Source organism: Monodon monoceros, unplaced genomic scaffold, assembly GCF_005190385.1.
Source record: "Monodon monoceros isolate NGI ecotype Baffin Bay Population unplaced genomic scaffold, NGI_Narwhal_1 Super_Scaffold_4, whole genome shotgun sequence".
Classification (NCBI taxonomy): Eukaryota; Metazoa; Chordata; class Mammalia; order Artiodactyla; family Monodontidae; genus Monodon; species Monodon monoceros.
The window spans coordinates 81,059,274-81,130,287 of record NW_021703781.1 but is presented as its reverse complement, the minus strand read 5'-3'; the positions used below and the strand labels follow the sequence as shown (position 1 = coordinate 81,130,287).

Below are 71,014 nucleotides of genomic sequence, written 5' to 3'. Positions count from 1 at the left end.
GGGTGGTAGTTGCTCTGCCCCAGGGCTCTCCTCAGGGATTCCACCTTCTCATTAATCCCATAGTCGTGTAGGTCGGTCCCCTAGTAGTTTTCAACCCCGGCTGCCCGACATCACCGTTACAGCTTTTTCAAAATAAATGTACCAGGGTTCCATTGCAGCATTCCCAATAAGGATTTTCAGGCCTCTGGGTTAGACTTCTGGAGAATGGGGGGGAAAGCCGCACAGGTGGTCCTCCATAGCCAGGGCTGAGACCTGCTACCCTGGACTAGGGATACTGTCTAGGGATACTGTCTGGATTTGAGCTACTGGAGCCTCTGCCAGCTGGGGCTGGAGGGGAGTGTTTGCCCCGGGATGTAGGAGGGCCTGGGGTCCCACAGTGGCGGCAGGAACTTTGAGAAGCTTTGTGCAGAATATTTAGGCTGAACAGCGTGGGTGCTATATTAAAGTTACTTGATAGAGTAAGGGTTCCTTCCACAGGTTGAAAAAGTACTGCTGTCTCTCTGTTTTCAAGCTGGGTAAATCAGAGACAGCTGGAATCTATTCCGCCACCCAACTAACCAAGCAGTGGCTCAGTGAACTACGGTTAACACTTCTGCATGTGTTCCTAGCTTCCACTCAGTTAACAGCAGTAGAGTTTAGCTGAATTAAATGGCACCTATGGCTTACCCAGTAGTAAGTAGCTATGTGTTTGGGTAATTCCTGTAGCCTCTCTAGGGCTCTAAGATGTGATAACATTTTGAGTTACAAATCTCGGGGCCCACAGGTCATCAAAGTCAAAACATGGCCTTTATTTTCTTTGGGACCAAGGATCGTGGAGGTCACAGGAGATTTAAAAAAAAAAAAAAGAAATGGGTTAACTCTAAGGCCTGTGGGTTTTCTTTCTGTGGTGATGTAATATTGGTAGCCTAGGCTTTCCGTCCATCTCATCTGCCTTGTGTTAGTGCCCTGTGTCTTGTTAGCCTAAATTACAGGCCTTTGTGGGCGGGGACAGGAATCGGGGAAGCTTGCCTGGATCAGCGGCTTCACCACCTGTTTTGTTTTTTTTCTGAGGCCTAATTACACCAATTATCTGATAGGTTATTTGGGATTCTGAGGAAGCCTTACAAGGTTACCCTTCAGCGACCTGAATCCCGTCTTTCTTGCTTACGAAGGTGAGTGATCTTAATTGCAGATGCGAGGAGATTAATGGCACACCTTGTCTTCAATTTCCAGGAAGCTGCTTTCCCTACCCAGGTGCTGCAGGTTAATAATAAAACTGTTGTCCTTTAGTAAATCATTTCTTAGAATACAGCTTTTGGACCTAAAGCTTTTGCTGTAGACACCCTAGAATGAGATTTTTTTCTGAAGGATGCTTGAGACTTTCTATGAGATGATTCTAAAAAGCGTATATATTTGTCTCCATGGAGTTTTGAGTTGGCCCTTGTGGTATAATATACATACACCTGAAACTGATAATGTTATATGTCCATTATATCTCAATTTGAAAAATATATTTCATCTTTGTCCCTGGTTCCTGACCCAGACAGAGCTCAGCTCTAAAAACCCTTGGAATTTCCCGAGAGATGTTGTTATTCATGAGGAGCCCCTTTGGTGAAGCTTGAGTCTGCTAATGAGGTAACTCACGAGGCCCTAGGTAGCCTCCGGGTGGGGATGGGAAAGCGCATTGGAGCACGAGGGTGGGAGCTCAGCACACACTCGCCACCGCCACCAGGAGGGGAGGGGCTGCAGACCTGGTTATAAAAAACTTGGAAAAAGGCTGAACCCACTGAGGTCCTGGGAGAGGGTATGGAAACTGTCCCCTTCCACTCCCGCCCCCCATACCCTGCCCTGTGCACCTGGCTGTTCCTGAGCTGTAATCCTTCTGAGACTGGGGAGTGTAAGCACTGTGAGTTCTCGTGAATTACTGAAGAGGGTGGGGGTTGTCGGGACCCCTGAATTCTTGGTCTACCAGGCATGTGAGGCTGTCTGATGGGGGGACAGTCTTGTGGGACTGAGAGGTCTTCAACTTGTGGGATCTGACACTGACTCCAGGTAGTGTCAGAACTGAATTGTTGGACAGCCAGTTGGTACTGGAAATTGCTTATTGGTGTAGGCCTGCCCCCGCCCCAATTTCATGTCAGAAGTGGTGTCAGAGAAGACATTGCACCTCAAACTCCATTTATGTCGGACACCGTAAGTAAAAGTGATCTGGGCAGCCAGGCCCAGAACCTGACTGAGAACCTAGAAAAATGGAACTGTGCCCAGAGCAGGGCGCCGTGGTCCTCTTCCATGCCGTAGGGGGCCAGAGCTGCTGGGCCGAGTGTCACCTTGCTCCTGGGAGGGAAGGAGGGCTAGTGAAGGAGTCGCACGGTAGAGCCTCTTACGGTTTGCTTCAGGGCTTTCCTAACCCCTGCACAGCCACCAGAGTAGGTGGGAATAGGGTCCCCAGTCAAGACGGGCTGTCTCAAGAATGGCGTGGAGTCCTTGTAGCTTCTGCTGACCTGCAGAGGCTGAGTGGCCCTGGCTTCTGTCCAGGGAGCCCTGGGCTCCCAGACAGACCCTGGCCTGCCTTGTGCGGGCCAGGCCAACATGAAGTAACTTGAGAGGCTGAAGTGAGAAGCGTATCAGCATCTGAAAACTGCTGGTGATCATTTTGTTAGCAGCCAGGTGGGAGGCTGGACGTGGTATAAACGGTGTTACGTTTCATTCCTGGACCCTTGATTTGCTTTCTTCGGATGAATGTGACCTATTCTGCAGCCAAGCTGCTGTTGAGGGCAGGCCTGGGCTCTCGGGGAGGGGCTGATGTGTAGGGGTCTGGGCCCCGAGTGGGTGGTGCTGTGTGGTGCCCCTGGGGCCCTGGTTTCAGCGCAGAGCGGCAGCTCTGGGTCATGGTTCCTGGAGGAGCCGTACAGTGACTACCAGCCTCGGTCGGGGTTTCAGTCTGGTCTGCCATTGCGCTGCCCCTCCTGCACCCACCCCGGAGAGGCCTGGACCCACAACACGCAGCAGAGGAACTGCCCTGGGCCCAGGAGACCTGTGCGCGTGGCCAGCTGGGAAGCAGGACGGGGCAGAGGGGACCGCAGAGGCAGTCTTGCCAGTGAACGGAGCCTGGCGGTGGAGGAGTGAATTGAAAGCGAGAACTTTTATGTTCAGCAGAAGGCTTGAGTGGAAAGGCTGTCAAGTTACCTGCAACACATTCAAGTGAAGAAAGGCTTGTGGGGCTTCCCTGGTGGCGCAGTGGTTGAGAGTCCGCCTGCCGATGCAGGGGATACGGGTTCGTGCCCCGGTCCGGGAAGATCCCACATGCCGCGGAGCGTCTGGGCCCGTGAGCCATGGCCGCTGAGCCTGCGCGTCCTGAGCCTGTGCTCCGTAATGGGAGAGGCCACAACAGTGAGAGGCCCGCGTACCGCAAAAAAAAAAAAAAAATAAAGGCTTGTGTCGGGAGTTCCCTGGCAGTCAAGTGGTTAGGACTCGACGCTTTCACCGGGGCCCTGGTTCAATCCCGCAAGTCTCGCGGCGCGGCCAAAAAAAGAAAAGCTTGTGTCTTGAATATCGAGCTAGATGGAGAAAGGTGGACCGCTCGGTTGGAAAGAGGAGCAGATTTCAACAGCTGCTTCAACGAAGATGCTCTCCACGTGGCCAGTAAGCAAGTGAGGGAATGTTCAACCTCAGTAGAAATCAGAGAAGCGCAGAATAAACCATATAACCTACCACCACACACCCACAGAATGGCTATATTTAAAGACGGATGCCAAGTGTGAGCCAACAAAAATGCTCACATTGCTTCGGCTGTGTCGGAAAGCAGTGGTGTTGCAATACATTAAACGTACACCTAGAACTTTTCCACTCTGGAACCCTGCTCCTAGGTGTGGGTTCAGAAGTGAGAGCCTGTGGACACCATGAAACGCTGGAAGCCAGCCTGGGTCCGCCGCACAGCGGCAACAGGATGGGGGTCCCCTCTGGTCCAAGCCCCCAGGTGTTGCTTCCGGGCCCTGACCGCCTGCCTTGTCCGCACACCTGTGGGTGGCTCAGCCCTGCCGCACAGAACTTGTACTTTCACCCCTTCAGGACCTGTCTAGGGTTCACACCTGTCCTCCTGTGGGGATTGCCAGAGTTGATCTCATCTTCCAGCTCTTCCACCTGTCAACCCCCAAAACACACACAGCCGAGTGCGACAGCACCTCCTCCCCTGCCTGTACCCACCTGGACCTCGGCTGTGCCCGGACTGGGGATGCCTCCCCTCACGGGTGCCCCTGGAGGGGCTCTCCCCGGTCACTCCCGATTCTGGAGCCCAGCACGGCTGGTGCAGCAGAGCGCCCGCCAGGTCAGCTGTTGGCTGCCTTGGTGAATTCATCAAGTCGGCTCCCAAGTCGTGAGGCTGGAGAGACGAAGCTAAGCTCCGAATGCCGGCTTGTAGGATCTGGGGTGGTAGCTGCTTTGTGCTACATTTAGTAAGCAGGTGACCTTGGCGCTAAGGAGTTCTCTGTTTTGATGACACCTGGGTGTATACACGTCAGTTTTCAGTTCGAGTTAAAGAATGCTGAGTTTACTTGCTGTACACACTTGGCTGGATGAGCACTTGGGATGGTTTGCTTGCTCTGGTTAATCAGGTTTAGTTACCTTTGTTCTGTTCATCTGATGTAAGATACAGAGCAGTAATCCTAACGAATCCTGTGGGACCTCAGGGTCAGAACGTGGCGCTGGAATGTGTAAATAGGTCGTAAAGCTTTCCTTAGTGTGTAAATCCCTAAGGCTCTTGCTGACACCCTTTGCTTTCTAAGCGCTGAGTGCAGGAGAGTGTCCTGGTCACTGGGACCCCACTGACTGAGCAGGTAGTCTGGGAGTGGCAGCAGGCGCACTGCCTTGGCTCCCAAGGGTCCCTGGGGAGGCTCACTGTAATGCAGGTGCCAGAGATGGGCCTCAAGGGCATTGCAGCGTGATTCAAGGCGACGGTTCCTTGCGAGTCCCTGGCACGTCTTGGGAATGGGAGCGCGAGCTGGTTATTTGTTAGGACCAGACTCCAGAGTGGGTGGAAAATTGGAACCATGTCCTTTTTTTATCCCCATCAGGCTCCTGGGTAGAATTACACTTTGGCAGTAATGGGAGCGGGAGCAGTGCTCCAGACTCTGTTTCTATTTATAATGGCGACATGGAAAAAATCCTGCTGGATGCCCAGCGTGAATCTGGACGGAGCAGCTCCAGGAGCTCTCACTGTGACAGGTGGGCATAAACGTGTGTATCCCAGCGCTGGCAGGCCAGGTAGGAGCAGGCACGGCTGCAGACGCCCGCCTGGCCTCAGTCCAGCCCTCCCGAGACAGCGGGCCCTTCGCTCTTAGGTGGGAGGGAGCGACTGGGGCCTGTGTTTGTGGTGCTGGGCCCCTGCTTCTGCTTGTTGACTGCAGGGCATCAGAGCTCAGCTGAGGAGGTGGAGGGACGCTTTGGCCCTGGCCTGGCCCCAGGTGCTGGCGGGAGCCTCCCGGCCCTGGAGGATGGCCCCTGCCTGTGGGGTTTTGCTTCTCCTGGTGGAAAGAAGGTTAACACATTGTGTTTTCCCCAAGCCCACCTCGCTCACAGACCCCACAAGATACTAACAGAGCTTCTGAGATAGACACACATAGTCTTGGAGAAAAGAACAGCTCCCAGGTAAGGTGTGCACGTGCACACATTTGCGATCTGTTTGTACAAAGTTCTGTGGAATCCAGCCCTCAGAAGCAGTGGCGGGGGGTGGGGGGAGGCACGCCCCGCACTTCATGCTGGACCGGAAGTGGCAGGGGCTTAGGTTGGGTAGGCTGTGCGGCCCGGGCGCCTCTGCCCTCACGCCTTCCAGGGAGACACTGGGAGTGGCCAGGGGGAGGGGAGCTGGGAGCCAGGCGGTGGGTCTGTCTGCTGGGCAATGTGTGGGTGGGAGAGAGCCTGGGGCCCTATGTGCTGCTTCTCTGGTGGCCTCGGTTGGGCCGGGGCCAGTGCGTCCTTGCCAGGTCCTTTCTGGTCGTGATGCCTGGGGAGTGTATTTTAGGAACCCGTGGGTCCCCGACTCGCTGTGAAAGCTGTCAGGAACCGTGGGCTCGGTCAGTACCACTTGGTCCCCCCCCCCTGCTCCCCGCCCGTGCTGGTCTCCCCTCAAGGCCTCCCTCACCGAGGAAACCAGGAGTCCCTGGTGCTCAGGCCTCCTCAGGGGCGGCGCCCGGCCTGCCCCCAGACACGTGGGGTCCACTCCAGCTTTGGTGCGCCCAGGCATTTGGTTGGTTTTGGTACCGTGTTTTAGAGTATTTCCAAAACTTGAACCAATTTTTTTCCCCCCTGATTTTAAGGAGGAACTAGATGATCAGGTACAGAGTTTTTCAAATGCAAAGAAGTAGGGAAGAACACCTAAAATCCAACTTTTAAAAGCTCTTTAATGAGTGTATTATATACTTTAAAAAATGTAGCTGCAATCAGGGGTACACGTAAGTTTTTGGGTTTTTTTCTCTCCCATTTAACATGAAAGTGTGTCTTGCTTTCATTGCCGCGCAGTATCCTGCTTGCTTAGGCACATCCCTGTTTTGGGCCATTTTAGATGGTTTCCGTTTTTCATCTCTGGACGTCTGTCCTCATTTGGCATCGCTTCCTTGGGGCAGTGTCTGCAGCTCTTCGAGTCTGAGTCGGGCCTTCAGCCCGGCGATGTGTGTGGAGGAGGGAGGAGAGCCGGGGGGTGCAGCCCTCGCCTCCCCCCGTGGCTGGGCTGCGAGCTCTGCCTGCCGGTCCGATGCTTGGGTGGGAGGTGAGCGTCCTGCTGCGGGTGCGCAGGCACCATTTCGCTTTCACCATTCGCTCTGCCCCAGTCTGAGGAAGACTATATGGAGAGGAGGAAGGAAGTCGAAAGCATCTTGAAGAAAAACTCAGACTGGATTTGGGATTGGTCCAGCCGGCCGGAAAACGTGCCCCCGACCAAGTGAGTCTGTTTGCACCGGGGGCCTGCCTTGGCCTAGCTGGCCCGGCACGCCTCCGCTGACCAGCATCTCTCCCCCAGGGAGTTCCTCCTCTTCAAGCGCCCGAAGCGCGCGCCCACGCTCAGCATGCGGAACACGAGCGTCATGAAGAAAGGGGGCATCTTCTCCGCGGAGTTTCTCAAAGTTTTTCTGCCGTCTCTTCTGCTGTCCCATCTGCTGGCCATCGGGTTGGGGTAAGTGACTGCCCGTGTGGACGGCACAGCGCGGGGTCCTTCTAGGTCTTGGAAGCACGGGCGACGTGGGCGTGTGAAACAGCCCGTCCCGGTCAAGAAACAGAGCCCAGGGCCGTGAGCCGGGGCGGCGCTGCCCCGAGCGTCCAGCAGCAGAGGCTGGTTTTGCGCGCAGGGGCGCTCGTCTGGCTGCTTGACCTGGACTGCTGCGCGCAGGTGCGGATCAGCCTCACTCCTCGCGGGGTGGCTGCAGGGGGGCAGTGTCAGTAACTCGGGCTGCACGTGTCTGTTGGCGTCCACTCAGCAGTGAGAGAAGAGGGCGCCAGTTCTGACGACCGTGCGGAACACAGAGGGGCAGCCTGGGTCATGGAGACGCTGAGCCCAGACGGTGCTGAGGAGCCCGAAGCTGCCCTCGGGGGCTCATCCCCAGCCTCTGACCAGGCGGGCGAGGGGGGGGGGTCTCCTTGGCCCTGGTGTGGACGGACGGGCTTCTGTGGCTGCGGCTTCCTGGACGTCTGGATTCTCAAGATGGCCTCCTGACGGGGGCTGGTGCCACCGCAGGCTTCGTGAATGTGGCAGAGGAGATGTCAGCCTGCCTGCTCTGGGAGGCGAGAGCAGCGTTCCTCCCGACCTCCCGAACCCCAGCCCACAGTCCTGCCTGCCCGGGGAGAGGGCTCCCTGGCGGGGCCAGGCCCCCGGCCTCTCCCTCTTGGTTCTGCCTTGGCCTTCCCTCTCAGCACAGTGCTTTTCAGAGTCAGACTCTGCCAATCTCACGCGGGGAGGTGGATTTCTGGAGCTTCCTCCACAACTAGCAGTCAGATTCTGTGGGGGCCTCTGCCGGGTTGAGGTCAAGATGGATTTCTGCAGCCAGCCCCCAGCAGGGGTGTCTGCCCTTCTTACCAGCCTCCAAAGCGGTCAGGATAATAAAATCCACCCCGACCAGTTGCTCTAAGGAAGCTCCCCGTGCTGGGCTGCAGGCCTGAAGACGTCCTCCCCAGCCCCCTCTGCCCGGACAGCCCTCTGATGCCCATATGCCCCTCAGTTCTGGGCTCCTGGGGGCGTGGGCTTCACTGCTCAGCCAGGGCTCTTTGTGAGGTTGGTGCCGATAAACCTGGCGATATCACCTGTCCTGCAGGCGTGTGGTCAGTTCCAAAAAACAGTGATGGAGTACTGGCATTTCAGGTTGGGTAGAATCCTCTCCCTTGTGCTTGTATTGTGTATCCACTGCATGGCTGTTAGAGCACAACTGGATTCTTCTAAATTAGATGCTGAAATGTACACACACTGATGAAGAATAAAACCCAAGTTTTAACAGTGGGTATAAGAGAGCCAGTCCCCTTACGTAAATAAGCTGGGACCAGCGTCAGCTGCCCTGTCTCAGCTGTGCAAACTTGCCCGGGAGTTGCGAGACCACGTTAACTACCAATTCCTTTTTCTGTTAAGGATCTACATTGGAAGGCGCCTGACGACATCCACCAGCACGTTTTGATGAAGAATTGGTGTCCAGCTTTCTCACGTAGTGGGGATGTGTGTTGTCCGCAGCTCAGCGTACAGAGGAGGCTGTCTTGGTCCTTGGGTGGCTGCACCACTTGTGTCATTTCTTCTGTAAATGCCACATTCCTAACTCAGTAAAATAAAGACTAAGACCATGCTCTCCCATAATCATACTTATGGGATAAAGTAATAAGCCTGTCATTGATTAATATCTATTAATAATTTGGTGGTAATCTTTCTTCGGATATTATAAATATTTAAGAATAATTTTAACGTATCCATGATGTATGTAGTACTTTAACACGTTATCTGCAACCTTGATTGAGTTAAACACTGTATTTTGAAAGAACGAATACCGTTGACATTAAAAGGACTACATGAGGGTTTATCCCGAATAAACACTGTGGCCTTACAACCCTGTTGTAGACCGTATGTAAGTGGATGCATCCGTCTACTACAGACGCCCCTCAGCTCTCACTGTGCTGGTGGTTCTTTGTGACGTGACGTGTAGAATCCAGGCTGCAACACGGGTGGGACAGGTCGTCCCCACACCGGCACCTTGTGCAGCACAGGGACTCTCGCTGAGACTTATGACCGCCCTGGACGGCAGCCACCGGACGATCAGTGTCTCTTATCTCGGGATTGCTAAATTCAGTCTATTTGTGTTCAGTTTTTGTGTGCTCTTAGAATCAGCTTTATTCTAAGCTATTCTGTGTCTACTTTAAAAGCCTGGAAATAGAAAAAAAATGAATCTTTGCCAAATACTTGGTTACGGTATTTACGTACGTCACACAAGCTTTTTCATTAAACCAGGTGTATCCCCACTGCATGGTTTTTAAAGGCCGCCCCTTTGATATACTGTATAAATGCTGTTGTACTTGTTTCACTTTTCCACACTAAATTCGGTTGTGTTAAATAAATGTAACATTCTAATTTTTAAAATACTTGTTTCTATTTAAACAATTACTTTGGAGGTAGAGGCCTACAGCCCTTTCATTTGGAGACGGCTGATGGAATGGCATCAAGATTCTTTATGTAATTGATCCCTAAAACATTAAGCCTGCATCCCACTGACCCACTCTGGCCAAGGGGATGATTCCCTTTTAACAGCAAATGGTGGTTGTTCAAGTGTCACGAGCACCAGGCTGCACTCAGGACCTTCCAGCAAGGCCAAGCGTCCTCAGAGCCAGCACCCCTTGGGAGAGCTCTGTGAATCCATCACTCAGGTGACCCGGCCCATGATGAAGGCCTCTGTGTATTGAGATATGCAAGGCATCCCCCAGGTCTGGGGAGTTCTGAGCTATTAAGTGTAATCTCTGCCCCCCCCACCCCCACCCCCGGCCTCGCTCCCTTCCTTCTCTGGAGCACCAATTTTAATTTATGATTGATTCCAATAGCTGTCGTCTGATTTCTTCACTTCTTAAAATCTTAGTTCTCTCTCGTCTTCTAGCTGGATTATTACTCTATTCCTCTCCTCCACGTTATGTATCCTTCCTTCCATCTCCGCCCTGTCACTGACGCTCCCCAGGGCACAGGCTGAGCTCCGTGATGGTGGCCGGAAGTGCCTGCTGCAGCCAATCACAAGGTTTTCCCCTCTCACTGCAACATTCCAGTGGACGTTTGATTCTTTTAAAATGTGTGACTATATATGTATTTTTGTTTTGACCTTTTGGGCAAGAGGATAGCAGAATGGCGACAGCCTTTCTACACACTCCTTATGTTAATGCAAGTAACAGCATCATTCATTTTATTCACAGAATAGCAAGTTTACAGAATATTTAATATCCAGACAATTTTGGATTAAAATAACACAGATCCTAGGGGTCGAATCCATTCTCCCATAAACCAGAGCTCCTTGGAAAAGTGGGAATTCCAGGGCGGCATGAGGAACATTTGTGGTGCCAGGAGGTGAAGGACATGGAGCCAACCTGAGGGACCTGCAGTGGCTCAGAGTGGGTCAGCCTGGTAACAGGTTCCTGGTGGTGATGGGCTGTCACAAGACTGGAGCAGGATCCCCAAGTCCACACTGATGGAGACCAAGTAAGTGGGGGAAGGGACAGTTCTTCCCGACAGAATCTAATTAATAAACGGGATGAGGGAACGAGTGACCGTCAGGCAGACAGCTGCTGACGTGGGCCCGGTGTCACTGCCTCCCCAGGAAATTACCGCCAAGGGAACCTAGGGTACCGTGGATCTCCTGACCCCAACATCTCTCTGTGTTCTTGCCGAGATGTGTGACTGTAGGTTAGTCATGAGAAAATATCATGCCATCCCAAATTGGGGGAGGTTCTACAGAATAACTGAGGTCAAGGTCATGAGGAAATGAGGATCTGTTACAGATTGAAAGATACGGAGTGGGCTCCCCTGGTGGCGCAGTGGGTCAGAATCCGCCTGCCACTGCAGGGGACACGGGTTCGAGCCCTGGTCCGGGAAGATCCCACATGCCGCGGAACAACTAAGCCCGTGCGCCACAACTACTGAAGCCCGCGCTCCTAGAGCCCGCGCTCCGCAACAAGAGAAGCCACCGCAATGAGAAACCCGCGCGCAGCAACGAAGACCCAACACAGCCCCCCAAAAAAAAAAAAAAAAAAAAAAAAAATTCCAAGATGCGGCAATGAAATGCATCGTGGATCCCGGGCGAGAAAAAGACAACTGGGAAAACAAACACGAAGGTCTGTGGATGAGCTACAAGTACTGTGGGGTGACTTCACCCGCTTTACGTGGTGTTAATTAAACCTGGGTGATGGGTGAAGGGCAGGCAGGAACTCTACAATTTTTGCAACTGATTTAAAATTATTTCCAAATAAAATGTTACAAAAGTAAGATAAATAGACAATATCTTTTTACTCAGAGAGCATCCCTGGACCGGCAGGGAATGCCCACCCAGTCTGGCTCCTGCATCCTCGTGGTGCTGGATGTTTTCTCCCAACGGGCGGGAGATGGCCAGGACCACCGTGCGGTGGACAGAGCGAAGTGCAGGTGTGGACACGTCGCTTACCTTGTGTGCAAAAACGGGGGGAGGGGAATATGTCATGTTCGTGTTTGAATAAGAAAAAGTGTGGCCCAAGACAAGACTAACAAGAGTTATCAATACCAGCAGGCTCAGCGGAAGGGGCAACACTTCGCTACCATCCTTTTAGAGCTCTGAAATTTGTACAGGTGTTACCAGTTTAATACTTAAAGTAAGAAAAAACATTTATCGAAGAGAAAAGAAATAATAGTATTGGCAAGGATATGGAGAAAAGAGAACTCTCATGCACCGTTGGTGGGAATGTAAATTGGTGCAGCCACTATGGAAAAGAGGATGGAGGTTCCTCAAAAAATTAAAAGTTGAACTGGCATGTGATCCAGCAATTTCACTTCTGGGTATTTATCCAACGAATGAAAACACTACTTTGAAAAGATACATGCACACCAATGTTCATAGCAGCACTATTTACAATTGGCAGGATATGGAAACAACCCAGGTGTCCACTGGTGGGTGTGTGGATAAAGATGTGGTACATATACAACAGAGCATCACTCAGCAATAAAAAGAATGGAGTTTTGCCATTTCAGACAGTGTGGATGGACTTGAGAGTACCATGCTGTGAGTAAGTCCAAGACAAATGCCATATGATCTCACTTATATGTGGAATCTAGAAAAACAAAGCCAATCTTGTAGCTAGAGATTGGTGTTTGCCAGAGGCAGGTGTGAGTGTGTGTGTGTGTTTATGTATGTGTATTTATGTGTGTGCTTATGTGTGTTTGTGTGGGGGGGGAGGGAGAGAGAAGGGGGGGTAAAAAGGTACAAACTTCCAGTTATGAAATAAGTCCTGGAGATGTACAGCACGGTGACTATAGTTAGTTAATAACTATCACATATTTGAAAGTTGCTAGGAGAGACCTTGAAAGTTCTCATCACAAGAAAAAAAACTTCCTGTGTGGTGACAGAAGTTATCTAGACTCACTGTGGTGGTCACTTCACAACATATACAAATACTGAATCATTATGTTGTACACCTTAAACTCATATAGTTGTGTCAGTTACACCTCGAAAAAGAAAACCAAAAACAACCTAACAACATTTCTCATAAGAACTGTGGATTTACACTGCATTCAGATAATTAGATTTTAGAAAACAAATTTTCCCTGAAAGTTAGTTCTTGGAATAACAAATTAGCTTCCCATCCTTACGGAACACACATCTTTTTTTTTTTAAAATTCATTTACTTATTTTATTTTTGGCTGTGTTGGGTCCTTGTTGCTGCGCATGGGCTTTCTTTTAGTTGCGGCGAGCAGGGGCTCCTCTTCGTTGCGGTGCACGGGCTTCTCATTGCGGTGGCTTCTCGCTGCAGAGCATGGGCTCTAGGTGCGCGGGCTTCAGTAGTTGTGGTGCACGGGCTCAGTAGCTGTGCTCACGGGCTCTAGCAGGCTCAGTAGTTGTGGTACACGGACTCAGTAGTTGTGGCTCGTGGGCTCTGGAGCGCAGGCTCAGTAGCTGTGGCGCACGGACTTAGTTGCTCCGCGGCATGTGGGATCTTCCCGGACCAGGGCTCGAACCCATGACCCCTGCATTGGCAGGTGGATTCTTAACCACTGCGCCACCAGGGAAGTCCCTGGAACACACATCTTTTAAAGATGTCCCAAGATATACAAAGATAATTTACTACTAATAAACTCTGGGGCAAACAAGTGAATCATCTCAGGACACACAGTAAACCCCAAAGGAACACGGAGCAGCCTGGTGAGGATCGGCCTCCACAACCAGCACCACGGGAGCCGGGGTCCCGCCCGGAGCCCTGGCTTCGGCCAAGGTCCCGTGCCCTGCCTGGGGGGCCAGGGACCCTGTAGATGTGCTCAGGATGCAGACTCACCCGAGGTTCCGGTTGCTGGCATCACCGTCCGGAGGGTGAGCAGGGAAATGGGACCAGCAAGTCCTCTCAGTCACTCACCGGGCACTGACAGGGTCGCAGGAGATTGTGGGCCCCAGCCCCAGGCCTCACTCTTCAGATGTGGGGCAGCTGAGGGAAGCCTTCCCGGGACAGGCTCTGCGGGTCCTGGGGGGGCGCAGAGGCGGGGGTCAGGCTGGGCTGCGACTGTCGCCTTGGATGCTTCAGGACCCCCCAAGCCCCCAGCCGGGACTCCTGTGATCTCAGCTGCCCGTTCCCCATCCCCCGTCCCACCGCCGTGACTCTGCCCCTCGCCGGGACTCAGCTGGTGGCGTGAAGGGAGGGGCTGCCGGTCGAGAGGGGTGACAGCTGAGCAGAGAGCCTGAGGTCTCCGATTCCCCCTTCCGCGTGATGTCAGGGCCGCCACGGTTCCTAAGAGATCAAGGTGGCGCTCCATCCCCCGGCTCACCAGCTCTCCACCAAGGGCTCGGGTGGGACACGGACCCCGGTGACGCCGCGCTGTGGCGTGTCCGTCCGGCGAGCACCGCTGGGTTGGTTCTGGGGAGCCCATGCCGGGTGCCTGCCCGCGGCCCACCCGGTACAGGAGGGCTGTCACCAGCCCCGTGGGCTGCACCGGTCAGGCCCCACCCGACCCCCCGCTGTCCCCGCCCTAACCACACCCCCGTGGAGAAGCCCTGGCGGGGTGGGCCCCGTGTGGCACCCCCTCCCTCCCTCTCTGGTCCCCCCAGCGCCTGTGGAAGCTTCTCCCGGCACAGCACCCAGGGGGCAGTTCCTGATGGGAGGACTGTCCCCCGCCGCCCCATCATGACCCCGGGGCAGCACCGGGTCTCAGACCGGGACTTGGCGCGCGGAGCGCCGTCCTCCCCACGAGGGGCGCAGCGCGGCCCGCCCCGGCTCGGTCTGCGCACCCGCCTCTGCCCGCGGGCAACAGACACGCTCAGAAGAAAAAGCCTCAGCGCCAATCCTGGACCCCCTTCGACAAAAGCGTGCAGACAGTTCCTCCTCAGACGGCCACGCAGCACCAGAGCCCTGGGCTCGGCCCGCGGGGCCTGGGCCCCACCGCGCTGACCAGGGGACAGTCTGGGCCGGCTCCCAGCTGTGAGGCCATGGCTACTCAGCTCCACGGGGGAGGGAGTTTGCTGCTCGTCCTGCGAACGCCCACGACTGGGGGGACGGTTTAAAATCAGACTCTGAGTCCTGTCCTGTACTGGCTTCTAGAACCGCCACTGTTCTTTAAAAAGTGCACGTCTAAATCCACACACGAGTAAAGCGTATTCATCCAACCCAGGCCATCAACCGAGACAGCGTTAAAGCTTCAGGACAAGCAGGAGCACAGAATTCTAAGGAACGATGAAAACTCACAGGATTACCTTTCAGGAACAGATAGAATTTCTCTAGCTTTAAACGGGAGAAAAGGGGTAAGCTTTGTAAGAACAAAAAACAACAGATATTTTTAAAACAAGGAATATAAAAGAAATAAACGTCAAGTCTGAAACCCATAGGATTTTCACCTCATCAGGAGGGGAAAAAGGCTTAAATGGAATCAGAAGTGTCTAGCGGAAAAGAACACGGAAGAAATTGCTAGACACCTCTTAAATTACACGTTTCTCAAGAGCACCTCTGAGAAGCGTGTGCCTGACTCGGGGGAGAAGAACCCACAGACGCAGGGACCCCCGCCCGGCCGGTGGCAGCCACCACGCATGCGCCTTCTGCCCGGGGCCGTCTGAGAGGCAGAAGGCTGGTTTCCTGTTTGGTAGGAAATACGTCTTAAAGATGGAAAAACGTCGTAAAAAAATCTGGTAAAACATCTGAAATTTATTAAACCTTTTGGTCAAAATAGTTGAACAAGTAAATACAGCCCCATCTTACTAGAACTGCTTTACCTTAAGGGCCAGGGCTGACTGATACTTGGACAACTCTGTTCCACATCTCAGGTTTGTGAACTGCGTCAACCAATATGCAGTAATAGAATTACCTTTAAATTAAAATAAATGGACTTGTTGATTCTCTATTTCCGACATAATGTGAGCTAACGTGGCATCCTGTTAACATTAATTCGGGGGAAGGAGTTGACAAGACATTTGTTCTTGCACCTCCATATCACCAGTAACCAAAATACACCTTAATTTCAAGAGCAGCACGTGAGCCCCAGCTGTCCCGTCCCCTGGAGGACTGGGTCTCGGGCTCCTGTGTGAAATTTCACGGCAGCAAGCTCCAATCACTTAGTGTTGTTACCTCTGTATTTTTTTGTCTTGGGAAATCTTGATTTCTGTTATCAACCTTTTAAAGTAAACCACCAAGGTACTGGTGGCATTACATAATAATTAAAATTGTTTAATTTTTGCTGGCTTGAAATGCAGTGAAATTCGTCATGCATATAATTCCAGCAGTTTTTAGAAGCCTGTTACCCTCTTCCCACGAAGTACTGTTACGAAGCTTTAAAAAGCACGTAAGTGTTCAACTGCAGTGAATTTGAGGCATACTTTAAACCACGTGTTACTTTTTCAGCAGCGATTCTGTTACTACTCCTTGGGATTTTCTTTCTCAGAGGCAGCTGCAGGTAAGGCTCTTTCCAGACCTTACCTGGTGTGTCAGATGTACCATTTCTACAGAAACAAAAAAGTTATGGAAGTTTGTGGATACATACGTTCAGAGTTTGAAGTACTGCACACGTTCCACCATTCTGTTAACGAAGGACAAAAGATTTTTAAAGTTGAATTCTGCATAATTTCATTATATGCAATTAAATCAAATAAAAAGAAGATACTGATTTTGGACTTAAAAACACTTTTTAGAGTGTGTTGCTTTTATTAGGCGGTTACACCAGAGGCGCGATGGGAGTAAAGCGGCCTGAGCCCGCTCGGCCGAATCTCCGCGCCGGCCGAGGCCCCGCCTGGGCTGAGAGAGGCTGAGGGAAGGCGGGCAGCAGCCACGCACGTGGAGGCCCCAGGATGACAGCAGAGGAGGAGGAGAGCTCGACAGGAGCAGACACTGAATCTGACAGCTTTCCTCTTGGATGTTAACTTTTGGTCTATAAATTGGAAGGAAGGCTCAGACTTCAATAAATATGTTTATTTTAGCAATGGCCTCTTCTGAGTCCTGTCCATCACTCTGCTTCGAGCGGGCTTCTCACCTGAGCAGCGACACCCAGGGCTCACCTTGCTGAAGCAGAAGCCCGCGGGCACCTGCGCGGCCAGCCCGTGCAGTCTGGGCGGAGGCAGGAGGGCGTCCCTGCTCTTCACGGAGAGGATGTCGCCTGTCCTCTGGCACCAAACGAGCAGGCGCGATTCTGCACGAGATGCAGGTCCCGCTGCCTCCTTAGTTGGCCTTGTCCTGGAATATGTACAGGTTATTGGTGGCAGCCACGGCAATGATGTTCTCCACTGGGTGCCAGGCTGTGTGCAGAATCTTCTTGCTGAAGTCCAGGCTGTCCACGCTCACCTCGTCCTTCTTTCTCTTCCCACCTGCACACACTCTGCGAGGCTTCAAGCTGGCGCGAGGCTTGCTGTTCTCCCTGGAAGCTTCCAGCGTAACATCCCTCCATGTAGTCCTATCGAACATTCTGAAGAAGTTGTTGTAGGACCCAGTCATGATTGCACTGCTCAAAACAAGGACAGGAAGACTTCTAAGTGACCACCTCCAACCCCCAGCCCGGCCCGGCCCTGGACGCATGGATAGAGCTGCTTACCTCTCCTACCCCCAATTCTACACAGCAGGGTCATTTTTACAAATAAAAAATGAAAAATCATAATGGTCAGGAGAGAGACGCAGTGAGAATTTCTTCCTAAACTTCGTATACATAATCCTATCAGTAAAAATAAATACAACGGAAAAAAGTAATGGATTTACACTTTTAATTACATTAATGTGTTTTCAAACAAGGTAAAAACCCCAACACAGTCACTGCCCCAGGCTCAGGTAACGGTCTGACCTCCTGCACTTTGCCCCGATTCGGCAGGGCTCCGCACGTGCTCGAGAGACATTCGTGAGATCTGTTACCATCTTTGCTCACGACTGACCAGACAAGGTTTTAAAGTTCATTTTAATCTTAAAAGCGTTTTTCTCGTGAAGGAACAGGTATATAAATAGTTAGGAGGGGCCTCAGACACGGGGTCAGCGTGCAAGGCAGCCGGGGCCTCCTTTCCCGACACTCCAGATGCTGCAGCAGCGCCCGTGGTCTTTTCCCTTCTGGGCTGGTTCTGACGCCTTTCCGCGTCTCCACTGAAGCACACAGCACCGTGACGCGCTTCTATCACACTGGTGAAAACTTCGGGTCTCTACACAGCTAAGAGGAGAGTGGCTGGTTGCCGGCAAATGCTTCCACGTGCGTCCAGCCCCTGCCTCAGCGGGCCCGTCGGGCGCGGTAAGACCAGACTGCCCTGCGGCCTCCTCCTTGGCACCCTGGGCTCCCGGGCCATCCCCGCATCATCAGGGGCGGATCTTGAGGCCCCGCGAGGCACGTGCTGCCTCATTCACACGGCGCAGGGCTGACCCCGACTGTGCAAACCCTTCGGTGTCTGATTAGCCTCATCTAAAACCTCGCACCACAAAAGAAGATAAGCTCTCCTGGCTTGTCTCACCTGTACTGTTGAAGCCTGGAATGCACACACCTCGGGGACGGAGGGCCGTGTGGCAGTGGACGCAGCAGGGCCATGCAGTGGGGCCCAGGAGGGCCGCCAGCAACTGCCACTTGCCCACTTTAATTTCCACACAGAACACGATGCTCACAAAAGGATAAGCAACAAACGTGCTGATCTGAAGCTTACATTTGTGTTATTAAACTTAACCGCAGGGACTTCCCTGGTGGCGCAGTGGTTGGGAGTCCACCTGCCAAGGCAGGGGACACGGGTTCGAGCCCTGGTCCAGGAAGATCCCACACGCCGTGGAGCAACTAAGCCCGTGCACCACAACTACTGAAGCCCGCGCTCTAGAGCCCGCAAGCCTGCGCCTCAGAGCCCGTGCGCCACAACTACTGAAGCCCGCGTGCCTAGAGCCCGTGCTCTGCAACAAGAGAAGCCACCGCAATGAGAAGCCCGTGCACCGCAAGGAAGAGTAGCCCCTGCTCGCTGCAACTAGAAAGCCCGCGCGCAGTGACGAAGACCCAACACAGCCAAAAATAAGTAAATAAATTAAAAATATATATGTAAAAACTTAACTGCAGTGATTATTCCGAACAGAGACCAATGAAAGAATTTTTTCGGGAAGGAGTATTTTATCATCAATGTTGATTAGAGGTGCTGGTGCGCGACAGAAATGAAAGCGGACCAACCTTCACGCCGTCTATGACGGTTATTACTATTACTCAGCAGGCCTGACGGCACCTGCGTGGGCCTGGATGTCCCCCGGGCCCGCTGCTCCACACGGCAGGAATGAGAGCCTTCCCCAGCACCTGGCCAGGTGTGCCTAGGCGGGAACACGGCCAAACACAGGAGTAAGTGGACTTGCAACTTAATGGTGATGTCTGTGTTTGCTACAAACCTGGAGCACGATGAAGTGGGGCAAAACTTAACTTCTGGGCAGCGCCGTCCCAGGCGGAGTGACTGGGATGGTGGCAAAAACCTGGCTCTGCCCCCGCCCCCAACTCCACACAAGCTTCCAGGCAGGAAGGCAGGGCATGTTGGCAGGAGTGAGGGAACAGGTAGGCGCCACCAGAAAGCTTCAGGATGTGCCGGGGATGGGTAATTTAAACGTATTTTGCAATATCTCGGATCTACCGCGAAGCATAAAGAACCGTGCAGGGAACATTCCTATACATGGTTGTCCTTTGAACAGTTACACGGTCTTAAAAACAAAACCATCTTGCATGCTCTAGACATCAGATGAGTCACTTGTGTGATCGCGTACAGGTCTGCGCAGCTGTAACCCTGGCTTTCACTGTGTCTGGTCCACACCACGAACAGAGGAGGATTCCTCGTCCGTCCGCCCGCCCAGGGAGGAACCCCGACATGGCTCAGCTGCCTCCAGGGCACGTCTTGGAACGTGTTTTCTTTCTTGTCTGTATATTCGAGAGGTGCCCAGCCCACCCGGCCACCGCCAGGGAGCCTCAGAAGAAGGGCAGTGGCAGTGGTCATGCCCACTGGCCTCCACCTCCACCCCAACATTTCCGTCACTCTGATGGATGTGAAGGGACGTCCCTGTTGCTTTGATCTGCTGATTACTAATGAGGATGTGTTGTTATTCATTCCCCCGTTTCTGTTAATTCCCATTCATGAGTAGTTAGGACTTTCTCACTGACTTACGATTCTTCACGTATTCTGGATATTCATCCCTTTGTTAATTTTACGTGCTTTTGTGGGTTTTATTTCCATTGTTTTATTGTGATATAAAGAAGCTTGGAGTCAATGTAGTTGGATCTCTTTGTCTGGGTTTGGGGCCTTGTTTAAGGCACATTCCTGCATGATCATTTATCTCTGGACACAATTTCAGGAAGCGAGTCAGAAGGGATCACGACACACCGCATCAGAGCGCCTTCCGGCTTCCACTGCCGGGCCGAGAGGTCTGCTCGCGGTCTGAACACCCTTTCTCCGAAGGCAATGGGTCTTTTCTCCCCTGGCTGCTTTTAAGATCTTTTCTTTGTTTTTGGTGCCCTGTAACTTCATTATGATCTGGATGTGGATTTCTGTGCTTCTTGAATCTGTGTATTCATTCAGTCTTGCATCAGTTATAGAAAATTCCTGGCCATTAACACTTTAACTGCTACTTCTCCACAATCCTCCAATTTGGACACTTCTCTCCACTTAGGTTACGCTGGACCTTATCTGACCCTCCGTGTTTTCCAACCTTCCATGTTTTTTCTGTCTCTTTGGCTCTCTGAGCTGCATCCTGGATAATCTCTCCTGATCTTTCTTCTTAAAATATTTCTCATCTTCAGTTCACTAATTCAAGATCTTTTCAGCTTCACGGGGTCTGCTAAATTCACACAGTGATTTTTCAACTACTACAGTTTTCATTTCTAGAAGTCCTGCATGATGCTTGTGCAGATGTCCTGGGTGGTTTTTAATGGCCTTGTGCTTCCACGTTCAGGTTCCGGTTCCGTCCTTTAACCTGTGAGTATTTCCACATTCTCATTTCATATCCTGTGGCATATGATCTCAGTACCTGATTTCTCAGAGGTCACAGTTCTGTGGTTGTTTCTGCTGGCTTGCTCACACTGGCTTTCCTTCATGTGTTTGGTGCTTTTCACCTGTGAGCTCCTGTTTAAGTGATTTTAATCTGGGGAAATCCTGAGCCCTGGAGCACTGGGAAAGACAAATCCGCCACGGGTGCCAGGCACCCCTACGTGTTTTCAGTGGGTTTGCCAAGAATGCGTTTCTTCAGCGCTCTCTACCTGGGCCACATCTCAGGGCTGCAGCCTTGTTTACCACTCTCAGCTTGACCCCCAAGCTGAGTGTGTGCTAGTGTGAGGCCAACCCCGCTCCGTGAGCGGCCTCTGCCCGGGCCCCCTGTGTCACCGCCCCCCCCAAGGCACTGTGACCAAGCTCGTGCTGCTCTGCTGTGCTGTGAGGAATGAAGTCCTCTCCTCTGACCCAGGGGCCCCGTGTCTGCAGCAGGAGACACTAACAGGTGGCACGTCAGCCTGTGAACAGTGCAGATGCCCGGGGCTGCCTGTCTGCTGGGACTTACCCTCAGTGGGCTTCTCCAGGTCAGCACAAATACAAACACACGCCCCTGGCGGGGAGGGAGGCTTACGGTCACAAAGGTCAGGGGACTTCATCCACTCCAATCCAAGGTCTCAGACAGATACATTTCCCTTGGGACGCATCTGAACGTAGATGGATCCCTTTTCCATAACCCCGAGGGTCCCAGTTTCAACTGCCAACCCTGTGTGGGTCCAGGGCCACAGCTCTTGTACCCTCCTGGGCTGCAGGTTCCTGGTTCCAGCTGGTGCCCTGAGGCCAGCGAGGGCTCCCTCCTAGTTCCTGCTTCCTCTTCACTCCTGGCCTTACTGGTTGTGAGCTCAACTATACCCACAAAGAGATTTGTGGTGTGACATCTGATGTTTCTAGGTGTTTGTGCCAAAGGGTTTCTCAGAATGTCCGTCAGTCCCTCTCTGAAAGTGGCGAGGTCCTCTGCTCACTGACACCCTTGACAAGCAGCACACGGCACAGAATCCATCACAGACGATGCAAGCTCATCTCCTTCCATCACGTGAGGTGCGACATTTTGTAGAATATGAAACAGACCTCTCGGCAGCACTAGTACTGCTGTCACCTCTAAGACACGCACAAAAAGGTGGCGGAGGCCTCAAACCGCCTCATCACGAGGTAGACCACGGAGTCACACCAGCCACCCCCACTCTGTCCAAGCACAGCAGCGACTCTGAGGTCTCGTCCTCCACTTGTCCCCAAAGGCAAACTGGAACGTGGCCATCCCACACACGCCACAGTAACTAACCTCCCCACCGCCTTCCTTTCACTCATCTTGGAAATAACAACAAAAAAAGAAATTATCATCCACTAAGTGTTTTAAAAACAGCCAACGTGAGCCTTGTACTGCGCTTGCTGTCTACATACAAGGCGGGATCATAAGCAAGGGGAGGAGTGTGCCCAGACATCCCATGTTTCCACCTTGCTAGGGCCGCCTCACAGATGGCCTGGAAAACCAAGCCCATCGGGACTCCTCCTGGCAGCCCGGCCCGCCTCTGAGGACATCAGCGTGCTTCGGGCCTGGTCACGACGCAGGTCTCACCTGTCGGAGCCGTTCCAGCAGCACTCAAACTTGTCAAAGATGCAGTCATTTTCGTACAGGGAACACAGCTTGCTTCGAAGGTACTCGTGGACCTTAATGAAAGTACAGGAAGGTCAGAGGGACGGTTGCGTGCAAGACGTGGCAGGGTCCATGCCGCGGCCTCACCTGGTGGGTCTCGACAGGCCGGCTCTCCATGTTGAGGTCCCACACCTTCACCGACAGGTAGTCTCGGGTCATCATGTACCGACCGCTGTGGCTGAATTTCACGTCGGACACAGAAGAGATTATTTCAGAGAAGAAGGACCTACTGCTGGGGTCTTCCGGCTCTTCAAAAACTGGAAAATACAATGTTTTCAGCTTCTGTTTAAAAACCAGAGAACAAATCATTTTAAAGTCCAAGCGAGACTCGGGCCCTCCCCCGACACCGCTGCGGCCTCCCATCTTCCTGAAGCACAGGCCCCAGGCTCACCCAGGCCCTGGCTTGCAACCCAGAACGCTGCTCGGGCACTCTGAGTGCATCCTGGTGAGGCCTCTGCATTAACCTGATGCTTCCCTGCAGATCCTCGGAATGCCAGTCCCTAGCAAACCACGTCCCATCCTGTCCCTGGCACAGAAAGACACAAAGGGCGCTACAGCAGATGCCGACATGGTGCCCCGAGCGCCCTGGGGCCGACGAGCCTGCGAGTGCACTGCAGGGCCCGGCCCTTAGTCGCGAACGCCTGGGTCAGATTTTAACACCGGAACAGTCCCATCTGCCAGAGCCTGTCAGGAAAGGGGTTTTCCTTCACTATTCAATAGTCGAGACTTACGCTAACAAAACCAAACTACTAGTTTCAGAAAGATTCTACAGGCTTCCGTGGCAGACCTTTCTTTCCCTGACACTTTTGCTTTCTCAGCAGTAACTCGAGTGCCCCCTCACTCGCCCCTGCCCACGCGCCAGACGCCAGAGCCCCGGTGCACTGCCGAGCCTGTGGCTTGGTGAACTCTGGCTGAGGATTTCTGTGCTTCCCTTCGTTTGCAGCGGCTTGTGATTTTCTTTGTTTTCCTTTTTTGTTTTTTTCTCTTTTTTTCCGGTACGCGGGCCTCTCACTGCCGTGGCCTCTCCCGTTGCGGAGCACAGGCTCCGGACGCGCAGGCTCAGCGGCCACGGCTCACGGGCCCAGCCGCTCCCCGGCATGTGGGATCCTCCCGGACCGGGGCACGAATCCGCGTCCCCTGCATCGGCAGGCGGACTCTCAACCACTGTGCCACCAGGGAAGCCCTGATTTTCTTTTTTTTAACGTAGGAACCTATGTTTGTTGAGTCTGCATTTGAAGTTGATTATAAGCAAGCTGGTGGCAATACTCTGAGCATTTACTCAAGTAAGTAACTTTGCTGACAAATAAAACTACTCTTGGAATCTAAAATTGTTACTCACGAGTGTTCTCTTGAAAACACAGGCCAAACATTAGAAAAGACCCATTTTTCATTGCAGGAATTCTACTAAAGTACAAAGTTCTTTTAAAACACACTATAGGGGCTTCCCTGGTGGTGCAGTGGTTGAGAATCCGCCTGCCAATGCAGGGGACATGGGTTTGAGCCCTGGTCCAGGAAGATCCCACATGCTGCGGAGCAACTAGGCCTGTGCGCCACAACTGCTGAGCCTGTGCTCTAGAGCCCACGTGCTGCAACGACTGAAGTCTGCGGGCCTAGAGCCCGTGCTCCGCAACAGGAGAAGCCACCGCCGTGAGAGGCCTGCACACACAACGGAGAGTGGCCCCTGCTCGCCGCAACTAAAGAAGGCCTGGAAGCAGCAATGAAGACCCAACACAGCCAAAAATAAATAATTAAAATAAATAAATTTATTTAAAAAACTCCAAAAAACAAAAAAACACACTACAGTGGACTTCCCTGGCAGGCCAGTGGTTAAGACTCTGTGCTTCCACTGCAAGGGGCACGGGTTCGATCCCGGACTGGGGAAGACCCCACATACCACGCAGTGTGGCCAAAAGAAAAAAAAAAAAAAGAAAACCATAAACCCCAAAAACCAAAAATTAAAACCGAAAGAAAACCCCCCTCCCCCTATACCTTAGCCTCAAAAAGAGACAGAATGAGGCAAAAAGGCTCCTAAGAACCAGTCATCAAGGACACTTCCCATCAGGCTCTGTTGGAGCTGCCCCACTTTACGACAGGAGACACTCTGGACAGACTGACTGATACACTGACTTAGCTGCAGGACCAAGTGTCCAGAACACGAAAACCCATGGCGCTCCAGGCTGGGATGGCGTCACTGCTCAGTACTTGGGAACGTGTTGGCAAAGTTCTCAGGACACACTCTGTATGTCTTGTGACACACAGACTTCTGGTTTTCTACAAAGTAGGCCCTGTTGGTTATGGCTAAAAATAAAAACAAAACCAAAGCTCTCCTCACCTAGAAGGACTTCAAGACTCAGTGGATTAAAGACTAGACCTTCACCTCAGGGAACTGCCTTCAAGTTCAGCGAAGCTCTGTGGGAACAGAGCCCATTCCGAGAGCCGAGAAAGGTCACAGGTGGACTGCGTCTCCAGACTCAGCAGAGGTCCTAGTGCACAGAGGTGGAGGCGACAAGGGGCTCTCACTGGGCCCCCCCAGGGAGGCGGACGCCGCATGGAAGTGCTGGCAGGAGTGACCTGCGGGCTCCACCGCGGCGCCACAAAAGCAGGGCCTCTCGCTCCGCACCCTGCCAGCAGCGCTGCGAGGACCAAGGCCGGCCTATGCTCGCGCAGGCACACGCGTAACAAAAAGCACCTGTAAGTCTTTGGAGGTGGCTCAGCGCCCAGACAACACGGGCTCTAGACGGGACGTTTATATACACGCCCGGCACTTACACTTGGAGTGTCGGTCGCACAGGGCGGAGGAGCGCATGTCGCACAGTCTGATGGTCCCCTTGCTGCTGCTGTAGACGAGCACGTTACACTGGTGCGGGTGGAACTCGGCCGCTGTGATCACCTCCGTCAGCTCTTCCATGTTGGCAGGCTTGATGTCCACGATGTCTGAAGCGCACAGTTAAGGCAGGGCGCTCGCAGGCATGAGATAACCCACGTGACGAGGTTTAAGAGATTAGGTGTGGAGGAGGCGATTACACGTACTTTATGCCGGATGAGCGCACCAGTTAAGAGGATCTACGTTAATACACTAATCAGGCTCCAGTAGCGTGCCTGACAGGGGCCACGGCCATGCAGATACGAGGGCTGCTCTCATCTCGCTGCTACTGCTAGCATTCTAGGAAGGGACTTTCAAAGCAACATAACACACATTAAAAGATAAGGAAGCAAGCAAGTGCCCATCTGCACAAAAGTCCCATAGTAACATCCACAAAAATGACACAGACACACGAGTATTGCCAGGTTCCAAAAGATTCTGCTTTGCTAAGTATCTGACACCAAGAACTTGCTCTAAGTAGCCAGAACAACGTCACATGGTAGGTTGCCAAATACAGAAATCACTCAACTGGAGAAACAAGGAAGTGTACAATTTGGCTTTGGGCCAAGATAGGATAGCAGGAACAGATCACAACTAAGGAAGCTAAAAAACTTGGTGACACTACAGCTCAAGTCTCCAGACACCAGACACCGTGGGCAGGGACCCTGGAGGGACTGGAGCCCTACAGTGCCCAGCACGCCGTCCTGGCTGTCTCCAGGCCACCGTGCAGAGCGGGGACCAGGCTGAGCCCGCTGACCGCCTGGAGTCCGGGGAAGCACACGAGGCACGCAGGGCCGAGTGCCGGAGAAGAGTGGCCAACAGGCTATGCCTAGGTTGCTGACCTGAGAACAGGTCAGCAAAGGCCTATGAGGACACTGCCCAGCCGGGGAAGGAGCCACGCCCAGAGATGAGAGAACGGGACCCCAGCTCATGCGAGAGCTCGCCAAAGAGCAAAGCTGGGCTGAAAGTGAAGTGGGAGGGGAGGGGCCACGAGGGCACCAACTAACTGGGCCCTGTGAGTGGATCCAAGGTGTTTTTAAAGTGCTAACAGATAGGGGCTGCCCTGGTGGCGCAGTGGTTAAGAATCCGCCTGCCAACGCAGGGGACGTCCCACAGGTTTGAGCCCTGGTCCAGGAAGATCCCACACGCCGTGGTGCAACTAAGCCCGTGCGCCATGACTACTGAGTCTGCGCTCCAGAGCCCACGAGCCACAGCTACTGAAGCCCGCGTGCCTTGAGCCCGTGCTCCGCAACGAGAAGGCACCGCACCGCAACGAAGAGTAGCCCCCGCTTGCCCCAACTAGAGAAAGCCCCTGTGCAGCAACGGAGACCCAACGCAGCAAAAAATAAAAAAAAAAACAAACCAAAAAAACATTATATATATATGTATATATATAAAAGTGCTAACAGCAGAAAGCACATGCCTGCTTCTGTGCTGTATGATCTCAGTTGCAATGAAGGGCATTTGAAGTATGACGGTGGGACAAAATCTTTAAGAAAACCATGAAAGAAACGACTGCATAAATGAACCCTTCATGAATTAGAGTCCTCACAAATCATTGAGAGAAAATGTGAGCTTCTGACAGGAGAAAAAAATGACAAAGGACAGACTCTGAGACAAAGGGGTGTAATGAAGATGAGATGACCTATCCAAGAACGATCCTATAAAAATGCTGCGATATCCACCTGATGAAGGATACTAAAACTTCTGTCTGTGATTTCTAAATGCCATAGATTAATTCTCAGGTCATCTGCAGAAAGATATGTTTCATGATCACTATTTACTGAAATGGAATTTATATGATATGTGTGAGCATTTGCAAAAATTCGTCGTGGACTTGCTTCTACCATAAGGTCCATGGGCTTCAATATTGGGACCTAAAAATGGAAGGAAATAGGAATTCAAAACAAAGATCCCAGCAGCATAAAATCAGAACACTTACAGTAGGTAACAAAAAGGAACAAATGTGTACGCACAGTTAAGTAACAGCATGTACAGACAATACCCCAAATAAGCAATAGCTTCTGGCTGCTCGTTAAGCAGATGGCCCCTGACACTGATGCCTGATGTGGGGCCCGAGTCGAGCCCCCCTTCCTCCTCTGGCCTCGCAGCCGCGGCCTCCAGAGTGAGAGCAGGCGCATCTCCTCGTCCCCCCACGCCCCCCGCGCCCTGCAACAGGGCTGGGCAGGTGGGGTGCAGGGACTGGGCGGGGGGAGCATGCCTCTCCTGACCTGGTGCCCGCGACGCGGTACGTCCAGCCTGCAGACGGCAGCGGAGCTGCTCACTTAGATGGCAGAGGCATGTTGGGTACGTACGTTATACTTCAATAAAAGGTTTTTTAAAAAAGGCACAGAAACCCCGACCGTGATGAGTGCTGTGGCCAGGAAGGCTCCCAGGGAAGGGGACGTCCACACAGAAAGGGAAAGGGAGGAGAGGTCAGCCGGGCGAAGGACGAGAGGGAGGAGCCGGCACAAGAGTGGCCAAAGCCAAAGGCACAGTCATGGGTGACGGTGTCACACGTGCGAAAAAAAGGAAAAAGGCCCAGCATCACTGACATCTAGTGGGGAGGAAAACAGAAGCTTTAAAATCAAAATAGAAAACTAAAGTGTGCTATTTTTTAAATTAAAAACCCAAGGAGTGTACCTAGAAAGGGTAGGAGAGAATCTCTTAATTGAGTTTTCTCCAGCCAAAATGCTGTAAAAATGAACTTGGGGAAACATGTATAAAAATACTCCCCTCATTTTAAACCAGCCAAGTGCTGAGCACACACTTCCCTCCTCTTGTGCAGGAGCTGTTGGTTCCACAAGGGACAGGACAGACCTGTCATGCCCTCTAACAAGTCTCTAATTAATCAAAACACGAAACAACTGTAATATGGATGACAGAAAGAGCCCCTTTCTGGCACCCAAATAATTTAAGAGGAGAACAAAATTTCTGTTCCCCTTTCAAAATTTTGTTTTCCTCTTAAAGTTCAAAGGAGTCCATGAACTCACAAAGGTAAATCCACATACAGAGTGACCTGGCCTGCGATCTCTCCCCCGCCGCAGCCCACCCTGCAACTGTGATGACCTCACACCTGTCACATGCTTCGCCATGGCCCTGGACGAGACCAGCTTGGTTAGGCTAATTGTAGAACAGCAGCCTTGACCAGAGTGAAGACTGGGCCTCAGAAGCCCTTACAGACTTCCCACAGCTGGGACGGATGTGGGCATCACGGTGGAGAAGCAGGCCTGGCTGGGAGGCAGGGGGCTCCCTGGAGAGGGGGAGCGTGCCGGGCCGGGTGCAGGGGAGAGGCGGCCGAGACAGGGGATTCAGGTGCACCCACAGGGCACCCCAGGCCTCATCCTTCCAGCGCACTTAGTTTCCAAGGAGCAGTTTACATGGTGGTAACTGTAAAACTAGTGTTACTGTCACCAACAGTGATTTGCCTACAAACTGTCGCTAATTCACGGGTGGGAAAGCAGCAGCATGGCACAGAGAAACCACCATTTGGATCAGAACATCTTGGTTCAAAGTAGGGTTTAGATTTGAGCAAATTACAGCTTTCTTGGCCTCAACTCCCTGGAAACAGGGCAATACCACTGACCTACAAGTTCCCACCCCGCCCTTCTCCTTGGCAGTGCTTACCTGTTACACCCACTGTGCTCCTGTCGGGAGCACCCCTGCACGCTGGGCTGCGACTCCGTGCTGCGCGCCTGCTGCCCCAGCACCTGCGTGCGCGCGGCCAGCAGAGCACGGGGAAAGAGACCGAAACCCACCACACGCACCCTGGCCGGGGCCCTGCGGGGCGTGGGATGGGGAGCTTCCTGCAATTCCGTGCCCTCCTCTGTAGCTCCTCAGCTACCAATACAATGTGTCCACCCACTAGGTCTTCACCTGACAGATCGCACTTCCACAAAGGTTTTAAACCTCTCTGGAAAACCAACCAACTGGCCAACAGCTTTCTAATGAGCCAGGCGGTCGGTTCGGGGAGCGCCTCTAGGTCACCGATGGTCTCCGCTGTGGCCCGGCCCGTCGGCAGCACCCTGGGGTCCTAACCAGGGCGCATCTGGGCAGGATTCAAGCTTGTTTAATCTCCTTCTCATACTCCATTTAATTAAAGGCACCACCCCAGGGCACTAGATTTTAAGTTGTACTCAATTTCATAGATGTTAAAATGTGAAAAAAATCGAGGTATTAGAATTGATAAAACACAGTCATTTCATACCGTACCTAGGGGCACCAAAGAGGGAGTGAAGAATTTATTTAAAAAAAAAGAAAAAGAAGAAGTAATGCTGCTCATGGATTGATGGGCAAAGAATTCTGGTCAGAATCTGCCTTAGCTAACTCAGAGGAAATCCAGTGAAGGCCATCCTGCTGGTCCACAGGTCATCTCTCAATCTGCAACCCACGCTGCTTCCTCCAGGGAAGTGTGCTGAGTCCCATCTGCTCCAACCCCACCAATGTGCTACTCTGAACCTTCAGAGTGAAAGGCAGTGGATGTATTTAGAAAGATTTGTTATGGAATTAAACCAGAGTCTTTTCTTTAGTAGTAGTATATTTTCTGAAGATGCGTGACCTTTTTGTCTTCGTGAGAACACAAGGACTCCCATTTTAACAAGTATACATGAAAATGATTACGAACAACTTTCAAGATCAAGAAGACAGACCCCACAGTATTTCTATGTAACAGCATTCTCTAAACAGCTGACTTAAGCATCATTACTGATTAATTCATGACAAGTATTGGCTAGTTGAAGAAAATGTGACGTATACCCGTAGTGCCGTGATTCTAAGTGGATCTCGAAGTCGTCCATCTTCATCTTTTAAGTTATAGCCTTCTGCTCTTTTATCCCGTTCACTTATTTTCCATAATTTAATAGTTTTATCTGAAAATAAAAACCTCATTCTCCATATTAAAAGAAAAACCATATATCATGCACCACTATTAGTTGAGTATCATACAAGAAAACTCTGTGGTTCTATGCTGGTTTAGAAGCTAGGAGTATTTGAACATTAGTACTTCCAGTTGTATATGAACATTTTGTTTCCTACAATAAGTAAAGATGTAGAAACGTCTGCAGAGTTGAGAAACATAATACTGCCAGTGTGTGTGTGTTTGCGTACTTTTGAGTTTTCTTCCTGCCTACCTAATGCTTTACCCTCCCCGAAAGTTTAAAGCAGAGATAACCTCCAGAAGGGCTAAAATCAAAAAGAATCTACGCACAGAAAATTAAAAACCCAGCCTTAACTCAAAGGGCCGCATAGGGAGAAAAGCTCTTACCGTTTGTAGAGAGCAGAAAACGAGCAGCGCCCTGTTGTGGTAGCCACCTAATCTTATTAATTTTTTCTTCAATTTCTAGACTCTTCAAATAGTCAAACTCTGGTTCGTGACTTTGAAAGGTACTGTAAACGTTATATTCCCCCCTGGAATGAGGGCGGCTTTTATTCTGCAAGGAAACATGAAGCCATTTTAATGAACAAAGCACAGTGCAGAGAAACTTCAGTTCTCCCAATTTGAATATCAAATGACCACACACATTTTTAAAAGTTAATAAAAATCCTGGGTCAAAAAAATGTCGGAACAGATGATGCTCAGAATTACTTTACTTGGAAGAAACAAATAAGAGAGCCGACTCCGCAGCTTCCTCTTGCACTTCCGGGCATCCGCTGGAGGGCAGGGTGTGGAGTCGAGCTTCCCTGCCAGTACGATGGCTCTGGCCCGCCTCTGCGCTACCGGGGCAGCTCCGAGAGAGGCTGAAGGGCCCACAGAGGCGGCAGCGGTTGCCATCTGGCCCCGTGGAGAGTCAGCTGGGCCGGCCCAAGCCCTCCAGGGCTGAGCCACGGGGACGCACACTTCCCCGTCACCTGGGACAGCCAGCCAGCACACAGCTGCGCCGCCAGGGAAGGGGACTGCCAATCGGCAGAGTCACAAATGAGCAGTTACGGCAAAGGAGCCACGGAGGGCAAATCCTGCAGCACGTGTAAGAGAAGCAAGCTGCGCAAACACACCCACAGTAAGATCCCTCTTATGCAAAATTTTAACACACACAAAACAATTCTACACATTGCAGTAAAAACAAAAGAACAAGCTATGGCCAACTCGGAGGAGGTAGAGGGATAATAAAATAGGATGTGGAAGTAACATGGAAAGATAGAATGGGGGAGGGGCACAGTGTGTGCTTCATCTACATGCCCAGGGTTTCCTTTTCTAAAGGAATAAAAGCCTGAGTGGTGGGTTCATAAGTATATTTATATTAATCCCTGAAATCTCCTGCATGTCCAAAATGACATTTTCTATGAAATAGTAACCATTTCATAATTAAAACTCAAGGAGACCAGTATTTTAATTCTTGTTCTATAACCAGTATCTAAAATCTTACATTTTTAACACATTAGTGTGTGTGTCAAATAAACTGAACTAAACAAATAACCTTCATATCTAGATAGATACCCCTTTACGTTTCTGAAGCAAGATCATGTATTATGAGAAAAATCCCCCCAAACTCCCTCCATCTCTCTACCGCGCTGCCCTGGTAAGTAAGTACTGCGCGCCCCTTGCGATCAAGCGATCCTCAGCAGGACCGTGGAAATCCCTACCCCGTGTCCCACGGGTGTGCTGGACTAGAGGCTTATGCTATCCACACTACTCTCCTGCTTCGTGGCCCTCACGCTCTCTATGAAAAAGCCTAATACACCAACGGGTACTTCTAACTCTCAAGTGAACAAACCGAGATTGAAATATTTAAAAGGGAAAATCTGTGGAATCGGTCAGTCCCATGCTTCAGACACGAGTCCCATCACAGCGCTGCCCGTCCTTCCCGGGCCGCTCTCTCCGGGAACAGCGCCCTGCCTCTAACGCTGCCACTAACTGCCCTGATCTCTGCCCTCAACTCCTGAAACCCAAGGCCCCTGCTAATCCCCCGGCCTTGTCCTCCACCGGAGACCTCGCATCAGCGCCTGAGGGCCTGTCCAGGGAGAGGGAGGGACTCTGAGGAAGGCTGGCAGGGCACAGCGACTGGACTCTCAGCAGGAGAGTGGGGCGGGAGCTGCCGAGACTGCTGGTCCAGCTGCGGGGAGCATGGGGACGACGAGGAGGCGGGCCTCGCTTTGTCTGGGAACATGCTGATTCCCAGTTACAGCTCTGATGTTACTGGATGGACCATGCAGAGGGACGGCATTCTGCAGAGGGGTGGGAGCCGCGGAGCCACGTCCACAGACTCTGCTCGCCCCAGATTGACACGCTAGGGTCCCTTGGACAGAGGGCTCCACCACTAACATGGAAAAAAAGTTCGAAAATCACGTTGCCACCTAGTTTCCGATGGCTCCCTCTTGACTGAACGTCCTGCACCTTCCCCAGCCAAGCAGGGTGCTGCTCTATCCTCCAGGAACCCTCTACGCTTCACTGATTCTAAAACACATATCTTGACGCCTCTGACAGCTTACTGCAGTTTCTATTCGAGAGCTGCCGCAGTTTAACAGGCAGCAGCCTCACCCCAGTGGTGCTGCAGTATCATCAACTGTCTCTTCGATGATGGACGAAGACAGAGTCTTACCCACACTGGAAACACTCAAGTCCACAATGAGGATTATACAGCAACCACTAAAATATCTGAAAGGCAGATGGGATACAAAACCTCTTTTTATATTAACCAAAATACGAAGAAAAAGATGCGGAAAAAAGTTGCCCAGGATTTATGAAGTTACAGTTGGTCGGGCTTATCAGATTTAAACAATTTTAGGGACCTGCTACTGTACAAAACTGTAGCAACACTGACTTAATACATCTTCACTGAACACAATATGATAACTTCTCAAAACTACAATACTTAACACATTTTATAGCAAGATGCTTGCGTTTTATAATCTTTCATATTTGAAGCTAGCATATTTCTAGGTTTAAACAATGACCCCCCCAAAAAAGAAAAAACTTCATTTTCTATAAGGACATCATTCAAATGGCAGACTTTACGGAGCTAAAAGTGAACTCTTAAAGTTAAGACAGCTATGGCTAAGTAATCTGTTAAATAATCCTTCTGCTAAAAGTATTATTCAAACACCGCCACCGACTTTTATTTGTTGAAAAGTTCTTTGTAAGTAGCACTGTGATGATCCACCTCCAAGATTATAATTATAATCTAATTATAAACTTATCAAATTGTGAAGATTTAGAAAGATTCATGATAATATATATGATATTCACAAAAGAATTCTCACCATCCCGAACCAGAAAAAATACAATTAAAAAATTTTTAATCAACATTGGAGCTGTAACAGGTATATTTTAACCAGGAGATGTTGTGGGCCCAGGGCTTGCCCCCTACAGACGCCACCAAGTGCCCCTCTGCAGTGCAGGGCTGGCACTCCCCGCCACAAGGAAGGGAGCAAGGGCCCACCCGCCTTGACACCAGAGTTGTGTTACCACAAGAAGTTAGAGGGCAGAATTTGGAGATGAAAAGCAACTGCACGCCTACCAGCTAGGAAGCAGGCAGGAGGGGCGCTCTGTCGGGAAAAGGCAAGGCGGGCACCTCACGGAACCCCCGGGCCTGGCTGTGCCGAGGCTCCCGCCTGGGGCACCCGCACAGCAGAGCCTCATCCTGCCTTACTGGGCACTTGGCGAGGCCTGCTCGCCAGAAACGAGAGACGACAGGGGCTGGCAAGGCCTGGCGATAGCTCCCATTCTCCTCTTACGTGTAACTGACAAAGTAGCGCTCCTCTCCCCTTTTCCCCCAGACGGGAAGGACCTAATAGCCAGTGTTCGTGAGTGAGGCTCATCTGTGGCTCCTCCAAGGCCCGCGTTCTGAGGCCCCAGCCCTCGAGGGTGCAGCCAGTGCTGCGGGGCACTCAGAGCGCCTGCACCAGCCAGCAGACCCCGGGGCTGGCGGCCAGCACCTCCATGGCCGGTGAAGGGGTTTCATTTGCTCCGGGATGAGAGCAGACAGATCCAGAACCCCAGCAGCCTACACCCTTCACTTGGTCCGGCCGCCACCTGCGACAACTTGGGGCGGGGAAAGGACTCTCCGCCCGCCCTACAGATGAGGGCACTGGGGGCTTAACTGGGACTTGGGGGCTGTACGTCCGTGGGTGGAAACACAGGTCTTCTCGTTCGCCCCGAGATAATTTCTGAAAGAAGATGCTAAATGGTGAATGTGATACAGTGGAATCAAATGAAATTAGACACTGGGAAAATAACTGTGCTCCCTTCCTTACAAGTGATGTGAGAAGTGCTGGATGATCCCACTTGGTTCGTGGATTGTACATTACTGACCTCTTGTTCCCGCTGGAAAATAACCACTCTGCCGCCCTTGTCTCCTGTTGCAAGAAGGTCTCCAGAGTGACTAAACTCCACAGTTGAGATGACATCAGCTGTCAAACAACAGAAGCAATTTACCAGTTTATGATTCTGAAAGGGGTTGTAATAAATATTAAAAAAATCAATAAAAAGGATCAAAAGAAAGGTACACACATATAAAATTTCCTCCAAGGATAAAGCAACATTTTCGTGGGAAACTTATAATTACCAAGCAGCCACTTCTTGGTTCTGGCGCCCAGAGCCCATGTGGATTTATGGGTCACTGATCCAATGCCTGGTCCCTGGCACACCAGCATTTATCTAGACTGGGTTGTCTTGATATAAGATATAGGGTAGAAATTTAGGAAATTAATTTTGAGAAAAAACAAAAACAGATGAAAGTTGGCTCTAGAAGACTGCTGCCTAACTTTATAATGCATGCCTGAATGACCTTTAAAAATAAACCTGATTCTTGCATTACATTAACACGGTGACTGGTTGGCTTCTGTACGAAATAACATTACAGACAGTACCTAGCTTACTGTCTGGGTAAAGTCACTGCCATTGATAACGAGGACATCGTTACCTAGTGAGACACTGCTGGTCAGACACCGAGATTTCTACACCATCAACACCAAGATCTGGACACCAGCTCACAAGGGGTAAAGGCCACAAGGTACAAAAACGAAGTCAAGCCTAGAAAAGTCGCAGGTGTCCTAAGGTTAATACTTCAGGTAGAGGAAATGGATCTGGATTTATGACACAGACTACTGAATCAGAAAGAATATCCCAGGCTGGGCTTTAGGGGAAAACCACTTTCTCCATAGTTCAGATTTGCTGAGCACTAAGAATCAGACAAAGGTACGGGCCTGGTCTCCCAAGGGGCTGCTGTGAGCTTGTTTTCTGACTACAACTGGACGCTTCACCTTAGCTGCCGCAGAAAATCTCCTCTCTGGCTGCTCCGAGGAAGGGACGGACCACTACCGCCCCGTCCCCGCTGCCGGGGCCCCAGCTCAAAGGGCATATCCTTCCTACCAGCAACTGAAAATGACCTCTCTGGGGTGCCAGGGCCCCAGCATCATCGAGGTCGTTAAGTGTTTACACACACATAGCACTAAACAGCTGTTATAAACGACCTACCTACTAATGAGAAAGGGACCGCAAAGTTGAAACTACTTGAAGAATGCTTCCGAAAAGTGGTCATAATATACTGCAATTCTTAAAGGTCTGCACATACATTTATTTGTTAATATATGATATCCTTCCTGCAAAATAAGTTCTTACTGCATTGGTATGGTTTATTGACATTTAAGAGCACACCGAATTCTACCGCCTGGGATTCTTTTTTTTTTTTTTTCCCCCTTAAATCTTCAGTAAGCCTTGGGGAAAGGATTAGGCTTCTTGTTAGAAGTGTCACTTTTTAAATTAAATTACCTGAAATAACCTAATTTGCTTAAATGAAACTAAAATATTCTGTATTGGACTAAAAGGAACTAAAAATTTATGTCATTTATACCCAGGGGGTGCACAATATAATTAATGGTATTCTAGCTCTGTCAGTGATTTTCTTTCACTCATTCATTCATTCATTTATGGCTGCGTTAGGTCTTCGTTGCTGCACGCGGGCTTTCTCCAGCTGTGGCGAGCAGGGGCTACTCCGTTGCGCGGGCTTCTCATTGCGGTGGTTTCTCTTCTCGCAGAGCACGGACTCCAGGCACGTAGGCTTCAGTAGTTGTGGCTCGTGGGCTCTAGAGCGCAGGCTCAGTAGTTGTGGCGCACGGGCTTAGCTGCTCCGCGGCATGTGGGATCTTCCTGGACCAGGGCTCAAACCCATGTCCCCTGCATTGGCAGGAGGATTCTTAACTATGGCGTCACCAGGAAGTCCCTGTCAGTGATTTTCAAACTTCATTAAAATGGAGTGAATCTTTTAAGAAAAACTGCATGACTGCCAGTGGTGAGAAATTATTTTCATTAGGCTACGTAAATAAGTACGAACCTAAAATGAGAAATACCCTCTGCAGAATTTAGAAGAGCTCTAAAATCAAAATAAACAGACAAACTAAATACTACAATTGCACAACCAATAAAATTTAAATCACCAGCATGAATTTGATGGGTATTACTGATGCCACAGCGTAAATGTGGTCCTGACTGAGGGCACCCAGTTGGGCATTTCAAAAGCACCACGGGCTGTGCAGTGACTCAATTCTGCCACTTGTTCTGCCCCAGTGCCCCGCGGCTCCTCGCGTGGCAAGAGTACAGTGCCTTCGCGATGGCACAAAGAGCGGCGATGTCGCCCTTTGCTGCAGGGTGGCTGCCTGGAGGATACGAAAACCATGGAGAAGGCCCAGCAGCCCCTGAGGAGCATCTGAGACTTGCAGTCAAGCGTGGGGGCAGGGCACAGGGGCCCCCCACCCCAAGGCATCAGGAGGAGACGGGAAAGGCGTCCTCTGCCAGGCCGCCAGTGTGAGCGGGCTTCCCTAAGCGCTGTGGACGATGCTGGGGGCATCTATGTGTGCATCCACGGCCTGGGGCAGGCTCCCTGCCAGATGCTGGGCACCGAGATGGCAGGAAGTCTATCTGCTCTGCTGAACTGCTGGGTCCCCAAGCCGGGCCCCGTCCGGTCAGGCAGGAGCACACAGCTACTCCCACTTCTGGTTTCCCAAACGCTGGCTGCCAGGAGTGGATCGTTTCCACAAGGGTTCCTCTCCAAAACACCAAAGCCCGAGAGAAAAGGCCTCGAGATTCAATCACCTGAGGTCCTTAAAGAAATGACCAACCACAGGAAAGTCCTCCAGCTGAAAAGCCCACCTGCTCACAGACCTGCCTCTCTGCTCCACAGTGGCTCCACTTAAACAAGAACCAAGAGCTCAGGGTCGAAAGACCTGTGAGAGAAAACGTCACAACAAAGAAGGCACACTGGAGGGAAGAGGGACAGTGCACCAACAAAAGATCAAAGAAACGACAACTACCCCCGCAGGGAGCTAATCCCTAAGGAGAGCGATGAGGTCAGAATGTGGGCCTAGCGCTTGCTGAGGTGCCAGGTGCTCCTCGAGGAACGCACTCGCCTGGACTCACCCAGGGAGCCTCACCACTGCCTGCGGGGCAGGCGCTGGGCACGTTATCTGCATCTCACAGTGCAGGGCGCCAGCACATCCAGCGGGGGGCCCTTAGAAGACAGCAGCGCCCCGAGAAAGGAAGAACAAGGGAGTGCTCCTGGAGACGCAAGGGGTAATAATAGTAATGTAAAAACTCAAGACCTCTTCCAAAGGGAAAAACAAAAAGACAAAGAAGTGGACAACAGGAAAGAAAAGATAATGAGAGGATAGGTTTAGGTGGCCCATCACCCAGTTACCAAGTTCCAGAAAGATGACAGAAAAAAGGAAGGGAAAAATCATCAAAGGAGTAAGATGAGCATTCCCTTAAACAGCAGCAAGTACATTCCCAGGCTGACAGGGCACAAGGTGGGCCCAGCACAATGAATGAACAGACTCGGCCCAAGGCCCATCTCTCTGAAATGTAAAACACCAAGGATAAAAGGGAGATTCCAAAATTCTCCAGAGGAAACAAACAGGTCACACACAAGAGGCATCAGATGGCATCCCACAGGAGGCAGGAGAATGGTGAATAGAAGACCATCTACCCTCAAATTCTGAGAAGAAAAAATTTTCAACTTACAATTCTAAACCTAGCCAAATTTTGAAACAAGTTTGAGGGAGGAGTAGAGGTGTTTTCAAACAAGCAAAGAGCAAAAACAACGAAATCCCTTTATCAGGAAACCACTGGAAGATGCAATGTGGCAAAATGAGAATAAACCAAGAGGAAGGAAGACGGGGATCGGACATCTCAACAATGGTGAAGAAGGTCCCAAGACTGGAGCCACGTGGCCAGCAGGCCTGGAGAGGACAGTCCAGCCTGAAGGAGACTGCAGCCAGGAGAGGTCATCTGGGGAAAGGAAAGAAGGGCTCGGGATTATCTGCTGGGTTTGGGTAAAGTCACTGCTAGGTATCTGACAGATTTGCTGAGTGACTGTTTTTTAAAAAAGCACTAAAGACAGAGAACTAAGCATATGAAAAAATTAAGCAATCATTAGCTCTAGACAAAATGAAAAGTTGTATGAAAACGAAAATGTACACTTTAGTTCCGTGATGAACAATATTTACAAAGTCAGCACAATACTGATGTAACCAAGACTCGCAAGAGAATTCTCTTAAAGCCTCTCTTTAGGGGAGGAGGGGAGTATGTGTGGGTGGAAGGTGATGTTAGCAAAAAAGCTAATAACTCATCAGTTACCATTAACAGGAAGTCAGCACTTACTGTTCAAACTCAAGATCAAAAGCTCGCGGTGTCTGACATTTCGCAGAGGCTGCTAAGGATGCTGGCAGGGGGCAGTTGGTAAGGAAAGAGGCACTGGATGTCAGACACCATTTTTACTGCGACACAGGGAGGCAGGGACAAGAAGTGGGGAGGGGGCGGACTCGAAGGGGAAATGTGGTCACTGGGGTTTTTAAAGGACAGAGGATATAAAGTCATGTCCGTGTGCCATGGGCATGACGTGGCAGCGGGGACAGAAGCGAGAACAGGGTTACAGGATGAGCAGGCAGGGACAGAGATGCAGAGCGCGAGCGGGGGGTGGGGGGTGGGGGTGGGGCTGCCAGAAGGAAGGAGCAGGGACACCTGCATCTGGGGAGGAGGTCACGGTGCACACGGCACACACGCGGCAGGCTGTGAACCTGAGCTTGGGACAATGAGAGCGCGTCCGACTATCTCTTTTTTCTATGAGGTATGAGAGGAGATGCACCTGCTAAGAGTCAGAGGGAGAGGTACAGGCAACCTGGGAGAACATATGAAAGAGGTCTTCTCAGAAAGTCAGGAGTGACCGCACTAGGGAAATGCAGGTCTGTCTCATAGCATCAATGCCCACGTGAGATTTGAGGGCAGTTTTCTAAATCCAGCAAATGTCCTGAATGACTACTATAAGCCGGTGCTGCATAGGCACTGGGGACACAACGAACAAGGCCAAGTCCCTGCCCTCCTGGGATGGACACTTCTGTGAATGAATAATAACCAGCACAGCTCCCGCAGCCGCGTTTCCACCCTGCCCGGTGACTCGGGTGTAGGCTGAGAGTAGGCAGATGCTCGGTTCAACTAGGTTTGAGGTTTTGCCAGGAGTATGAACCCAGGGGCTGAGAGAGGCAAGAAGGTTAAGAGCGAGCCAGAAGTAACACAGCATTAGACCCTGGAACCCGGCTGAGGGGAGGGAGCAGAGCAGGGAGAAGGGTGAGGGACAGGGACGGACAGTACTGAGGAAGGTGCAGTGGGGGCAGGAGCCCAGCTGAGCTGGAAGCATGGGAGGGAGGCAGAAACCCCAGGGAGAAGCACCTTAAACTAAGATTTCAGAGGTGGTACAGCTGGTGACGACCAGGACGCACAGGGTTATGGACTAGCTCAGACGGGGCAGCACCGAGGAGATCTAGAACCATGCTACTGGATCCCGGAGCGCAGAACCACAGACAGATCACTTACACATACAAAGCCACAGAAATGAAGGAAGACAGGCAGCTGTGGTGGCAGATTCTGGGGGGGAGTATACAGGTGTTTGTTATATTATTCTTGTACTTTTCCAAGTTTTTAAGCTTTTCAAAACAAAAACATATAGATGTGAGTATTTCATTTCCTCTACTTTCATCAGTCTCACTGCCACTGTCTTATGTCCAAAGTGACCATAATCTCTGGCTGAATTATTGTGACAGCCTCCTAAGCGCGCCCCCCCCCCCACCCCCCACCTTGCCCCTTCGAGTCCAATCTCCATAAGGCAGATGGAGGGATGTGTTTAAAGGAATAAGTCACATTACCACCCTGCTTAAAACCCTATCAATACTCAACTTTCACAATCAAAATGAATCCACAACAACAATCAGACGGGAGATGCAGTTTCCAGCAGTTTGTTTCATTTTCTCCCTCCCCTTCTCCTCTAGTTCAAGATGTGCAGGGCTACTTAAACACCACCTCCCAGCCTGTGATCACAGTGTGTTCCCGATAAGGAACATAGCTCTGCTGACCTACACAGCCATCAGCAGGATTAATGTCTGCATGTCCCTCATGAGACCACTACCTCCCTTCCTCACTACTAGGAACTGCATTAGGATCAGTCCCAGGAAGTGGTCACTATTAAAATCAGTCATCTACTCCCCACTAAGGTATCATCAAAACTAATCCTAGGCCAATAAAATAGGAAATGGCGTTCAACCTCTTCAGCCGTCAGGGAAAGAAGGCAAGTAAAAACCACACTGAGACACCACTACACGCCCAGGGAAATGGCTGAAATTAAAGACTGTCCCAAGTGTTTGCAAGGATAGGGAGCAACAGGAACTCTCACACCCCACTTGTGGGAGTGAAAACTGGCGATGTCCACAAAAGCTAAACGTCCACACATCCCAGGACCCCACAATCTCACTCTAGATGCACAGCCACCAGAAACACATACGTGTACCATTAAAGCACTTACAAGAATGTTCACAGCAGCATGTTTGCAAGAGAAACGACTCAAATGTCCATCAACAGTAGAAAGGATGCATAAATTGTGGAATGTTCACATGGTGGAGGACCACACAGCAGTGGAATGAACAAACAACCGCTGCACACAACAATACGGATTAGTTTCATGAAGAAAATACTAAGGAGTACTTACACCACGATCCTATTTATATTAAGTTCAGAAACAGGGGGATGGAATCCATAATGTCAGCAGCTGGGGTGGAACAGGGCTGCGGGTAAGGGTTAGGTGCTTTCTTGATCTGGGTCATTTCCAAGGATGTTTGCATTTGTGAACACCGCTGTGCTGCACACTTGGGCATCTCCCCCGTGTCCTGTTTACTTCTATCCATCTTCTCCGCATTTGGCCCTGTGCTTCCGCAGCCTGACTCGAGAGTCCACCCTCCCCAAACCTCTCTCTGACTACAGCCTCACCCTCTCCTTGGAACGCTCCCTCCATCTTCTTGCTCTGAGACATGTCGATCCCTGAGCTCCCCCAAAGCCCTCTCCGGTGGCGGCTGTTTGCTCCCCAACGCCTGCTCACAGATTTTCGTCTGATGCTCCCAGACCACTGATCCCTCCTACTTCACAACACCCCCTGCACACCTTTTCCTCCCACACTTCCAGCACCTCAGCCACCCACACCTCACTTTCTGTTAATAATTCTGTGTTATTTCTCTGAAAAACAGAAATGCCCAGAAGAGATCGTCCACACACACCCACGAACAAATACAGCACCTGCGGGGACTGACCCCCCCTTCCCTGTGGCAGCGGGAGGAGCCGCTGCTTCTAGCTGGGACCAACCAAAGCAGGAGGCCCTATGCTACTTGGCCTCCTCGAGGACTATGCTCCTCTGTCAATCATCCCTCTTCTCCCCTCTAATAGACTGCTCCCATTTTCAAACAGGGGCGCTGCAATCTCTCATCTTAAGGAAAAAAGCGGCCCCACCCCTCTTCTGGCCTCTGCCGCACCTTGGTCCTAAAGCAGAGCCGGCTGGCTCACTGCACTCACTACCTTCCACTCTCTCCTGAGCCCCTCTAAGGACTGTCTGCTCCCACCACTTGGCAGGTGCACCTACTTCAACCCACCCAGCTCCTCTGCCACCATCACCAAACCAGTCAACTTTCCCCGTGCATGAACGTGTAAGACGTGAACTGAGGGTGTGGCCATTTATCTCATGCTCCCTTGCACCTGTCAGAGTGGCATGCAGCCACATATTATATGACTTCATTTAAATGAAATGTGCAGAACAGGCAAATCCATAGAAACAGAAAGTAGGTTAGTGGTTGCCAGGAGGTGGGGGAGGAAAGATTGAGAGGGACCGCTCGTGAGTTTCTTTTGGGCGCGATGAAAATATTCTAAAATTAGCTCGCGGCGATGGCTGCACAACGCTGCGAACATACTAAAAGCACTGAACTGCGCACTTTGAAAGGACGAGTCTCACGCTATGTGAATTATATCTCAGTAAAGCTGTTTTTTGAAAGTGCACCATAAAATGTTTGGATCAAGTCATTAAAAGGGTCTTCACGACTTGTAACCTTTCTCGGTTATATTCTAAAAGGAGACTACATTATTTCAAGGTTTTCTAAACAAAACCCTGCTATGAATTTTTCAACAAAACACTGTTTTTAATCCCCCTTCCATTTAAACCTAAAGATCCCTTGCTTTTGGTTTTGTTCTTTTTTTTTGGTTACTTCTTGCAAAGCATGTGCATAAGGAGACAAAGGCAGCAGAAGGATATGGTGAATCTTTTATTGTTGTTTATCAGGAAAATTCGTGTTTACATCATTCCCTAACTAGATGTCTTACCTAATGAAGTTCAGCAGACTTCAAAACTTAGGAAACCACATTTAACCTGTTATTAAAATTAAAGCCCACTGGAAAATTAATCACTCTTTTCAAGGAAAATCCAATTCATACAGAATATTGCATTCTATTCCCCCCACCACATGTTAAAAATTAGAAAGTTTTAACCCAAAAGGCTATCTGACTGTCCATTTTAACCTTTCTCCCACACTTGAATTACAGCCAGGAGATTTTATGCTTAATTTCATACTAGTAATTCTTTCGGTGAATTAGAACTGTGTGGTCCACGGCAGAAGCCTGACCCAAAGCACGCCAAAGCCCTCTCTAACTATGAAGGACAGGGCACTGTCTCTGTAACACAATCATCAACGTACTTGCTAGGCTCTTTTGAAAATTAAAAAGCAGCATCTTGCCCTAAAATGATTCCAGCCCACCTCTGCACACTGCATCTGGAGCAATTTTTATTTTTAAACACAAATGTGATCGCTATTTTCCCACTAAGACACATCACGTGAATCCCCACTGCCCTTAGGAGAAAGATCAGAATCCTCGTTCTCTTCTCCCCTTTCCTTTCTATGGTCTGATCACCCAGGCCTCTTTCAGTTTCCTGAACGGGTCATAATTCTTCCTGTTTCAAGCCCTCTTCCACGTTCTACTTTGCCTGGACCACGCCTCCCATCCCTCAACCCAGTCCATGCCCATCCATCCTTCACTTTAGAGCTCAAAGGGCCACTGCCCAGGGAACCCCTTTGACTCCTTCTGGAGCCCTCATCACAATGGCAATTAACTAGTTAACTGCTTCCATCCTAGGACCGTGTCTGTTGAAGAGCAGTGCTTCACTCAGGGTACCTTCCACACCATGGCTGGATGCACAAGAAGCAAGAATGGGGAGGTCAAAGTTCATTTATTGCCTCGGGTCACTAACCATTCTCAGCAAAGTTTCTTCTTTCAGCCCCTCTGCCCTGCTGCATATCTAGACACGTAACAACACACAGCCCCTCACTGGATTGCAGACTCAGTCAAACTAGCAAGAAGACAGCGACTAGTATTTTTGTCATCTACAGTAAAAAGGTCATTACCTTGAGGAACCGGTACCAAAAGAAGAATAACCTGTGTCTAAATTTGAACCTAGTCCATCACATTAGAAAAACAAGGCTGCTAATGTTTCTCCTTAAATGCCAACTTTTGTAAGCATCTGTTAGTAACATACACAGCCTTGAGATTCTTCCTTATAACTGAGTACAAAGTTAAATATATTTAAACACACATGAAAGAACTCACAGATATCTAAATTAGAGAAACCCTAAAATAGGCAAGATTATCAAGTAAGTGAGAACTTTACCAGGTGAATGATAAAACAAGTCAGAGTTTACCAAACTTTAAGCAATTATCCACCCCAACTTTGTGATTTTTTTACTATAGAAAAAACTTATAACAAGCTATTTTTGACCAGTAATTTCACTCCATGCATATAAATAATCCAATTTCCAAATACCTTTTCAGGAATACATTTATTGTTTAAGGGTAAAAATTTTAAAAGTACATTCAATGACCAAAAACAAAATAAAAAATGAGGTTAGAAACATATTATTTCTATTTCAAAAAATCCATATCTAATTCTGCCATAAAATGGAATGAAATTCTGATACATTCAAGAGAATGAGAAGACAAGCTACAGACTGGGAGAAAACATTTGCAAAAGACACATCTGATAAAGAACTGGTATCCAAAAGAACTCTTAAAACTCAACAATAAGAAAACAACCCAATTACAAAATGGGCAAAAGACCTTAACAGATACCTCACCAAATAAGATATACACATGGCAAACAAGCATATGAAAAGATGCTCCACAGCATATGTCATCAGGAAAATGTAAAGCAACACACAATACCGCTACACACCTATTAGAATGGTCAAAATCCAAAACCACTGACAACACCAAGTGCTAGAGAGGGTGCGGAGCGGCAGGAACTCCCTTACCTCGCTGGTGGGAGCACAGAGCAGAGCAGTGCAGCCACTTCAGGAGACAGCTTGACGGCTTCTAACAAAAATAAACGTCCTCTTACCATATGGTCCACCCAGCAACTTTGTTCCTTGGTATTTACCCAAAGGAGTGGAAAACGTACATCCACACACAAACCTGCACACAAATGTTTGTAGCAGCTTTATTCGTAACTGCCAAAACCTGAACAACCAAGATGTCCTTCCGTAGGTGAACGGGTTAATAAACTGTGGTCCATCCAGACAACTGAATATTATTCAGCGTACAAAGAAACGAGCCACCAAGCCATGAAAGACAGGGAAGAACTTTAAGTGCTTATTACAAAGTGAAAGAAGCCAATCTGAAAAGGCTGCCTACGGTATGACTCAAACTCTACGACATTCTGGGAAAGGCAGAACTATGGAGACAGTAAAAAAAACAATCAGTGGTTGCTGGCGTGGGGTGGGGGGCTGGCGGAGGAAGGGAGGGCTGAACAGGCTGAGCAAAGAGAAGTTTGAGGGCAGGGAAGCGACTCTATGAGACTATACTGATGGGAGACGTGTCACCACACATTTGTGCAAACCCACAGAATGCACAACGTCAAGAGTGAACCCTGAGGTCAACTATGGACTATGGGTGATGATGATGTGCCAATCTTGGCTCTTTGACTGCAACACGTGTAACATGCTGTTACGGCAGGGGGTGCTGACCATGGGGGAGGTTGAAGGGGAGGGTGGTATATGGGCAATTGTTGTACCTTCCTCTTAATTTTGCTGTGAACCTAAAATAGCTCCAGAACAATAAAATCTTTAAAAAATTCTGATACATGCTACAACTTGGGTAGATGTTCAAAACATTATTTGTAGTGAAATAAACCAGATACAGATGGACAAATATTGTATAATTCCAGTTTTATATGCAGTTCCTGGAATAGGAAAATACACAGAGACAGAAACCAGAATAGAGATTACCAGGGGCTGCAGGGAGGAGAGAAGAGGGAGTTGTTATGTAACAGGTATGGAGTTTTCGTTGAAGTTGAAGAAGTTTTGGGTAGAGGTAGTGGTGGTCACACAATATTGTGAATGTAATTAATGCCACTGAGTTGTACACATAGGAATAATTAAAATGATCAATATTAAGCTATGTATAGTTTATTGCAATTAAAAAAAATTCACAAACCTTAAAAAAAAAAGCCAAATCCACGTTACCCTGAGTGTTATTTTTTTCTCTGTAGGTCAAATGAAACAAGGAGACGCAACCTCAGGAGCCAAGTCTGAAAGGTGAGGGCACCTGTTCTCCCTAAACCCAGCCTGCCCTCTGCCGACCACCACCAGGCCTGCACAGCCAGCAACCCCAAACGTAAATTTTTTTTTTTGGCCATGCCACACACAGCTTGTGGGATTTTAGTTTCCCAACCAGGGATTGAACCTGGGCCCTTCCCTGGGCCCTCAGCAGTGAGAGTGCAGAGTCCTAACCCCTAGACCACTAGGGAATTCCCCCAAAGGTAAACTTCCAATGGATTTCTAAAGCAACAATTCATACAATTATATTTTACTTAGGAACACATTTTACCCTGAACAGTACTTTAAAAGGCACACAGAAAGTCCTAAGTGGATAATTCCAATCAATTTCTCCTTTTCCTGCTGAATTCTACTGTGCTTTAATGGACATTAAGTAAACTGAGAATGGTTAAAATAAAGACTTTTTGCATTCTCTCATTTTCAGATTGATATCACTACTACATACCTGAACATAACCAGGGCTTGATGGCAGAAAAAAATTAATGATCACTGTGGCTAACACTACTTCAAGAACTATCTCTGATATTTCAGATGACTTCAACAACTGACAGATACATGCTTTTTGTTATCATAACCAAAGTCAAAATCTAAGAAACGTTGACCTCTAACATTCAATTAGATCCTTAAGGTCTAACAAAAGCAAGACAACTGGAGAAAAAGCAGCAGCAGTACATCTATTTCGATAAAAATTCAGAAGCAGGGAATTTATAGGCCAACTTTATGGTAGAAGTTGCCACTGGTGAAGGAAGGAGAGAAAAGTACAGGAAATGGAACTGGGGAGTTAAAAAAAGAGAGAGAGAACTTCAACTGTAACTTTTACATCTTAAATCTGAAACAAATATGACCAAATGTTGAGAACATGGGTGTTTACAATTAGCATATAATATTATATATATTTTAATAAATAAATATACCTTACATTTATATGTAACTGTATAATAATTATATAATAATTATTGATATTATGTTAATAATATGTATATTACTACTTATTTTAAAGGAAAACTATAAAGTTTATCAAAATATGAGGTGGCAGGGACTTCCCTGGTGGCACAGTGGTTAAGACTCTGCGCTCCCAATGCAGGGGGCCAGGGTTCGATCCCTGGTCAGGGAACTATATCCCACATGCATGCTGCAACTAAAAGTTCACATGCCACAACTAAGGAGCCTGTCTGCCGCAACTAAGGAGCTGGCAAGCTGCAACTAAGGAGCCCATGAGCCGCAACTAAGACCCAGAGGACCAAAAAAAGAAAAAAGAAAAAAAAAAAACTACAGAGAAGAAAACAGATATTGTTACGAAAAAAAAAAAAAAGTGAGGTGGCAAATGGTTGTCTCAAGATTTAAAATATTTCTCCTAGGGACTTCCCTAGCAGTCCAGTGGTGGTTAAGCAGTCCAGTGGTGGAACCCATGCTTCCACCACAGGGGGCATGGGTTCTATCCCCAGTAGGGGAACTAAGATCCCACATGCTGCACAGCGCGGCCAAAACGTAAATAATAAAATAAAAAAAAATATTTCTCCTATATGTAAGGTATATCCAAAAAAAAAAAAAAAAAAAAGAAATTATGACATTTCTTTAAAACATGTAGATACACAGGACACTGCAAATGGCCAAAACCAAGCCACAAGCAGCCCCCGTGAGATGGATCGTTAGGTCCATGTACAAACGCACTGATGCACCAGGCACTGAAGGCCCCCTTTCAACAGTCATCAGCTGGCTGTCACTTTGCTTTGCTTTCATCTAGTTACAAATACTAGAGCTTCAGTATATATTCCTATGGATGTCTATTTTGTCATCACAGATACCTGGAGCAGAACAATTAAAACTCAGAAAAATGCGGTTGATACAAACTACATAAAACAGATAAGCAAAAGGATTTACTGTACAGCACAGGGAACTATAGTCAGTGTCTTGTATCTTATAGTATAGTAATAATCTATAATAGAAAATAATCTGGAAAAAATATACATATAACTGACTCACTTTGCTGTACACCTGAAAGTAACACAATATTGTAAATCAACTATACTCCATAAAACCCCTAAGAAACAAAAAACCTTACAAAAAATGTTTAGGGTGTTTTCAAGTGGCAGCCTAAACAGCAGGTGTTCATAAGTAGCAGGAAGGGAACCCTTCCTCCACTGTTATAAAGCTAGTCTTTCCCTTTTCTTAACTGGTCTTTTTCTTTTTATCATCACAAAAACAATGCTGCCTTGGTGTGGAACATTAAGTAATACAGAAGCATGTAGAATAAAAGCCAAAGTCCCTCTGATGCAAATCTGACCCCTCACTACCCCCGGGTCCCCACTGATGTTAGCCATCCTGCATCTTCCAGACATTTACAACCCCACTCAGATTTACACGCGATCACTGTTATATGAATTGCTTTTTTTCACCTAATACGTCACAAACTTCTCTCCGGCAGGCACAGACCCCTTTAAACCACAATATGGGTGCACCACAATGCATTTAATCACTTCACTACTTCTGGGCATTTTTTTCCCTGATATTTTATTGCTGCAATGCACAACTCTGTAAATACACCTTCATGAAATGCTGGCACAGGACTTCCCTAGTGGCACAGTGGTTAAGAATCCGCCTGCCAATGCAGGGGACATGGGTTCAAGCCCTGGCCCGGGAACATCCCACATGCCACCGAGCAACTAAGCCCGTGTGCCATGACTACTGAGCCTGCGCTCTAGAGCCCACGAGCCACAACTACCGAGCCTGCGTGCCACAACTACTGAAGCTGGCGCGCCTACAGTCCGTGCTCCGCAACGAAGAGCAGCCCCTGCTTGCCACAACTAGAGAAAGCCTGTGCGCAGCAACGAAGACCCAATGCAGCCAAAAAAATAAATTTAAAAAAAAAAAAAAAAGCTGGCATATTCCTGTAAGTGGAATGAATCATAGGCTCCCAACCCTTGCTTAAGGTTTTATAGATACATGTGAAATTGCCCTCCAGAAAAATGAGTGTAGAGATACTTCTTCCAGAAATGTAAAGCAAAAATAAAACCTCACCACTGCTTTAATTAAAACATCTTTGTGGGCTTCCCTGGTGGTGCAGTGGTTAAGAATCCACCTGCCAATGCAGGGGACACAGGTTCGAGCCCTGGCCCGGGAAGATCCCACATGCCACGAGCAACTAAGTGTGCGCCACAACTACTGAGCCCACGAGCCACAACTACTGAAACCCACGTGCCTGGAGCTCGTGCTCCGCAACAGGAGAAGCCACCGCAATGAGAAGCCCACGCACTGCAATGAAGAGCAGCCCCCGTGCAGCAACAAAGACCCAACGCAGCCGAAAATAAATAAAATAAATTAAAAAAGAAGTCTTTGCCCATTAATGCCCTTTCTTTGATGATTTATATGAACTCTCTTACCCCTTTTTAAAAATGAATGACACGTTTACAGATATGGTTAAAAATGAGGACTCATCGTTTGTTCCTTTTTTACACCCAAATTTTCCACATCATTATCAGGGAACTTAATACCTTTGGGGCAGGTATCATGACTCACTAAGAATTCACAATTTATTAAAATACTTCCTATGTGCCAGCACTGTGCTATGTCTAGCACAAGATATAGAATTCATACACCCGCATTTTAGTTTGACTTTCTTATCTCTGGAGATCTAGATAAAATGGGCTAAAGTCTGCTCCCCAGTCTGTGTAAGTCTAACAGCCTTACCAAGCTCTCTGTGAACTTTCCAAGCTCTTCTGTGCTCACGGTCACTCTCTGAGCTCCGGCTCTCAATATTTAGTCCAGCCTATGAATCACTCCTGTTGTCCCGCACTGCTCCTCTTCCACACCACTACTGACCCAACAAAGACCTCAGCTTTTTCTTAGTTCCCGACAGCGGCAACAGCAACAAAAAAACCCGCCTACAGAAGACACACATACAGGGGACATAAATGAAAAATTAAAACTCAAGGCTAATAAAAAATATTCAGAGATTAGTACTTATAATGTATTAAAAAGCTTTAAAAATTCATTTCTAAAAGCCTCAGTAGAAAAATGGACAAGAGATACAATCTGACAATTCACGGAAGAAACAGAAATAGTTGACAAAAACAATCTCAATTGCCTAAGTGTAAGGAAATGCAAACTACAACATTAAAATGGCTAAAATTAAAAAGTTTGATATTCCCAGCATGAGTGGAGAAGGAAAAGTTTGGGGAAGGTGTAAGTCAGCACCGTCTTTTGGAGGACAATTTGGCAGCCAAAAAAGGTGAATGTTGGAGGCCTTTGAGTGTGTCTGTTTCTAGGACTCTAGCCACAGGAATGCCTGCCCCAGGCAGATGGATGGACAAGTCTCTTTACTGCAGCATCTTTAGTAATAGCAAAACTTGGAACCCACCAACAGAGGACTTGTTAAATAAATGAGTAGTCTGTACAACTATATACTCTGTAGCCATCCAAAAGGATCAAATCGAGCTATGCAAGAAGGCAGCATCATTAAAAATACCGACGTATGGGCTCTGGACCCAGAACACCTGGGCTGAAATCCTGACCTCAGCACCCACTAGCTCTGTGTCCTTGGGCAAGTGACTACATCTTCTGAGATTCAACGTGCTCATTTGTAAACACAAGCAACAGTAGCACTGACATCTCCAGGGGCTATGTTCAGGGTCAAACAGGCTCAAGTGTGTGCACAGCTCAGCAGAAAGCCCGGGTCACTGTACGATCTCAAATTACACACTGCTGATGCAAACAAGCAAGCAAACAACATTTATAATAGGATTCACACTTTGTAAGGGATTTAAAAAGTGCTGCTTACACGCAAACTAAATTTTAAAACAAAAGTACATAGATAGATGAATAGGAAATGGTCTAAAAAACATACACACATTGTTAAGGGTCATTACCTCTGGGGAGGAATGAAGAAGAACATTTGCTTTTACTCTTTTTACATCTGCATCACTTGAGTTACTTTAAATAATGAATGCTCTGCTTTTGTATTCTGAGACAAAAACAGCAAAATCCAGTAAAGATGAGAGGGGACAGTTAATCTTAAAATCTGCCCTGTTCTGTGATTCCTATTGCTAGTAGCTAGCTTTAAAGCAGTAGTTCTCCAAGTGTGGTCTGTGGACCCCTGCGGGTACCCAAGAACCTCTTCAAGGACCACAAGGTCGAAACTATTTTCTCAATAATACGCGTTGCCATTTTCACTGTGTTGTCATCTGCATGAAAGAGCAAAAGCGACGTAGCTGAAACTGCTGGTGTCCAGCGCACATCGCTCAGCAGCGTGGAGCCGCACCAGCAGTCCTGCTGTTCACACCACGCAAGGGCAGGAAGAAAAGAAAGGAAAAAAGCCAGTTTTACTGAGGAAGATCCTTGATGAACCATCAAACAAATTAATTTTACTCAATCCCAACCCATTAGTATGAGTCTTTTCTCTTTTTTTAAGTTTATTTAGTTTTGGCTGCGTTGGGTCTTCTTTGCGGTGTGTGGGCTTCTCACTGCGGTGGCTTCTCTTGTTGCAGAGCATGGGCTCTAGGCGCGCAGGCTTTAGTAGCTGTGGCTTGTGGGCTCTAGAGCGCAGGCTCAGTAGCTATGGCGCACTGGCTTAACTGCTCTGCGGCATGTGGGATCTTCCCAGACCAGGGCTCGAACCCATGTCCCCTGCACTGGCAGGCGGATCCTTAACCACTGCGCCACCAGGGAAGCCCCCAGGATGAGTCTTTTCAATATGCTTTGTGGTAAGGTGGGCGCTAGGCACACAGCAGGGTTGCCGTACCCCCAAGTGCAGCGACTGTCTCGAGGAAAAGCATGTGCACGGTTGTCAGTGCTGCAGGTTGAGCCAGCCATTTTCACGGAATGCCACTTTTATCTGAAAGAACAACTGACCAACTATGGTTGCTTAGGTTTTGACATCTGGCAGAACTTTTCTTAAAAATAAGCAAAGTGAGCCACTCACTACACAGAAAACAACTGACGGTATTTGTTGCCAATGATAAAATCCAAGCTTTCAAGAGAAATCAGAATTTTGGAAAACTTGTTTCTACTATAAATTTGACAGCTTCCCACTTTAAGACTCTTCTAATGAGATCAGTGGTGATTTTCTTGATCTTGTACAATGAAATGTACCAACATTTAGAAGATCTGAACAACTCAGTGTCCCAATATGTATTTCTAAATGACCAAGGTGTGATGCTACCAAATTACCCACATGAGCAAGGGATACAGTCAAAGTACAAGATAGGACTATGGCCTTTAATGTTAACAGGGGGTAAACAATTCATTGATATGGTCTCAGGTTCCAAATTGTAACTAGAAGAAACCACCACATGTGTAGTTCTGTTGTAGTATTAAAGTGGAATACCTACAATTACATGAAAAGGCTATTAAATCACCCCTCCCTGTTCTAACTACATGTAAGTATGAGGCCAAATTTTCTTCATATATTTCAATAAAGCAACTGTAACAGATTGAATATAGAAGCAGATCTGGGAATCCACCTGTCTCCTATTAAGCCTTTCACTTAAAACACTTGCAAAGTATAAAACAATGGCACTCAATCTTTTTTGGTTTTGGTAAAGTTGTTTTTCATTAAAAATGTTATGATAACATGTAATAGATTTATTATTAAAGTGAAATAATAAATAGTTTCAGTTGTCCTAATTTCCAATACAGTAAATATTGATAGACATAACCCTCATGAACAAAAAGCTCTCTGGTCCTCAAAAATTATTAAGAGTATAAAACCAAGAGGTTTTGGAACCAAAAGGCTTTGAGAACCACCGGCTTAGCACAGGGCAGGCAAACTACCATGTGAAATCAAAATCTGGCCCTTGCTGATCTGTAAATAGTGGTACTGGGCACCGTCACACCCTTATGTTCCTGGGGTCTCTGGCTGCTTTCCTGCTGCAAAGGCACAGCTGAGTTGAGTAGATGAGACAGGACTGGCCTGCAAAGTCCGAAATATTTACTATTGGGCCCTTTAAAAAGAATCCGAAACCCTCTGATTTAGTGTAAGCTCACATTGCCAGCCTTTGTTGTTGCAGTAGCTGAGCAGCTGCATTCCTGTCTCCACTCGTACCTGTCACCACCCATTTTCCAAAGGCCAGAGTGACCTTCCGTGAAGTTGACGTCACTCCTCTAGTGAGAACCTTAAACGTTTATGATCACATTTACTTCGAAACACAATTCAAGGTGCTCAGCACCGTATTCAAGGCTTTTACTCATCACTCTGGTCCCTGCCAGCCCCTCGTCTCGGGCCTTCCCCTTCTTTGCCAGACAAACACACCAAGTACTCTGGTTTCCCAGAATGCACCACGCTCTCTGCAATCTCCACTCCAAGCCCCCTCAGTCTGGAACATTCTTCTCCCTTTCCTTCCTCCCTCTTCCTACACCCTGATTTCCTTCCCTTCACTCCCCACCCAAGTCTTGTGTACTGGGCACTGTATCACATTCCCTCCACATACCCTGCTCTCACGATGGTGCCAGGACCCAACTGCTTGCCAGTCGCTGTCTAAACACATGGTTGTGTGAGGCAGAAACTGGGTTTCTCCACTGCAACATTCAGCACGAGCAGACCTTCAGGATGCTGTTGCCAACTTTTTAGATGAACTAAGCTGAAAGCTAGCCCCCATAACACCCTTCATTTTCTTAAGGTGGCTCCCTGGAGCAACACAGAGTAAGTTACTCTCCTAGGCAAGAGGGTCTCTTAAGACATCAACATTTTGCTATCATTAAAGAGAACACAAACAACAACTGTTGTCAAGGATGTGGAGAAAAGGGAACCCTCCTCCACTCTTGGTGGGAATGTAAACTGGTGCAGCCACTGTGGAAAACAGTGTGGCAGTTTCTCAAAAAACTAAAAATGGAGTTATCATATGATCCAGCAATTCCACTCCTGGGTATATATTCGATAAAAAACAAAAACACTAATTTGAAAAGATACATGACCCCAATGTCCATGGCAGCACCATTTACAATAGCCAAGATATGGAAACAACCTAAGTGCCCATCGACAGATGAATGGATAGAGAAGATGTGGCACATCTACACAATGGAATACTGCTCAGCCATAAAGGAGAATGAAATAATGCCATTTGCAACAACATGGAGGGACCTGGAGGGCATTATGCTAAGTGAAGTCAAAGACAAACCCTGTATGATATCACTTATATGTTCAATCTAAAAAACACAACAAACTAGTGAATATGACAAAAAAGAAGCAGACTAACAGATATAGAGAACAAACTTGTGGTTATGGGGTGGGGGGTATATAGGGGTGGGGAAATGGGAGGTACAAACTGTTGGGTATAAGATAGGCTCAAGGATGTACTGTACAACATGGGGAATAGAGCCAATATTTTGTAATAACTGTAAATGGAAAGTAACCTTTAAAAACTGTATGAAAAATTAAAAAAAAAAGATACCAACATTTTAACAGTTATCAGTTACTGTGAGCCAGTTTGTCAAAGCTTTTCCTGCATTACCTGGAATCTTTCTAAGAACCTGTAAAGGTCACAGGAAATAGCACCCTGTTTTACAGCTGAGGAACAGAAGGTAAGTAACTGTCACATTAACATGAAGCTAGTAAGAGGGCTGAAGTGGAATTTGTACCAAAATCTTTCAATATCTGGATTCACATCAAGTTGAAGAGCAAGCCTAACCCATATGATAAAACTAGAGAACAAGCAGGATACAGCCAATGCTAAACACCATGACAGGCTAAGTGACAGGAAAGGATGTTAAGAGTGGCTGAGCAGTGTTTCATAAAGAAAGTGGAATCTGAGATGGATTTAGATGGATGACTAGGTGTGAAAGGAGGAGAGGAAACTAAAAGAATATAGAAATCCCCCACCTTTTTTTTTTTTTGGCCACCCCGCATGGCTTGCGGGATTTTAGTTCCCCGACCAGGGATCGAACCCGGGCCCCGGGCAGTCAAAGCCCGGCATCCTAACCACTGGACTACCACAGAGAATTCCTGAGAAATCCCCCATTTTTTGAAAGCTCGCTGTACGTCACTTCGCTTTTACCAAAGACCTACAGCTTGCTAACTGAAAGAAATCTGAAGATTTCACTTTTGGGAAAAAAAAAAAAAAGGGGCAAAATAAGCCTTCAGCATTTGTTTCGCAGGAAATGATTATACAGGTAGTGCACCCTGAGCAGTGAGAGGGGCCCCACCAAGCTCCTTCTCCAGGAGCTACACTGAGCATCTCAGCATCAAGCTGTCAGAGCTTTGAACTGTGTTTGAGCGTCTAGGCTTTACCTTGACTCCTTCTGTGCCTGTGTCATAAGGTAATTGACACCTATGGCTAAGGTAATTATTGCTTCTCCCTTTACACCATTTCGGCTTACGAAAGGTTTTGTAGGAATGCTCTGCTTCCAGATAGGATAGCAGGGGAAAGCTGTATTCTACGTTGGGAAAGAAATATGAGCCAAGATCAAGGCGTGGGAAGATCACTGAATAATGATGGAAAAACCAAGAGGTCAGGCCCTATGGAAGGGATCTGGGGTGAGTGGAGAGATTGCGGGAGGTCGGGAAAAACTAAGAGACTGCTACTTTCACATTTAAATATAGCTACAACTAAACCCAAACACCTTAAAATACATGAAAATTAGTGAACAGCTATACCTAACACTTCAACAACACCTTACAGGTTCAAAAGCACAGCACTGTTTTATCTCAACAAAAATCTTATGATGTGATTTCTAGATAAGCAAGTTGAGGTTTAGAAAGGGCCTTCAAGCTTGATAAACAGCAGACATGAACTGAACCCAGAACTTCTCATCAAAACAACAGATTTTTAAAATCAAGGAATAAAGAAATCAAGGAGTATGATTTGATACTACCATAAACCTGCACCTGATTATCTAACTAAGATCAGTCCAGCTTCTTGAATGCACAGCCTGATTTCAGAGACACTACAATGTAGCTGTGCTCAGTAGGTACACTGAATGCATTAATCTTAAAAAAACCATACACATCTGATTTCTTTAAGGCAGACTCTCCACAGGAAAAAACTATCACAGTACTCTAGAAATAATGACTATGACTGAGTTTTTTTTTTTTTTTTTTTTTTTTGCGGAACGCGGGCCTCTCACTGTTCTGGCCTCTCCCGTTGCGGAGCACAGGCTCAGGACGCGCAGGCTCAGCGGCCATGGCTCACAGGCCCAGCCGCTTCGTGGCATGTGGGATCTTCCCAGACCGGGGCACGAACCCGTGTCCCCTGCATCGGCAGGCGGACTCTCAACCACTGCGCCACCAGGGAAGCCCGACTGAAAAGTTTTGCATTCACAAATATGGTATTTCATTGATTCTAAGAAGCACATTTTCTTTCATTTTCACATCTTTGAAATCACATGTATCTTATATTCAATGAAACACAATAACTTCCTGCTACTGACGCCCAAGTGCTCTTAATTTTTGTTACCCTTTGCCAATTTAAATGTTTCTTTCTTTCATAACATCTATGTAAACCCTTTCAGAAAAGCTGGCCATACCAGATTACCCAGAAACCTACATTATTTACACAACTTCCCAGACTCAAGCTTGAATTAAACAGATGAACCTTTAGTTTTGTTAAGCATTATGTCTTTAGAAAAAGATTAATGTCTAATTCAAAGCAATAGATTAGATCGTGGATGAAGAAACCGGTTAAAATAAAATCATCAAATAGAAAGTCTAGACACTTAAACCTACACACTCTGAGATGAAAAGAACCAGCTGCTCTCAAGCTATGCAAAAAACTATGTCAATCCAGGCAGTAGTTCATGACAAGCCCTTCCCTCCTCTAACCCGTTCCCCCTGTTCCTCCAGAAAATCAGAAGAGCAATGAATGTACAAAAGCAGCAGACCCAGAGCTTCCCTGCAAGAGGCCAGCTGAGGTCCTGTGAGAGTAGCTCGGCAGGCAAGGCTACCGTATCACTCACTTGACATTCAGATGTTCCCCCTGCTTACTGTCTCTGTAGTATCTATTCTTAAAATACTTTGAGGATGCCCGTTCTGAAAGCCTTGTTACTAATCTTAGACCATTTTGATAGGCACTCCCTTTAAAGACAGCTCATTTTCATTTGCTTTCAGAGGTCGTTTCCTCTAATTCTTGGTAGTGAGACCTCTCCTGAGCTTTGGAAGGACAGAGCAATCCCACGGCTGGGGAGCCGCACCCCGCAGTGGGCCTTCAACAGTACTGGCCACAAACGGTCACTGATGCAGCACACCATGCATGGGCCCTGGAGCCCAGCTTCCAGAGCTGGCTTGGCCACTCTGCTGACCAAGTCATCTGTCCTCTGGGCCTTGGCTTCCACATCTAAAACTGGGAAGAACAAGAGTTCCTCCTTTGCAGGGTTGTGTGAAGACTGAATTAATGGGCACAAGTAACTTGAAGCAACCTCGGGAACATAATAAGACTTAACCATCTTTACCTCCAGGCTGGGTCTTCTACAAGGCTGTGGGGCGAGGGAGGGGCACCTAGCCCTCAAGCTTTAAGTAGAGCTCACACTGCTGAAGACAGACCAGCGAAGGACTGTAATATCGTGTGCCAACACCTGCAAAAGATGTTCATGCAGTGAGTGTTGCCCAAGAAAAGGGAGTGGGGCTGGGTGATGGTGACTAAACATCACGCGTGAAAAATCTGTATAAATATTTAACAACTTCCAAAGAGTAGTCATTGTTTAGAGCATAAGTATTTGGAGGTACAGGCTAACAACTACTTTCTCACTTCCTTCTGGAAGCCTCCCCCTGGTTTTACTATTTTGACTCTTTGTTCATCTAGGCATAAAAGCTCACCTATTCCACCTTCAGAGGCGATGCCTACCACCCTGGCCAGCTTGTCATAGGGGAAGGAGAGGGGGCAAGTCACCAGGGACTGTCACTCACACATCTTGTCACTAGCAGAACAATTGCTAGTTTCCTCTTGAGCCCACCTCTATCCCTATTTGCAGGAAGATGGGAAATCCCTGATAGCACGATGGGCTGACCTGACCCACTAGCAAAACGCTGTTTCTAAAAAAAAAAAAAAAAAATATATATATATATATACTCTAATAAAGACATATTTTATAAAAAAAAAAGCCATCATCAAATTTTGCACATTACAATACTTTCTTCAGGTGTCCCCCCCAAACTCTATTAGCTTTAAAAACAAAAAGGAAATCAAAAGCCTCTCTCCACTATACGCACTCCCCAACCTTCAAAAGTCAGGGGAGACCCCACTTGCCCCTGTACCCCTCATGTCCATACTCAGGCAAGGAGAGGCCCACCTCAGTCACTTTCTGATCACTCACAGCAGCGGAAAGCAGAAAGACGGCACGAAATTTAGGGTTAGCGGAGAACTCTGCAAAGTGGAGCTTGGAACAGAACAAAACCTTAAAGAGCGAAACACCTCACCACCCACAAATCTGCACAAATAAATTTACTATACCTCTAGTCCTACAGTCCAAGTATTGACGTCCAGTGACCTCCCTTAAATTACATCTCCCGTTAATTATCTCTTATCAACACTTCTTCACCAAGGTTGAGTCTGGACACACGCTTCACCACCAGCTTCTTTATTCTCGCTGCTTAACAGTCGCTAGCTGTTAACAATTACTTTTTTCTTCTTTCTCATGGACTTTTATGGAAATAGTACAATTCAAACAGGTAGTATCACGACTACTTGACAAAATAATGAATGTTATAAATGTGTTAACCCTGATAGAGGATTAAGTATGAAGTAAGAGAGCTGTGAATACACACGATCAAAAAAACATGTGGGGCTTCCCTGGTGGCGCAGTGGTTGAGAGTCCGCCTGCCGATGCAGGGGATGCGGGTTCGTGCCCCCGGTCCCGGGAGGATCCCACATGCCGCGGAGCGGCCGGGCCCGTGAGCCATGGCCGCTGAGTCTGCACATCCGGAGCCTGTGCTCCGCAACGGGAGAGGCCACAGCAGTGAGAGGCCCGCGTACAGCAAAACAAACAAACAAACAAAATGTGGTAATTACCACAAAGCGATCTTACAAAATAGGTAACTCAAAATACCAAACTTTTAGATGTAGTCAAAATTTTACTTAAAGTAGGGACGTAAAATTGCAAAAAGTTCCAGTTTGATTCAGAGAACAAAATATTTCCGTCAAGACTTTTAAAAGTAAAGAATACCATTTTCGAAGTGTAACATCACACTTAAAATACACCATTTTAGTTAGACTTACATTTTAATTCATTCGGCTTATCAACTAAACCTTCTTATAAAAAGGGAAAGAAACCAGAAGCTAAGACAGGCATTAAGCCCTCCCACCTTCCCACCCGTGAGTAAATGGGTTTTGCTTTATCCCTGATAGGAATTTTGAGTAAGCTGACCGGTCACCCACTTGGCACTGCAAAGTGAAAAAAAAACGTACCTTATGTGAATGTAAAGAAAAATCTCAATCTCAAGTCAGATACATCTTCACAAATTCCTGAAGCACCGTTTTACCTGCTTACTGATCTGGGCACTGCTTGTCTCCAGATGTCAGAGGATCTCCAGATGTCACTCTGCCAGGGGGAGGTGCAGAGCAAAGGAGGACGGAGCCAAGGGTCACGGGACTGGGCACGGTGGAGGAAAGGCGCAGGACACCTGACCAGAGGCTGCTAGTTACTTGGGGCAAAGAAGGTGTAGCTCACGCAAACACAAAAACTTTTTAAGAGAGGATTAAAGGCTCACCATGTTGAGTAAGACGGCTGAACAACAGCAAAAGAGTCACTGCCTGACTTTACACTCCCGATCCGCTGCACCGCGCGCACGGGCACGAGTCTAGGCGTTCTTCCTTCAGGACGACACGCGGCGCCGTGGGAAGCGCCCCCGCCCCCCGCAACGCCGCTCCCCTGCGACCATCGTTACGGAAAAGACCGAGCAACCTCAACACCGCAAAGTTCAAAGGTGCAATCTGCAGCAGGAACTTTAAGACACGCCGCCGGAGAAGGAGAAAGAGCTGATGAGAAAACTGAAAAACTTCGGAACCTTAGAAAGCAATCTACAGCACCAAGGGGTCCGACCCTGTTTTTAAAGAAGAAACTGAGGCCGGACAGGATGCCCCCATCGCACAGGTGACTGGACAGAGGCCCCGACCTGACCCAGGCCGGAGCGATTCCCCACCCGACTCCTGCCAGTCTGCAGTTACCCCAAGCTTATGTTTCTCGAGTCCCCGGCTTCTGCAGTTATTTCCGGAGCTCCAGCAAACGCAGGAGGCAGCCACTTGCAGCGCAAAGAACCCAAAATCCACTCGGGAGACCCGACATCTGCGCGCTCCGCGACCTTGGGCCCCTGACATAACCCCCGGGGCCGTCTCCCCTAGGGACCGGGCCGGCGTCGCCTCCCCGGCGGACCGGACCTCCGATCGCGCGCCCGCCCCGCGCCCCGGCCAGGAGCGGCCCAGCCGGGCCCCGGGGCGCCCAGGTGCACGGCCTTACCTTCCGCCACGTCCTCGTCCACGGCCCCCTTGACCTGCGAGAAACACCACTGCAAGTCGTTGCCGCCCGCAGGGCAGCCGCCGCCTCCGGCTCCTGCGGATACACCGGGCGCGTCAGGCTCGCGCCCCTAGCCCCTCGCCCCTCGCCCGCTCCCGGCCCCGCCCCGCGCAGGCCCTCACCTGCCATGGCCAGTCGGCCGGCGCGCGGCCCGGCGCGGCCGGGCGCCGAGGCGGCGGCGGACGTACGAGGCGGCCGCCGCGCTGCTGCCGCCCAAGCACCTCAGCCCGGCCGCCGCCGCCGCCGCCGCCGCCGTATTTTTTTTTCCCTTTTCAAAATGGCGCCCAATGCCCGTCGTCCCGCTCGATGACGTCATCCCCCGCCGTCGGGGGCGGGGGCGGGGCCTCCGGGAGTCTCCGAGCGGGGCGGGGCGGAGCGGGGCGGGGCGGGGCGGAGCGGGGCGGGGCGGGGCGGGGCGGGACGCACGGCCGCGGGGGCGTGGGTTCTCCCGGTGCGCCGACTGCGTCTGCGCGACCTGCGCCGCGCCCCGCTGCCTGGGAACGGGGCTTCAGGGCCGCCGGGGACGCCCCGGCCGGCGGGCGGCTGTGAGCCCGGAGCTTGGTGCTCCCCTGAAGATCAGCCGCGGGTCCGCTGCCGGCCGTCCGTCCCTCTGGGGAGTTTTGGAGGCCGCGAGGCCGAACAGGGCCCGTTCCTAGAGTCTTCTGCCAATGAGAGCGCGATCCTTCGGCGGAGCAGCCAATGGGGAGCGCGCTCAGTGGCCGGTGGGCGGAGCTTCCGGGCCGGGCCGCACCTGGAGCGCCCCGCACCTGAGAGCATCATGCCGGCCCACCGACCCAGGCCGCACTGCAAATCACTCTCCTCGGACACAGCTGGAGTCCCGGTAATCAGTGTACACCTTGGACGGCAGCCCTGCACAGAGCTCACGTTGTCTACCAGGATTCCTTGAGCCCCCATCAGTGTACAATCTTAGGGAAACGGTGTTGCGGTACAGCGTGCTCATCGTTCGTTCCTTCATTCCTGGGTGTGTTTTCTGTGGCCTACGGAGGGATTATTCATTTGTGGGATTTATGTGTCCGAAATCATAACTCCTTTCAGTGATATTGTGAAGTTGGTAGTTACCATGTGGCATCTCTAGAAGATGATCATTCCAAATCAGGAACATTTGTCCACTTAACAAATATTATTTTTTGATCAGCTCGTGCTATGTGCCACACTGTTCACGGCCCTGGAGATGCGGGGGTAAACAGAGCAAATGCCTACCCTCAGGGAGCTTACATCTCAGTTTAGGGATCCAGAAAATAGCAGGAGTGGGCTTCCCTGGTGGCGCAGTGGTTAAGAATCCTCCTGCCAATGCAGGGGACATGAGTTTGAGCCCTGGCCCGGGAAGATCCCACATGCCACGGAGCAACTAAGCCCTTGTGCCACAGCTACTGAGCCTGCACTCTAGAATCTGAGAGCCACAACTACTGAGCCCGTGTGCCACAACTACTGAAGCCTGTGCGCCTAGAGCCCGTGCTCCGCAACAAGAGAAGCCACGACAATGAGAAGCCCACACACCACAACGAAGAGTAGCCCCTGCTCACCGCAACTAGAGAAAGCCTGCACATTAACAAAGACCCAACACAGCCAAAAATAAATAAATAAAATAAATAAATAAATTTATATATAAAATAAAAGAAAATAGCAGGAGTAAAGCAAAATAGGTAGTAAGTCAGATGAAGTTGGATAGAAAAATAAAGCAAGGAAGGAGGGCAAGGGAGTGCATCTAGGTTGCAGTTTTAAACAGGGTGACTGGAGAAGACCTCGAGGAGGTGAGGCAGCCACGCGGACATCGGGGGGAGGCTGTGCCGGGAAGCAGGATGGAGTCCAGGCAAGATAGGAAGCTATGGGGCCATGAGCAGGGAAGGGTCACGGCTGACTTGGCCTTGAACGGGGCCACTGTGGCTGCTCTGCTGAGGGTGCACTGTAGGGAGCCAAGGTCGTCCAGGCAGAGGGATGATGGTCAAGTGGTCATGGATGTGGTGGTCCTGGGGAGAGGGCTTGAGAACCGGTCAGGCTTCAGAGATAGGCATTTTGAAGGCGGAGCGCCCCGGGGGCTGACTGTGAAGTGGTTGCGGTGTGAGAAAGAAGGGACTTGGGGATGACTGCATCCCTGGTCTGAGCACCCGGTCCAAGGGAGTTTCCTGGTGCCGAGATGGGAACAGCTGCAGGAAGAATGGCTGGGCCGGTGCAGGGGTGCAGGCCGATTGAGAGATTGGTTGTGAACTTGCGCAGCGGTTGCAAAGGTAGCTGCACACCCAGACGTGGAGCTCTTGGGGAAGTCGCGACCTGGAGCTGTAGGTTCTGGAGGCGCCAGCATCGAGATGCATTTCAAGCCAGAAGAGACTGGGTGAGCTCACCCCAGGAGGGAGAGTAAGTGGGGAAGAGGACCGAGGACAGAGCCCAGGAGGAGGAGCCACGTGGAGGTGGGCTGGAGAACCAGGAGCGCGTGGGGTCCCGAGCCCATGAAGACGGGGCAGGAAGGGGTCTGCTCTCAAGCTCCGTGGGAGGAGCTCCAAGGAGGGACCATTTGGTTGTAGCAGCTGGGACGCCCTTACTGTGACAAGAGCAGTCACTGTGGAGTGGCTGGTGCATCCCGCTTGAGAGGCTTGAAGAGAAAGTAAGACGAGAGTGGAGGAAGTGAGGGGCAACAATCCTTTGTTGTGAATAGGAGTGGAGAAGTGGGGCTGTAATCTCCTTTTTTACTGATAGATTTAGCTGGTCTTTGAGCAGTTGAAAACCCAGGTTAACTCTCAGACTCTCTTATATGCAATTGCTTTAATGTGTGTTAAAGATAGGTCTTTGGAAGTGATAGCAAGAGAATTAGTTTTAGTTTAGACTGCATTCTTTGGTTAATTAGCTACCATTAAATTAAAATCTTAAAACAACAAAAATAACACAAAAGGAACATATTCCTGAAAAGAGAGCTGCCTCCTTTGTGTCCCACTGTGCCTCAGCTGATATCAAGAGATTTTAAACCATTCTGTTGCATAATGCCAGCGAACTTTAAATATCCAGTGAGTTACTCTGGACTCTGATTGGTGTTTACAAGTCACTGGGTATCGCAAAGCATTTTTCTTCTTTTATTATTTGTAGATCTCATGGCCAGATTGTGAAATGCCTGGTGCATGTTAGAGTCTAGCTTACTGTTATTCATACAAGGGAATACTTCTCAGTAATGACAGGGAAGCAGCTACAGATACAAACAAGAGGGGTGACTCTCAGAAATTTACGCAGAATGAAAGGATCCAGAATAACTTCCTTTCAAACATAAAAACATTAGCTTCATGATATTCCATAATGTGGCTTTGTTCTCCAGATGATAGAAATTAAGGCAGATCTAAAGCAGCTTCGAGCCCTCATGTCAGCAAAAGGATCTGAATCGCAGTTCAGAATACCTTGTAATTTTCCTTTACTGGAAGCAGATTTGAATTTTAAATTATGTGCGAGAAATGTCAAATCTTCCCCCATTTATCTTAGTAACTTAGGAATTCTGTACATTGAAAAAGATCTTTGTTCTTCAAAGGCTCCTTGGCAATCTGAGTCTCCCAGCCTCCTGAGGGAGACGAGTCAGCCTGACTGATCAGGTGACTTTGAGAGGCTGCAGAAGGCCCCGGGAGGAAAGGGCCCGCCCACCCCAGCTGCACTCCAGAACCCACACGTTTGCCCTCCGTCTCCTGCATCAGCTCAGATATGCCTTGTGATGAGACCCCTTTTCTTGAACTCTTTCTTTCTGCCTGCGGCGACCGTCAGCTTCAGACACTGGCCTCATGAGGTGCAAAGCGCCCATTACACCTAGGGGTTCACTCGGGCACGCTACTGGGTCTCACGCCCCCAAGTTGAGACAGAGTTCCAGAATCAACTGAAAATGCAAAGTGCAAGGGTGTGCCCTTCCCACCTGCCCCAACCTTGGATCGTGCTGGTTCCCAGGAGCTGTTTGAGCTCTAAAGACAAGTCCCAGCACGTGGTCGTGAACTTGGAGGTGTGGACCCCGTTACAGCAGCCCCTGGGAATTGCTCTAAAGTGGACGAGCGCAGTTGGGATGGGCGCCCCAGGCGGCCCCTGTTTTGTGAGCGTGGTGACCAGAGTGCTCAGCCCCGGTTGGGTGCCGGTTCCACACGTCCCTCCGGGGGACGGGGGCGCCGAGGCGCTTGGACTCTGAGTCACAAGTTTCCGAATCCTGCTCTGCGTCTCCAGCCGCAGGCCCGTAGGGATCCCGGGCCCGAGTTTGTCTCCTCATGCTTGGCAGACAGGAGCATCGGCCATCCCCGCTCGGCCGCAAGAGGTCACGCGGTCGCAAGAAAAGACAGGCAGAATCTCTGAAAACTGTCGCCTGTGTCTAAATGTGGGTGATTTTAGTCGCTGAGCTTTAGAGAGGAGGGGAATCATGCTACGGCCCCCAGCGCTTACTGCCAAAGCGGGGGCGAGGTTGGAGGATGTGGCCGAGGGGCTCTGGCTGCCCCGCCAGCGGCCGCACTGGCGGGACCCAGGCCCTGCCCACCTTTCCTCGGCTGCCTGCTGCCCTCTGCTGGCCGCGCGGGGAAGTGCGAAGGTGCTTTGGGGACAGGCGAGAGGGTGCTCCCGGAGCTGGGCACTGTGCCCACAAAAGCATCTTGGAAATGGGGAACCTTCGGGGCGGGGGCCACATGGGAGGCTCAGCGTTCTGGGTGGGTGAGCACCGTGGAGGGGCAGCAGCAGATACAGAGCCCTCTGTGTCTGCGTCCTACGTGGAGGGGAGGACCACTGGGCTGTGTTAGCATAGACTTGCCTCTTGGTGGCGACCAGGACCGCCTGGGGGGTGGACAGTTCATCTGACCTGTGCCAAACCACCGTTAGCAAAGAAGAAGCATAGCCCTCATTCGACACGGGTCTCCGTGAACAGGGCTGTGGCTGGCCCCCTTGGGAGGCGGAGCTGGTCCTCAGGCCACTGGTTTCAAGGGTGTGGCTCTTGAAATACAGCCTCTGCTCGGAGACCATGGCTGCTGCCCCACGGCCACTGTCTTGCAGAGTGTGAGTTTGATGAATGTGATACATCCTGGGAGGAAACGCATCCTTTGATTTATTTTTATTTGAATTTAAAAAATAAAGTGCAGACTCCAAGAGGTAGAAGGCACGAGTTGCCCTGCCCTGTGCGAGGCTCAGGGCTCAGGCTGAGAGGGGCAGAGGGGAGCCAGACCCGGGTCCCTTTAGTGCCACCCGTGCTGCCCCAGGACGCAGGCCAAACTACAGCCGGGAATGACTTCCACGGCCCATCGGGAGGGTTCTGCCCCCCAACCCCTGCTCTCTCTAGGAAGCCAGGGATGCTGGCTGCCCATCTTCTGGGACACCAGCTCCCCTCCTGGTCCCTGCCAGGGAGCAGAGCCAGAATCCAGGGTTCACCACAGCCCATCCTTGTGGGACAAAGCAGATGAGCCATCTGGCCAAGTTGGTAAGAACCAAGGCTTTCAATGTGAGAGACGCAAATTTCAACCAAAGAGTATAAAAGGAAACCTGAGAAGAGTCAAGTTGTATCATTATGAATGTGGTCTTACACACACACACACACACAACTTAGTAAATGTTTAATAGGGTGGAACTTCCCCAACTTGATAAAGGACATCTGCAAAGACCTTACAGTTAATGTCATATTCGATGGTGAGAAACTAGAAGCTTTCCCTCTAAGAACAGAAACAAGCAAGAATGTGCCTCTCATCACTCCTTTTCAACATCATTCTGAAAGTCCTAGCTAATGCCGAAAGCCAAGAAAAAAAGATAAAGGGATCCAGATTGGGAAGGAAAACACAAAACTCTCTTTGGTCACAGATGGCATGACTGTCTATGTAGAGAACTTGAAAGAATTGACGAAGAAAACCCTCCTGGAACTAATAAGCAATTATAGCCAGGTTGCAGGATGCAAGGTTAACATACAAAAGTCAACTGCTTTCCATATCCCATGCTCTTGGATTTGAAGAATTAATATTATTAAAATGGCCATGCCACCCAAAGCAATCTACAGATTTAACGTGATCCCTATCAAATTACACATGACATTTTTCACAGAGCTAGGACAAATAATCCCAAAATTTATATGGAATCACAAAAGACCCAGAATTGCCAAAGCAACTCTGAGGAAAAAGAACAAAGCTGGAGGCATAACCCTCTCAGACTTCAGACAATATTACAAAGCTACAGTAATCGAAACAGCTTGGTATTGGCACAGAAACAGACATATGGATCAATGGAACAGAATGGAGAGCCCCAAAGTAAACCCATACACCTGTGGTCAATTAATCTATGACAAAGGAGGCAAGAATATACAATGGAGAAAAGACAATCTCTTTGGCAAGTGGTATTGGGAAATCTGGACAGCTGCATGTAAATCAATGAAGTTAGAACACTTCCTCATACCATATACAAAAATAAACTCAAAATGACTTAAAGACTTAAATATAAGACATGACACCATAAAGCTCCTAGAAGACAACATAGGCAAAATATTCTCTGACATAGATCGTAGCAATGTTTTCTTAGATCAGTCTCCCCAGGCAATAGGAAAAAAACAAAAATAAACACATTGGACCTAATCAAACTTATAAGCTTTTGCACAGCAAAGGAAACCATAAACAAAACGAAAAGACAACCTATGGAATGGGAAAAATATTTGCAAATGAGGTGATCAACAAGGGCTTAATTTCCAAAATATTAATATACAAACAGCTCATACAACTCAACAACAACAACAACGACAAGACACAACCCAATCAAAAAATGGGCAGAAGACCTAAATAGACATTTTTCCAAAGAAGACATACAGGTGGCCAACAGGCACATGAAAAGATGCTCAACATCGCTAATTATTAGAGAAATGCAAATCAAAACCACAATGAGGTACCACCTCACACCAGTCAGAATGGCCATAATTTAAAAATTCTACAGGGAATTCCCTGGTGGTCCAGTGGTTATGACTCTGCATTTCCACTGCAGGGGGCTCAGGTTTGATCTCTGGTTGGGGAACTAGGATCCCACAATCCTTGGGGCCAAAAAAAAAAAAGTTAGAAAGTCTACAAACAATAAATGCTGGGGAAGGTGTGGAGAAAAGGGAACCCTCCTCCACTTTTGGTGGGAATGTAAATTGGTGTAGCCATTATGGAAAACAATATGCAGGTTCCTTAAAAAACTAAAAATAGAACTACTATATGATCCAGCAGTCCCACTCCTGGGCATATATCTGGAAAAAGTGAAAACTCTAATTTGAAAAGATACATGCATCCCAATGTTCATAGCAGCACTATTTACAATAGCCAGGACATGGAAGCAACCTAAATGCCCGTAGACAGATGAACGGATAAAGAAGATGTGGTACATATACACAAAGGAATACCACTCAACCATAAAAAAGAAGGAAATAATGCCATTTGCAGCAATATGGATGCAACTAGAGATTATCATATACTAAGTGAAGTCAGACAGAGATAGACAAATATGATACCACTTATATGTGGAATCAAAAAAAAAGATACAAGTAAACTTATTTACAAAAACAGAAATAGATTCACAGCCATAGAAAACAAACTATGGTTACCAAAGGGGAAAGCGGGAGCAGGGGGAGATAAATTAGGAGTTTGGGATTAGCAGATACACACTACTATATATAAAATAGATAACCAACAAGGACCTACTGTATAGCACAGGGAACTATATTCAATATCTTATAATAACCTGTAATGCAAAAGAGTATGAGAAAGAATATATATATGTATAACTGAATCACCTTGTTGTACACTTGAAATTACACATAATTGTAAATCAACTATACTTCAATAAAAAGTCAATTGCTTTTCTATATAACATCAATGACAAATGGGATTTGAGATTAAAAACATAACACTGTTTACAATAGCACAAAAAAGGAGAAACACTGAGGTATAAATTTAACAAATATATACAAGACCTATATTAGGAAAATGACAAAACTTTGATGAAAGAAGTCAAAGAATAATTAAATAAATGGAGAGACAGTTGATGTTCATGGATAGGGAGACTCAGTATTGTCAAGATGTCAGTTCTTCCTGACTTGACCTATAGATTCAATGCAAGCTCTTTCAAAATCCCACCAAGTTGTCTTGTGGATATCAGTGAACTGATTCTAAGGTTTATATGTAGAGGCAAAAGACCTAGAATAGCCAGACCAATACTGAAGGAGAACAAAGAACACAGGTGAGGATTGATGCTCCTCAACTTCGAGACTTAATACGAAGCTGTGGTAATGGGCACAGTGAAGAACAAAGAACACAGCCGAGGACTGATGCTCCTCAACTTTGAGACTTAATACAAAGCTGTGGTAATGGGCACAGTGAGAGAAGAGAAAAATAGACCAGTGAAACAGATTAGAGAGCCCAGAACCAGACTCGCATAAATGTAGCTGGCTAACCTTTGACAAGGGAGCAAAGGCAGTCAACGGAACAGATAGTCTTCAGCAAGTGGTTCTGGGCCACCTGGACATCTACCTGCAAAAGAACGAATCTAAAAAAAAAAAAAAAAGAACAAATCTAGGCACAGACCTTACACCTTCACAGAAATTAACTCAAAGGGGATCACAGACCTAAATGCAAAATGCAAACTTCTAGAAAATAACATAGGAGAAAACACCAGTGACCTTGGGTTTGCAGATGAGTTTTTAGATGCAGCACCAAGGGCAAATCCAAGAAAGAAAAATGTATAAGTTATACTTCACTAGAATTAAAAAACTTCTGCCCTGTGAAAAACGCTACTAAGAGAATAAAAAGACAAGCCACAGACTGGGAGAGCATACTGGCAAAAGGAACATATGATAAAGGGCTTGTATCCAAAATATACAAAGGAGTCCAGAGAAATTAGATGGGGTGGAGTATGAGTTTCCTGTGCCGCTGTAACAAGTCACCACAGGTGTGGTGACTTAAAACAGCACAAGTTTGTTCTCTCCCAGTTCCGGAGGCCACAAGTCCAAAAGCAGTACCACTGGGACAAAATCAGGATGCCGGCCAGGCCATGCTCCTTCTGGAGGCTGGAGGGGAGAGTCTGTTCCTTGCCTTCTCCAGCTCCAGTGGCTGCTGGCATCCCTTGGCTTGTGGCAGCATTACTCCAACCTCTGCCTGCGTCTCACATGGCCGCCCCCCCGACCCCGTGCATCTGTCTCCCTCTGCCTCCCTCAAAAAGACACTTGTGAGGGCCCCCCAGATCATCCAGGATGGTCTCGTCTCAAGATCCTTAGCTTAGCCACACCTGCAAAATCCCTTTTTTCCAAATAAGGTCATTTTCACAGGTTCCAGGGATTAGGACCTGGGCCTATATCTCTGAGCGGTCAGCAGCAGGAAGGGTCAGCACAGAGGAGACAATGACAGATGCAGACACCCAGGGGGAGCAAGTGGACTGCAGCTACCGGGCTAAGTGAAGAGCTGGGGTGAAGCCTGGAAAGAGGCCCCATGGGCAATGGAGAGGCAGACAGCAAGGACTCCTGTGGGGCAGTCCACCTTGATGCTTTCTGAGCAGCCGCAGTGAAGATTTTAAATGGTGTTTTATTCCTTTTGGATGTCGGCCCCATTTCTGTGCTGCATTTCTTCTAAATGCACTGTGGAACTTAGACACCTTGAAGATGAGGATGTATTGGGAAAACCTTCACTTGAAGAGTCACAAAAACTGAGGCAGATGCAGGTGAGCTCCTGCCACAAGGCCAGTCTGCAGGGAGGCCCAGGACACAGGGGTGACCCGCTGGGGCTGATGAAACCCCTCCCCCCGCCGGCCAGCTGGGGCCAGGAAGGGAGGAACTGATGGGCTTATGTGGCCAGAGCTCAGGAGGCGGGGACGGTTGGGTCCAGGGTGCTGACCTGGCCCCTGAGTGGGGGCAGTGGCACTCCTGCGTGGGGTCCTTCAGGCCTCAGAGGGTGGGCACTGGTGACAGTGGGAGTATGGGGAGGGGGGGGCATCACCTCCCTCTGAAGGCGGCAGAGACCTGAGGCCCACAGGCTTCGTGGCTGATCTGCTGTCCTCGGCAAAGCTCTCCGCCAGGGCCGCTCACACCCTACCCGCCTCTCCCAGTCCCCAGTCAGCCTCTGCCCCAGCCCGGCCCTCCTACCCACGCCGGACTCCTCCTCTGGCCCAGGAGCCCGCTGGGGAGGGCAGAGGCGGGCCCCTCCCTGGGCGACCCTGTGATTGCCTTCTAAAGCAGGTGATGGTGGGAATTGGGGTACTTGTCCCGTTTCCACACATCAGCTCAGCCCCTGCCATGCTCTGAGCCCGGCTCTGCATTAGAGACTATGCGTGGGGAGCAGTGTCTCCTCCCACCATGGGAAGGGGGACCCACTTCAACTCCTTAGGCTCCACCCTCGGGCCTGGGGCCCAGGACTCTGGCCCAGAGCTGGCTACCCTGGGGCCCAACAGTCCTGCTCCTAGGGGGCCAGAAGGGGAGTGTTCTTTCCCAGCCAGCCCCTCCCTGCAGGCTTTGCCCCCTCATCTCCTGGGTCTCAAGGCCATCCCGGGAAGTGGTCCCCGATCACTGACCCTGGGGCTGGGGGAGAG

At 49.1% G+C, this 71,014-nt stretch overlaps 2 protein-coding genes across 6 annotated transcripts in view; one reads left to right on the top strand and one right to left on the bottom strand.

Moving 5' to 3' along the window:
- The window catches only part of BNIP3 (BCL2 interacting protein 3), an 11,138-nt gene extending 2,362 nt beyond the window's left edge, over window positions 1-8,776 (top strand). The window contains exons 2-6 of one of the 2 annotated variants that reach the window (XM_029245862.1): window positions 5,049-5,199; window positions 5,538-5,622; window positions 6,801-6,910; window positions 6,989-7,141; window positions 8,582-8,776. In XM_029245862.1, the coding sequence (XP_029101695.1) occupies window positions 5,049-5,199; window positions 5,538-5,622; window positions 6,801-6,910; window positions 6,989-7,141; window positions 8,582-8,627 (545 nt within the window). In that variant the 3' untranslated portion in view covers window positions 8,628-8,776. Of the gene's footprint in view, window positions 1-5,048; window positions 5,200-5,537; window positions 6,911-6,988; window positions 7,142-8,581 lie in introns of those variants that run through there. The other variant, XR_003797107.1, reaches the window with a different exon arrangement.
- Window positions 8,777-14,241: 5,465 nt separating this feature from the next.
- On the bottom strand, window positions 14,242-60,666 carry PPP2R2D (protein phosphatase 2 regulatory subunit Bdelta). Of its 4 annotated transcripts, none has more exons than XR_003796982.1 (11): window positions 60,604-60,666; window positions 60,425-60,517; window positions 34,401-34,498; window positions 30,417-30,582; window positions 29,909-30,021; window positions 26,853-27,030; window positions 25,060-25,224; window positions 22,378-22,547; window positions 22,213-22,304; window positions 16,683-17,122; window positions 14,242-16,207 (listed from the first exon to the last, which is right to left on the bottom strand). XR_003796982.1 is itself a non-coding variant. In XM_029244954.1 (11 exons), exons 1-11 carry the CDS (start codon window positions 60,608-60,610, stop codon window positions 16,843-16,845), a joined length of 1,254 nt encoding a protein of 417 aa, XP_029100787.1. In that variant the 5' UTR covers window positions 60,611-60,666; the 3' UTR covers window positions 16,295-16,842. The 4 variants fall into 4 exon arrangements, 3 of the variants coding, with proteins under 3 accessions (XP_029100787.1, XP_029100785.1, XP_029100786.1); XM_029244954.1 differs by lacking the exon at window positions 14,242-16,207 and having other exon boundaries at window positions 16,295-16,857; window positions 16,966-17,122; XM_029244952.1 differs by lacking the exon at window positions 14,242-16,207 and having other exon boundaries at window positions 16,295-17,122.
- Between the last annotated feature and the right edge of the window lie 10,348 nt (window positions 60,667-71,014).

Bases quoted from the DNA above. Each gene is read 5' to 3' on its own strand.
- PPP2R2D (XM_029244952.1), bottom strand. The intron at 27,031-29,908 runs GTATACGTCACA...TTCCATTTTTAG, and splicing joins TTAGAATCACGGCACTACGG to GTCCCAATATTGAAGCCCAT. The intron at 17,123-22,212 runs GTGAGACCTGCG...TGTTTTGAGCAG, and splicing joins TGCTGGAACGGCTCCGACAG to TGCAATCATGACTGGGTCCT.